Source organism: Sorex araneus, chromosome 10, assembly GCF_027595985.1.
Source record: "Sorex araneus isolate mSorAra2 chromosome 10, mSorAra2.pri, whole genome shotgun sequence".
NCBI lineage: Eukaryota > Metazoa > Chordata > Mammalia > Eulipotyphla > Soricidae > Sorex > Sorex araneus.
Window position 1 is genome coordinate 53,745,978 of NC_073311.1, and position 69,685 is coordinate 53,815,662.

Sequence of the window (69,685 nt, forward strand, 5' to 3'; positions counted from 1 at the left end):
AATTTTTCTATGTATAAATTGGAGACAGCAGCAGTTGATCTAGATTCAGTAACTGGAATGGTAAGATGATTCTTTAGTGCAGTGGTAAGACCTGTAAAGAATAGGGAGGAATCCCAGGCATTTGGGTGAGGACACGTTTTGTTTGAGGTGCCCATGAAGATATCCAAGGGGAGTGATGAGCAGACGGTTTGGGACCCCAGAGTCTTCAGGAGTTCATGGGCAAGGGCCAGGCTGGGTGTATAATTTGGAAGTTCAAAGTCGGGGCGTACAGTGGAGTTAACTCCACACTCTGGTCGGCCAGTTCTCCCCTCTTGGCTTACATTTGAGATTTGGGGGCCTGATTTGACCCTCTCAGATCTCCAACTCCCTGATTTCCACGAAAAGGAAAGTGATCTTGGTAGCCGACCAGAGCAGGGAGGAGGCACGAGGAAATTTAATTTTGTTTTTCTAAACTTCTTCATGCCAGTTTTGTGCCCCAGGCCATGGCCAACCCAGTCACCCGCCCCCTCCCTCCAGGTTATCTCTCTCCTCCCCAGAGTTGCTCCCCAGAACTCTTGGTTCCCTTTAAAGGTTTTCCTTGTTTGATTTGGGAGGAAGGGTGCCAGATTTTTTATGGGTGCAGGAACCAGAACTTCTCTTTCAGGATTTTATTTGTTTTGTTCTCTTTGTTTTGTTTTGGGGACACACCTGGTGACACTCAGGGGTTACTCCTGGCTCTGCACTCAGGAATTACTCCTGGTGGTGCTTGCGGGACCCTATGGGATGCTGGGGATTGAACCTGGGTCAGCTGCGTGCAAGGCAAGCGTCCGACCTGCTGTACTATCTCCCCTGAGCCTCTATTTGGGCTTTAAACCTGGGAAATTAACCAAGGGAAGGAGTATTTATTTAAGAATAAGAAAAGATTGGATAGGGGAACTGGTTTATCGTGTCTTTCAAATACCCTACGGGGATATCCCAAAGAGAACGAACCAGTTTAGGGGCAAGGGAAGAGGGATTTGACACAGCTGGGAACAGACGCCTGCACGAGAAATCAAGAATTGCCCACTTTTAGAAAACATACGACTTAAAAAAAATTTATTATTATTATTATTATTTTTTATTATTGAATCACCATGTGGAAAATTACAATGCTTTCAGGTTAAAGTCTCAGTTATACAATGCTGAAACACATATTCCACCACCAAAAAAACCCCAGTATACCTCCCATCCCTCCCCCCACCCGCCTGTGTAACTGATAAATTTCAGTTTACTTTCTCTTTACTTTGATTACATTCAATATTTCAACAAAAAACTCACTATTATTATTAGGAGTTCCCCACTAGAGACAGACCTGCTGTGGAGAGATATGAGGCCGCAATTGTGGCCACGCGGTTTTGGATTTCTGTGTTTTAGCAAATAAGTCCAGGGGAATTTCTTCCAGAAATTGGATCATTGTGAGCTTGTATCTCTCATTAGTGGTCCTCATAATATGGCGGTCGCCACGCCCTTCCCCCCCAGCAAGGAAAAGGCGAGAGAAAAACCTTTCCCCTCCAGGGCAGGCATGGGGCCGTGGCTTAGTTCTTAGTCTGGAGACATTCTGCAAGGAGCTGCCGGTACCAAAAGGATTATAATTGCCAGCAGCCGCTGTGTTCTGAGATTGGTTTCTGTGCCTCTGGGATAATGGACGCCCAGGGGTGGCGGAGCCATTCCTGAGCATATATTTTGTATACCAGGAAAGGTCGTGCGGCCGCATAAGCAGCCACGCAGTTTGGAGGTGTCCCAGTCCCGCATACCGGAGCCGTGTTAGTAGCTGCTCAGTGTCGCAGGGGCTCCATCAGGAGAAGGCATGCCAGCTGTACCTTCTCCGTCTGGACCCCCGGTGTTGTTGGCCCGGTCTGGGTCCGGAGCAATCTCCAGCTGGCAGTGCCCGCCGGAGCGGCCCAAATTCTTCACTGCTGGTTATGGCAAGGAAAGCATATGGCATTTTGTGTTAAGAAGCAGTCTCATTCCCAAGCTCTATTCCAGCAATGCTGGCCTGGGTGTCCTGGAGAAGCCACCCCCGTCCCTGGAGCCGGCAGGGAAAGGCGGCCAGCTCCTCCCAGACTCCTGCAGAGGAAAGACTTCTGCGTTTTCCACTGAGAGAGCTCCTTGGCTTCGTTCAACGACTCCTGATTCCCACCCCGGTGTCCTCTCGCCTGCTCTGAGCCACTGTGTGGAAGGGAAGGCTGTAGGCAGAAGGGAGCGAGCGGAACAGAAGTTTCACGGGCAAGGGGAGTGAGTGGTGGTCGGCTGCTTTCTCCTCAGGGACGCTCTCAGCTCATCATCGTTCTCAGCACTTGCCTGGAGCGTTCTGAGGTTTCCTTCCTGGGATCCACCACTTAAGCTCCACCGCCCTCCCACCACCAAGGGTCCCCCACTCTCCCGTCCGCCCTCCCACCCCACTTTCCCTGCAGTTACCACCATAGTGTTCATCAAGTATGAAGATCAACCATGTGTGTCATTTGGTGTTTTTTATTTTTGGTGGGGGGGGGCCACACCCAGGGATGCACAGGGGTAACTCCTGGCTCTGCACTCAGGAATTACTCCTGGCATGCTCAGGGGACCATGTGGGAGGCTGGGAATCGAACCCAGGCCGGCCTCGTGCAAAGCAAACGCCCTATCCGCTGTGCTATATCTCCAGCCCCAATTATGTGAGATTTTGCAAGTTTTTTTGCTTTACTTATTCATAGTCTCCATAAGTGAAACCACCCAATAACTGTCTTTTGCTTCTGGACTTAATTCACTGTGTACTATTTCTTCAAGTGCCTCCCACTTTGTCCCCAAGGGCATGGTTTTATTTGGACTGGCAGAGGAGGTGGAACACAACCTCTTCATCCATCATCTCTTGACATCATTTAGTTGCATCGTTCAGGATGGGGGAGAGCCCTGAACCTCAGTCCTGGGCCACCCCTCCTGGGTACAGGGGATGGGCCCCTGGAGGGCTGGGTATGAGCCATGTTCCCCAAGGAAGAAAGATCCCTAAAGTTGGGGCCTGGGAGATAGGACAGGAAGTAAGGCATCTGCTCTGCATGCAGCTGACTCGGGTTCAATCCCTGGTATCCCATATTGCCCCCTGCGCACCTGTCCCCACTGATTATGGCCCCAGACACAAGACAACAACAAAAACAAGTTCTATCAGCTTTGCGGGCTTACTAGTATGCATGATAAAAGAAAACTAGTATGTATGATAAAAGAAAAAGAAATAGCACCTATATTTTCTTTCTTGCTAGGACAGGGGACAGAATGACTGTTGGGTCCAGTGCCCACAGGCCCAGGGCTTCATCAGTTATGCTACAAAATCATGCCTCTGTCAAGCCCCCAAAGCATAGGGCTTGAACAGGAAGAGCTTGGGAAGAATGGTGACCCCATGTGGGCCTGGGAACTTGAGGGAAGGGCAGTTGGGGAAACTGAGCCCTGGGGTCTGATGACCGCAGGTCAGGCCTGGGTGACGGGAAAGTCACCAGCAAGTGGCTGACAATGGCCTGGTGCGTTGGGAAAACCCATGCCCCCAGACCAGCAGCAAATCAAGACCCAGCTTAAAGGGGCGTTTCGTCCGTTTGCCGAGCGGGTGGGGCAGGGATTCCAAACAGCATCCCAGCTGGCGGCTGTGCGGACTGGAGAGCACGTGGCCTCCCGCACAGCGGCCCTCCCAGGCGTGGGCGGGCTCACTGCGGCAGGTGGGGGACCGACATGGACAAGTTGGGGAGAAACTCTAGCCTGGGCTGGGCATTTGCCACCTTTGTTTGTGGTTAGACAACGACAAAGCGTCATGGAACCCCTCCTGGAAGTACTTAGGAAGATTTGGGCGGGCCTGGTCCTGCCTTAGCCTCATCTTCGTAGGAGCAGGTCAGGGACTTGCGGGCCTCCTTTGGAGGCTGTCCAGGCACAGAGAGAGCTGATGTGAGGAGCCGGTGAGGGGGCTGGGGTGGAGCCCCCAGGAGGCGGAGCAGGAGGGTGGGGGAGCGCTCAGCCATGCAGGACAGGCTGAAGAGCACTCTGGAGGGGGGAGACACGGGCCCTTCCCTCACATGTATGGGGCTCTGGGTTCGACCCCCTGCACCGCAGATCCAATAATGAATCACTGTGGGGTACAGTTACAGACTTACAAATTTTCGTGCTTATGTTTCAGTCATATAATGGATCGAGTGCCCGTCCCTCCACCAGTGCCCATTCTCCACCACCAATGTTCCCAGTGTCCCTCCCACCCCCCTCGCTCTCCCCCCACCCCCCGGCCCCGCCCCACCTCTGCCTCTGTGACAGGCACATTTCCTTTTACTCGCTCTCTCCTTTAGGGTTTTGATGCAGCCTCCTTTTTTGAGGAGGAAGGGGACAGTGGCAGAGAGCTGGGAGCAGGGATGTGTCTGGTGGATGCTTTTGCAAAATTCTCTTGTGTCCTGTGGCCCCACGCCCTTGACATCTGGAATCTTTAGGAAGACACACCAAGTCTGGTAAGGTTGGGCTCTAAGGTTTAACCATTTTTTAAAACGTTGTACACAGTAATTTACTACATTCAATATTCCCGCACCACTCAACACAATAACCACTATCCCACCACCATTATTTCGAATCTTCCCACCACCCCCCAAATCTGTCCCCAGAGCAGGTCCTAAATAATTTATTCTATATTGCTTGCTATGAATAATCTGCTAAAAATGATCCAAAAAAGTTTCCTTAGAGGAAAGTGTGTGAGGATTGCTATATCTCAACTTGGAGCCATTAAGAGATTACTAACATGTTGTTACAGGTTGACCCTTGTGTGCTTATATGTATATGTATATATACATACATATAGGTGTGTGTGTGCGACAACAAGTCTCCTAATGGAGACATTACTGGTGCCCGCTCGAGCAAATCGATGAGCAAGGGGATGACAGTGACAGTGGTGTGTGTGTGTGTGTGTGTGTGTGTGTGTGTGTGTGTGTGTAGCACTGTAGCACTGTCATCCCGCTGTTTATCAATTTGTTCAAGTGGGCACCAGTAATGTCTCAAATAGGCTGCCTTCACTTTATACCCCATCAAATGTGGTATGCTACTCTTGGTACATCAGTGGGATAGAGTATGAGATTCACAGTCATGTGCTCCAGGAATTTAAAATTTTTACATAGGGTGATACATCTGGAGTTAAACTTTTAACTGGATGGTGACTAGGGTCTGGGGGCATCTCTGTGGCGTGTTGCTCTCTTCTGAGAGTTATTTGTGAGTCGCTGGATTCTGGCCATTAATGAGCTTATATGGCACCAGAAGCAGTTCATGGGTGTGGCTGCCAGGTTCCTGGAAGCACAGGGAGATGGGAGGAGGGTGCCTATTCCTGACTCTGTGAGAGGCTGGAGATGTCATGGTTTGACCATTTTTTTTTTTATTATTGAATTACCATGAAAAAAGTTACAAAGCTTTCAGGTTCAAGTCTCAGTCACTCAATGATCAGATCCCCATCCCTTCACCAGTGCACGTGTTCCACCACCAAGAACCCCAGTATACCCCCCTCCCACCCACCCCCCACCTGTGTGGCTAATGATCTTCACTTTATTCTCTCTATACTTTGAATACATTCAATATTTCAACAGAAAACTATTATTATTTAGAATTTTCCCCCAACAATCAAACCTGCTGAAAAGGCATCCTTTGATAATTTTCCATTGCTGAGAATGAAGAATATATGAGTTCTTTTGGATTTCTGATATTTTAGCTCAGTTCACAGTTTCATGTGTGGCTGCTCTGGATCTCGTCTGGGTGGAGAGTGTGCCGGTAACACCCCCATCCCAAGATCTCCTGCACGCCACGTCACTGCAAACTTGTACCTCTGGGTAGTGGGTTCTAGAAGATGGTGGTTGCCATGTGGGTGCCGCCGCCACTGCTGCCACCACCCCCGCTGAAAGAAACGGTCGAGAGAGAAAAACCTTTCCCCTCCCGGGGAGGCCTGGAGTTGTAGCTCAGTTCACAGTCTAGATGCATTTCTGTAGTTGTAGTTCACAGTCTAGATGCATTTCTGTAAGAAGCCACTGGGTGCCAAAAGTAGTTAGTAGACCTCCCGGATCATAGTCTTTAAGGAGCAGAGGAGCCGTTTCGTGTGTGGCTGCTCTGGATCATGGTTTGACCATTTCTAAGATAGCTTTTAAAAAATGAATTTTACAGGGCCAGAGAGATAGTATAGCAGGGCAGGCATTTGCGTTGCAAACAGCCGACCTAGGTTCAATCCCTGACATCCCATATGGTCCCCCAAGCACCGCCAGGAGTAATTCCTGAGTGCTGAGCCAGGAGTAACCCCTGAGCATCACTGAGTGTGGCCCAAAAAGCAAAAAAAAAAAAAAAAGTTATATTTTCTCTTTCCCTTTGACACTGCTGTGTGGTGGTGTCCTGGGGTTATACACTTGGTCCGGGTCCACTGGAGAGCAATCACTCTGGGAGGGTGCCTGGGACCACCATAGGGGGCCACCCTGGGCCGTGTTGGGGATGAAACTCTCCCACAGCGTCAATGCTGGGCTTCTGTGGCTGGTCTGTAGCCGGGGAAGGACTGAGTGTGGGGTCAGGCTGGCAGGGGTCCCAGCAGTGTCTCCTGGAGGTGATAAGGCCCGTGGCTGGTCGCTATCGGCATCTGCTCCCTCCACAGAACTCGGTGCACACATGGGCCAGCCACGATAGGGACTTTGCAGAAGGGCAGTGAGGCTGTCATGGGTGGGTCTGTCCTTTCATTCTACGGCTGTTCTGAAACTTATTTTCCAGCCACAACCTTATTCAACTATCAAGGCCAAGAAAGCACTTGAGAGCTGAGCTTCTAGAAAGTTCAGCAGACTAGAAGTCTGCATGACTCTGAGCTGGGCGAGGGCCAGGGCAACTTCTCCAGGACGGAGGGGGCAGGCCCTGGGGACCAGCCTGACCCCCGAGTGTAGCCCCCAGCCTTGCAGCTCAGACATGTGCATTTGACCCGGTATTGGCTCCGTGCCGGTTACTTCATCTGCTTTCCACAATCCCACTGCGCTCAGTACTGACTGCTTCAGTATTTTCTTTTTGGTCCCCCCACCCCTTATCCTGGCTTCCTGATTGGATACCGGGGTACATGGGGCAGAGAGTGCGCCAGAGACAGGTTTGCAGCGAGTTCAGACTGGCCTGGGCCCTGCAGATGATGAAGGAGCAGCCGCCAGAGACTCTCAGTGGAAGGGCAGCCCATGGGGAACTGGGCTTAAGGTAGCTTTTAAAAAACAGATTTTATATTTTCTCTTTCCCTTTGACATTGCTGTGGTGGTGGTGACCGGGGTCATCCTGGTTCTGGCAGTCACCTGGCCCGGACGGACACGTTAGTGAACATAGACAGTTCTGTTTGCTGGCAACACTGCATTGGGTCCCGAAGAATAGACGGAATCACACTGGCGTTTTTCTAATAACCGGACAGATCAAAGGACACCGTGACGGCCTTCCCAGCTGCCACTGCACCCCCAATGGTTCTGAAATACTAAGTTTTCTGTTTTTTTTTTCTTTTGGTTTTGGCTTTGTGCTTTATATAGAGCAAGAGGCCCAGAATCAGACCATGCATAGGACAGGAACCAAGCTTAGAGAAGGGTGGTCCTGAGTCAAGCTATTCCTGAACCTCTCCCCATCACAGAGAATGTCCATTTCCATCCTACCGAGACATGGGGTGACTCACGTAGCAGAACCTGGTGCTTCCTGATCTGCCTCTTCTTTTTTCCCCCCTTGGGCTTATACATTCTCGGCACTCGTAAGCTGAGCCGAGGCTCTGACCCAAGAAATACTACCTCCATGCACTCTACAAAGATCAACTCTCCCATAAACGTCCAGACTGCCTCGTGTCAGAGATCCCAGGGACCTGACAGAGGATGCGGGGGAACCCCAAGAACAGAGAAGTGCCAGCTAGAAGGAGGCTGGTCCCCAAATGCCAGGGAGGACCCTGGCTCCCTGCTTCTGCTCTCTCCTGGATGGGGCTGTGGGCGATAGTAAATGCACTCACGTTCCAGAGACACTGAAAGTTCAAGGTTGCTGGTTCTGGCAGCAACCTGGCCCCGCACGACAGGTTAGTGAACATAGAGAGTTGTGTTTGCTGGCGACACTGCGTTTGTCCTTGAAGAACACAGAGTCTCACTGGCGTTTTTCTAACAACCTGACAGATCAAAGGGCACCGTGATGGTCTTCCCAGCTGCCACTGCACCCCCAACGGCTCTGACATACTAAGTTTTCTGGGTTTTTTTGGGTCACACCCGGCGATGCACAGGGGTTACTCCTGGCTCTGCACTCAGGAATTACCCCTGGCGATGCTCAGGGGACCATATAGGATGCTGGGAATCGAACTCGGGTCAGCCGCGTGCAAGGCAAATGTCCTACCCGCTGTGCTATTGCTCCAGCCCGTTTTGTTTTTCTCTTCTTTCGGTTTTGGGCTTTGCATTCTGGGGTGGTGCTTGGGGACCACGTGCAGTGCCAGGGACTGAAGCAGGGTCAGCGGCATGCGAGGCCCTATGTCAGCTCTCCAGTCCCTGTTCTTTGTTTTCTTTTTGATTGGATGGGGGCCACACCCAGCAGAACTGGGGTCAGGAGATTGGGGTGCCAAGAATCCACCCTAGGGCCTCGCATATGCGTGAGGTATGCACTCTGCCACATATACCACATCCACAACCTTGCCTTACACTACTCAGCATTAAAACATGAAGTAGGATTGGTTGGCAGGAGACAAAGGAGTGACTTTTTAAAAAGTAAAGTAGCAAAGCTTACAAGATGGTGTGTTGTTTGTTTGTTTGCTTTTTGGGTCACACCCAGCAATGCTCAGGGGTTACTCCTGGCTCTGCACTCAGGAATGACTCCTGGCGGTGCTCGGGGGACCATATGGGATGCTGGGAATCGAACCTGGGTCGGCCATGTGCAAGGCAAACACCCTACCCGCTGTGCTATCGCTCCAGCCCCTAGATGGCATACTGAGTGACAGTTTCACATCTCGCCAGGTGTATGTTAACTCCCCAGCGTCCGCTGGGTTTCTCCCCACTATGATGCCAATCTCCCACCCCCCAGGCTCTTGGTGCTGCAGAGTCTAGGGATTTTTTAAAAAATCCATAATATATTTTATTTAACCAAGGAAAAAAGAACAAATAAGAGAACAAATAGTTAAACTAAGAAATAACATGCCCAAAGGTGGAATTGCTGGGTCATATGGCAATTCAATTCTAAGTTTTTTTTTCTTTTTAAAAATTTTTTATTAGGGAATCACTGTGAGGTACAGTTACAAACTTATGAACTTTCATGTCTGCATTTTGTTTACATCCCTCCACCAGTGCCCATTCTCCTCCACCAATGTTCCCAGTATCCCTCCCACCACCCCTGCCTCAACCCCCACCACCCCACCCTGCCTCTGCGGCAGGGCATTCCCTTTTGTTCTCTCTCCTGTTGGGTGTTGTAGTTTGCAATAGAGGTATTGAGTGGCCACTATGTTCGGTCTAGAGTCTACTTTTGGTACGCAGCTTTCAACCCGAGTGGGTCCTCCCAGCAATCTCTACTAGGTGTTCCCTTCTCTGTCTCTGCTGCCTTTTCCCCCAGCATGTGAGGCCAGTTTCCAAGCTGTGGGGCGACCTCCTACTCCTTATCTCTACAACTCTTGGGTGTTAGTCTCCCACTATGTTATTTTATATTCCACAGATGAGTGCAGTCTTTCTATGTCTGTCCCTCTCTTTCTGACTCATTTCACTTAACATGATACTTTCCATGGAGATCCACTTATATACAAATTTCATGACTTCATCTTTTCTAACAGCTGCATAGTATTCCATTGTGTAGTTTCTTTAACCAGTCATCTGTTTTTGGGCACTCTGTTTTTTTCCAGATTTTGGCTATTGTAAACAGTGCTGCAATGAACATACAAGTGCGGATGTCATCTAGGGATTTTTTTTGTTCCTCTGTCCCCTGCTTCCTTTACTGAACTCACGTGAATGAGATCAGTTGGCATTTCCCCTTCTGATTTATGTCACTTACTGTGACTCTCTGCAATTCCGTCTACCATGTGATCGGGGAGAGACCCCAGCAGAGTGGCATTCCATGGGGGCTGTCCACCCTGTAGGGAAGGGCCACCTGTTTTGGGGGGTCTGGGATGCGGCTCAGGGGTAGTTTGTCCTCTCGCCTCTTCAAGACCCGGTGCTGGGGGAGGCAGCAAAGATGGCCACAGGGGCGGGAGGCCCAGAGGCAGCAAGTGTGGTGGGAGGAGGCAGGAGAGCTGAGGGCAGGGAATGGCTGGGGGGAAGAGACCATTCCTGATAGGACCGCAGGCCCAGGGAGGATGCTCAGAGAGTTTGGTCAGTGCCTGGGACATGGTGAAGGCTGTAAGAAGCAGGAAGTGTGTTGGGCTGCTGTTGGGTGCGGGAGGGAGGGAAGAGGCCTCACTGCAGGTCACAGTGTGGGGGACCACGGGGCTCTTCAGAAAGGAAGCGTCTTCCCTCTGAGCAAGCCCGGCACCGGCCCGGTCACCTCTCCCCCACCCCAACTGTGCTTGAGTGGGCGTTGGGCAGCGAGCCAAGTTCAAGCCAGGAAGCCCCAGTGACCCCAGCAGTGTCCGAGCATCGAAGACACTCACCTGCCACTTGAGAGGCCACTTGAGAGACCGGCAGGTCACGTCTGTGTGAACGGGCAGGACCCCAGGGCCTTGGTGGTGACTGCTTGGAATTAACTTTATGATTTATGAAGTGAAACGATGAAATTAAGCACGAGAATAAGTTATTAATAAAAGAGCTAATTAGCACCTATAAAATGTATCCCAGGTGCCAGAGACAGCCCCCAGGTCACATGGGAGGTCTGGGTCAGATCCCGGGCACGGCAGGGCTCCTGGGGCGCTGCTGGGAGCAGCCCCCGACCCAGAACCAGCCTCAGCAGTCCCCGGCACCGCCGTGTGCGAACCTCAAAGCCAACAAGAAAAAACCACAAAATCAAAAATAAAGCCGCTTTTCCCCCTCTGTTTCCCCATCTCAAGCAGGTGTTGCAATCGGCCCATCTGCTATCAGGCGTGTCTTTGCCATGTGCGGCCTTGTTCCTGATGACCTACACAGATACAACATGTTTCCTTCTTATTAAAAAAATGGGGAGGGGTGCTCCCAGCAGTGCTCAGCTGCCCTGAGCGTTTCTACCAGTGATCCTCCACCAGTCCGGAGAGGCGGTTGCGAGAGAGGACCGGAGGACTTGGGGGTTCCTCAGGCCCTACAGTTTTGGGGATCACGGGGCCACGTCCAGCAGTGCTGGGGGGAGCGTGTGGTGCCAAGGTTCGAATTTCGGTCTCAGCTTATGCAACCCTGAGTGCGGAGCAATCCGCCTGGCTACACCGCCTGCTTCCTGATCTTACGGCCTGAGCCTGGCAGAGAGAGCCTTCAAGGACTGCAGGGCAAAGCAAACACATCGGATCGGTGACTCTATTCTTAATTGAGTGGAATTACAAAATTGGATATGTGAATAAATTATTAATGAAAGAGTCAACTAACACTTATAAACCATATACTGCATGCTGGACACAGTTCTAAGTTAATTCTCATATCTGTGGCGTTCTTGGGACAACTCCATTGAACAGCAATGAGTTTACCCCCATTCTACAGATGGGGGAAGGGAGGCAGAGAGAGATCAAATACTGGGCTATTGCTCTGGCAACCAGGGGTTTGACTGAGTGGCCTGGCTCCAAGCCAGCAGCATGGTCTCTTGGGTACGGGGTGTGGGGACCGCGGCTAGAGTTTCTAGAGTGTCACCTATAGGAGAGCATGGCCTGGCAGTGTCTCAAGGGAGTGCCACAGCGGCCCAGGCAGAGGCACCTCAGCACTTTTAATTTATTTAGACTTTTGGGCCACACCCGGCGATGCTCAGGGTTACTCCTGGCTCTGCACTCAGGAATTACTGCTGGTGGTGCTTGGGGGACCATATGGGATGCTGGGGATCGAACCCAGGTCGGCCCAGTGCAAGGCAAATCCCTCCCCACTGTGTTATCTCTCTGGCCCCAAACTCTGCACTTTTGCACAGCACTAAAAAGTCACAACATCTAGGTGGATTCTCTTTTTCTTCTTTTTAATTAAGACCCTGGGATTTACAAAGTTGTTCATAGTAGTTGCTTCTGGCATCCAATGTTCCAACACCAATCCCACCACCAGGGCCACCTACCTTCCACCAGTTCCTCCCAGCCCTTGGCGGGCATATAGCAAATTTATTTCATACTGCTTGGTCCGGACTGGAGCGAAAGCACAGCGGGTAGGGCGTTTGTTTTGCACGCGGCCGACCTGGGTTCGATTCCTCTGTCCCTCTTGGAGAGCCCGGCAAGCTACCGAGAGTATCCTGCCCGCATAGCAGAGCCTGGCAAGGTATCTGTGGCATATTTGATATGCCAAAAACAGTAACAACAAGTCTCACAATGGAGACGTTCCTGGTGCCCGCTCGAGCAAATCAATGAACAATGGGATGACAGTGCGACAGTGACAGTGACAGTAAGTACTACTGCTTGGCAATGAAATTATCAGAACAGAAATCAATAAAAGTGGGGCCAATTGGTGATGACTGATTTTAACCCAAATAAGAGAAGACAGTAATTCATTTTTAAAAATGTATAAAATCCCATAGCAAGTTAGGAGTTCACATACTTTTCCCCCTTCCTCCCTTCTCCCCAAGAGTGAATATACTTAAAAAAAAAAAAAATCCGGTAGAGAGCCACCATATGTTCCAAGGTGGATATTCCGTTCCACAAACAGGAGGCCCCGGGAAGACAGACCCCCCTCTCAATCCTCCCAGATAACGCACCTTTCCTGCAAGCCGCAATGAAGAGGGCTCGGCTTCCCGGGACCCCCGGGCTGGAGCGGCAGGTCCGCCCGGCGGGCCCTGGGCCGGTGACGTCACGGGAATGGCAGCGGGCGCAGGCGGCGGCACCGTCCTTCTCTATAGGACACGGTCGCATCCCGGGCCGGGCTCCCTCCTGCCGCGCGCCGCGCCCGGGAGGGTCGGGCGGGCCTGAGAGCCACGCGCCCCCCGCCCCGGGCACTACCTGCCGCCGCGCGGCCCGTCTACACTGCACGGCGGCGCACGCGCACCGGGGCCCATCCCACCCACCGCGCCGGGTCCCGACCCCGCCGCCCGTCTACACTGCACGGCGGCGCACGCGCACCGGGTGCCGGCCCCCGCGCGCGGCCCGTCTACACTGCACGGGCGGCGCACGCGCACCGGGGCCCATCCCACCCACCGCGCCGGGTCCCGGCCCCGCGCGCAGCCCGTCTACACTGCACGGGCGGCGCAGGCGCGCCGGGGCCTCCGCCATGGCGACCGTGCTGTCCAGGGCGCTCAAGCTGCCGGGTAAGGAGTGGCCGCCCAGGGGCCAGCGGGCGGCGCGGGGAGGCGCGCGGGGCGGGCCGGGGTCTGTCCGCGCCCGGAGCATCCTCGCCCCGTGCAGCCGCCGCCGGCGACTCGGGCTCGGGCTGCGGGTGGGGAGGTGGGGGGAGGGAGGGGTGACAGGGACGGCGACCCCCGGGCAGCGCCTCGGCCGCGGCGATGGCCTAAACCTGGCCCTGGGGTGGGGGTGGGGGCCCGACCCGGCTCCCCCCGGGTGACGGCCCGTTGACGGGTGCAAGGGCGCACACGCGCGGTGGGAACGGCGGGCGCGGTGGTGCTGGCGGTGGCTTTGGGTTCTAGCTCATGGGCTTGGGGTTCTCGAGTGCCCCGTGTCCAGACCACACGCTTGAGAAGGCAGGGACCCGACCCCTGCAGGCGGCACGGAGTTGGGGGCGTTCTGTATGGGGACAGGCCCGCTGGGCACCGCCGCATCCTCCTCCACGGGCGATTCAGTACTTTGGGCAGCAGCTCTTACGGTCTCTGGGTTTTAAAGGAAACCAAAACATTTTTTTTTTTTTAAATCCCCTTAAGCTTCCCGAGTGAATCTGACCTGCTAGACACTTGCTATTTTTAAGAACAGCCTTCACTCTTCTGCCCGAGTAAATTTTAAACGCTCAGGCTCCACTTTCACCTCTGCCGCCCCCTCCCCCCTTTCGGGGTTCTACTTAAATACATTGTAAACAAGCAGGAAAGGTTTGTTTGCCGACAAGTCTAGGTGTTCTGGGCCCAGCAGATGCTTTCACTGGCCTTGGGGAAAGTTGGAGAAAGGGCTGGCGGCTGTCAGCCAGGACCAGGGCGGCCAGGCTGGTGGTGTCTGTCCTCCGGGCCAGTGCTACAGCCCCCTGGACCTCGCCGGACCTTGGGCCGTGGAGGGGAACCGGGAATGAACGCGCCTTCCAACCTGCAGACTATGTGACTTCACATTTTGTTTTTTCCACATGGGCTCATTAGAACATTGGCGGGAACACTGATAGTATCTTATCAGGTCCTGGTTATATAACAATAGAATTAAAGAGGGGACTGTGCCTGCAGGATGAATTAATTAACTTTGAAGAAAGGAGCTTTGTTATTCTTAACGGCTCCTGGTTGCCCCCTCACCTCCAGCCCCCCCCCCCCCCCCCATGCAGAAATGGCCTGGGACTGAGCTGCTTCCAGAGGCCTCCCCAACACAGAGAGTTGGAGAAACTCTTGCTTTTGAAACTCTTGGGTCCCTTTGCAGCCTGCAAGTGTGGCATTAGTTAGTCCCTGCAGTGAGGATGGGTGTCGTCCCCTGGCCAGCTGTCTGTCCCGGGCCCAGCCCTCAGTCAGGGCTGTTTTATCCCCTGTCAGCCCAGAAGCAGCCCTGCGCCCTTTGATGTGGTCTGGTGTGGGGTGGGTCCCTCTCCCGCTCACTTTTCCTGTCTCCCTCGCTCGGCCTCTCTCCCTCCCCGGCAGGCAAAATACAGTTTCCAGTGCTTCTTACTCGCTGGAAGTTGCTTTCCTGTTGCTCGTTTTGGACACCCTGTAATTTGGCTGGGTGGCCGCAGCTCTCTTTGGGCAGCCGTGCCCTGTTCCTGCGCTCACATCCTCCCTCTTCTGTGACAGGACTGCAGTTAGATGTGGGCCAAAGAGGATCCAGCAAGGCCCGAGTGCGAATCTATGGGCTTATGTAACACCATGTGGCATCTCCTGCACTCGTCTGGGCGTTGGGCAGAGAATCATGTTATCTTTTTGCTGTGTGTTGCTTGTTCAATGTGTATTTCTCTTACTGTTGTCAGCGTTAGCATTGGGACCCTCGATCTCCCTGGGAAACCTGGAAGAAGGTACAGTGTAGTAGGGAGCCGGTGACAGATGCGTATACTCATGAAGAAAGGAAAGTGTCTTTCCATGTGCATGACCTTTCACCCCGGGCAGAGCAGGGCTGGCTTGGTCACCCTACAGGGACTGAGGTTAATCAGTAACAGAGAGACAGTGTCATTCACCCGGCAGCCTGCGAGACACTTTATCTCTGTGTGTATATATTTATCTCCACATACACGCACATAAAGTGTCTTAATATACACATACACACAAATCTTAGTATACACATACACACATACATGCAAATGTATATATACATATATATGTGTGTGTGTGTGTGTGTGTACGTACAGGTACATGTGTTTTTCCCTTTAGTTCTTTTTATAGTTTGAAGGTCAAACACAGGGAGTGGCCTGTCCTAAGCTGTGACCCTGGTGTGTTTATTTTGTGTCCCCCAGATGATAGCACGCCCCCGCAGAACCCGGTCCCCGGTGTGTAAGAGTCCCCTGAGTTGCACTTAAGCCTGGTGCATTGTCTCTGTAGAGCGTGGCAGTGAATAATTTGTGTCACAACGCATCTCCCCCACACCTGGGGATGGTGCAGCCGCATCTCCCCTCTCTTTGTCTTTTCCTCCCTGCCGTTTCGCCAGAATCCCCAGTTATTTCTGGAGGGACAGGGATGGCCGTGGCCAGAGCTGGTTTCTCTTGAGGCATTATGCAATCCATGTCGGCTCGCTTGTCTTTGCAGATTCATTTTATTGATTATAAAAGCTGGTGGCGCAATAGCCAGAGTCTGGAAACAACCTGAGAGCCCAGGAACAGACGACTGGTTAACGAAACTATGGGACACCTACACAGTGGAATACTACACAGCTGTTAGGAAAAGCGAAGTCAGGAACTTTGCTGATCAGTGGATGGACAGGGACAGTATCCTGCTAAGTGAAAGGAGTCAGGAGAGAGACAGACATGGAGTGACTGCACTCATTTGTGGGATACAAAAAAATAGTATGAGATTTGGGCCAGAGAGATAGGACAGGAGGTAGTTGCCTTGCACGTGGACACTTGGATTGCAGTGCTGGTTCCTTCCCTGGCACTGTACATGGACATATGGACCCCGAAGGAAGTGTGGCCAGGAGAGACCCCTGAGTCCTTCCCTCTCCCCCCCCCCCCAGGCATCACAGGTGTGGTGCACAAACAGAACAAATAAAACAAACAAAAGGCAGGTTTGTCTCCTAAACTCTCTGAAACATGATCTGTTACACAAAAAAAGTAGCTCTGTGTTCTTCTTCTCAGGAATTTGGTCATGAACCGCTTTTCATCCTTCTGGTCTCCTCAGGGGACACTGGGTGTCTGGTTGCCTTCAGCCTGAGGGCCGGCGGGAGGGCTCACAGTTCTTGGCCTTACCCCCTACTTTCTCAGGGAATGTTTTCCTTGTTGTTCTGCTAACCCTCATGTTTTCAAAAAATACCTGTTCTCAGGGGCTGGAGCAATAGCACAGCCGTAGGGAGTTCGCCTTTCATCGAGGCCGACCCGTGTTCGATTCCTCTGCCCCTCTCGGAGAGCCCGGCAAGCTACTGAGAGTATCGCGCCCGCACGGCAGAGCCTGGCAAGCTACCCGTGGCGTATTCGATATGCCAAAAACAGTAACAAATAAGTCTCACAATGAGAGACGTTACTGGTGCCCACTGGAACAAATCGATGAGCAACGGGATGACTCTGTGTGTGTGTGTGTGTGTGTGTGTGAGACCTGTTCTCAGGAAGCAGGTCCCTGATTTCTGTCCCTTTCACTGGCGCCTTGATTCTTTTACCCGTGACGGTCACTTGCTGCTCAGGTCTGCTGGGATAGGTTTCAGTATTGATTATTCTGTCCTTGATTTTCCTGGGGCTCCCTGTGGCCTGTATCCCCGACTTCTAGGTCTGTATTTTTTTTGTCCAACATTTTCCTGAGCCACCAGCTTATTTATTTATTTATTTATTTATTTATTTATCTATTTATTTATTTATGTCATCTCTATGAATGACTGCTTTTTACGTAGGAACATTAATTGTTTTCCTGTGACCTTTTTGATTTCAGAAAATTATTTAAAAAATATCTTTTGTATTAAACTTGTCCTTTTTAATCCTGGCTCTCCTCTCCTCGCCCCTTCTTTTGCGAGGTGTAGTTTGACTGCACTCAGGGCTCACTCCTGGCAGTGCTCTGGGGACTATATGGGGTGGCAGGGATTGAACCCAGATCAGCTGTGTGCAGGGCAAGTGCCTTACCTGCTGACCTACTGTACTCTCTCTCTGGCCCCCAAATCCCGGCTCCCCACCCCTCACCTCCAGTTTTGAGAGTGAACTGGAGCGTGTGTGTGTGTGTGTGTGTGTGTGTGTGTGTGTGTGTGTGAGCACATGTGTGTACAAAGTTTTGGACCCTGGGTTTTATTTCTGCAAGGCAAACGTTCAACCTGGGCCACGTCCCTGCCTATAAACCTCGCCTCTTTGAATTACTGTCAACCTTCTGTGTCCTGATTGGACCCCAGGTGTCAGAAGTAGCAGCTTTCCAGGACGGGCTGTGCCCACGGCTCCTTTATCACCTGCCGTGGGGACAGTCGTGAGCGTGGGCCTTTGCTTGCTCAGTGTCCCCTCACCTTAGACTCTGGTGTCACGTGGGGCTTTCCTGGATACACCCTGCCCCTCTGTGCTGCAGCTGTGTTTCGTGGTATCTCTGTATTCTCTGCCAAATCGGGATGGTGAGTGAACCACCTGCCTCCCGGGGTTACTCAGAGGGCACGTGAATTCCCACGTGCAGGTGCTGGGCCTGGAGCCTGGTGTCAGAGGCATCTCACCCTGCTCATCCCCATCCATTGTGTGGACCCGGCTCCAGGCTGGTGCCCGGCTCTCTGGGCGAGTCCTTGCTGCCATGCGGCTTTTTCTGCAGTAGAAGCCATGGTTGGAAGCCATAGTTCAAGGAGTATGGCAGGTCCCTGATTCCCTGTCTGTATTTCCTTTCTTCTAGGGAAGAGATGGGCAGAAATGCTGTCCTTTGTCACTATAATCTGGAACAGGCTGCGGAAATGTTTCCCACTCGTGACCCCTTTCCACCCCGGGGACTTTTACACAATCCCTGTGTGTGTGTGTATGTGTGTGTGTGTGTGTGTGTGTGTGTGTAAATAGGTATAGAAATCAAACGTTTCCTGATGATCCTAAATAAATTGATTTTCGAGCGAGCTTTGAGGAAGTTGTGCGGCCTCTTATGAGGGGGTCACAGTGCACAGTTTAAGAATCTAGGAGCCATGGGGCTGGACTGATAGCACAGCGGGTAGGGCATTTGTCTTGCACGCGGCTGACCCGGGTTCAAATCCCAGCATCCCATATGGTCCCCAGGAGTAATTACTCGCCAGGAGTAATTCCTGAGTGCAGAGCCAGGAGTAACCCCTGTGCATCGCCAGGTGTGACCCAAAAACCAAAAAAAAAAAAAAAAAAAAAAAAAAAAAAGGAGCCAGCCGTGACTTCCTTTTTTTTTTTGGCTTTTTGGGTCACACCCGGCGGTGCACAGGGGTTACTCCTGGCTCTGCACTCAGGAATTAGCCCTGGCCATGCTCAGGGGACCATATGGGATGCTGGGACTCGAACCCGGGTCGGCCGCGTGCAAGGCAAACGCCCTACCCGCTGTGCTATCGCTCCAGCCCCCCGTGACTTCCTTTTGAAAAATCTGAAAAATCTTTGGAAAGGGATGTGTCCCACAGCCGCTTGACTTCGCAAAGGATGTCTGCACGGTGTTTTTCTGGGTGAGGGGCCTCCCCAATGTCTGTAAGCACAGTGTCTGTCCCATCCTGCCTGGGACGCTGGGAAAACGGGCCTCCTGGGTTCTGGCCAGCCAGGGTTTCTGTTGTGGATTCAGGGTGACGAAAGTGGCACTTTTGGCTGCTCTGTGCCCGCCAGACCGAGTGCTGTGCGTGTGGTGTCAGCTGGTTCTGTGCGTGGCGCTCACCGTCCATCCGAACAATCAGGGGACGACCCTGGTGCGTGTTGACAGTGCTGGGGGCGAGTCAGCCCCGTGAGGTGACCGCCAAGGCCTCGGGCAGGGGCAAAGGTTGTTGTGGATCCCCTGGGTCAGGAGGGCCAGGCTCTGTCTGCCCTCCTGCGCACCTCGAGATCACACCCAGTTTCCTCTGCACCTCGGGGTCCGATCCTGTTTCTGGGAACCATCCCTAACAAACAAAAAACCTCTGACATGCCACGTTGTATTCTGTCGCCAGTGGGCAGGATGTGGGAGGCAGCGGGCCAGCTCCTCTTCGAGTCCTGGGAGAGAAGAGAAGCGAAGGCAGTGGGGAAGGTGGTTGGGAGCGAAACGTGCCAGCGATGATCATGGAAGCCAAAACTGATGGAGCGTGATGGAGCGAGGCCACGAGAACTCCACCTCCGTGGACGCAGCTGATTCCAGCAGCCACGGGAGGCAGGGGCGCTAACAATGATTCCTGCTGGAAATGGAGGCTTTTCGTTGCTTGGTTTGTTTCAGGCACACACCCAGGGGCACTCAAGGCTTACTCCTGGCTCTGTGCTCAGGGTCCCTCCTGGTGGGGCTTGGGGGACCATCTGGAGTGATGGGGGTTAAACTCCGGTCAGCCACCTGCGAGGCCAACACCCGGCCTGTTGTTCCCTCTCACTGCCCCAGGCAACGTTTGCTTGTGGTCACACAGCAGGAGATTAATAAGACAGCGTGAGACAGAGCCTAGGTTGGCGTGTACCCCGCACCATATGTCTCTTCGGCGTGGTATCGTCAAGTATCTGTAGGGCTTGCGTGTGGAAGAGGGACTCCCGGGGACTCAAACCCGGGCAGATCATTGGCACACGGAGAGATGCACGGACCAGTGTAAGCGTCTGGCACCGGCCAGGGGAAGCGTCTGGTGCCAGAGGGAGGCCGCCCTTCCCACGCTGCGCTGCCCAGGTGCACGCCAGCTGCTTGCTCGTGGGCGTGGTAAGGGCTGCAGGCCTGACTTGAACGAGGGGGCGGAGTCCTTCCCCCTCAGCCCTGAAGAGTCGGGGCGGCTCTCTATGGCTTTCCCTGTTTCAGGGTCCTTTCCTTTTCATTTTGAATGCTAGTGAAGTACAATAGGATGTACTTTTTCCTTTTTCTGTTTTGTGAATTGCCGGGCCCAGCCAGACCTGAGCCCAGGGCCTCACCTTGTGAGGCGTGCATCGTGCCTTCCGTGCCCCGGGTCCACTGTCTTACCTGCATCTCCGCGTGCAGGCCAGCAGCGGGAAGACACACACGCCAATCTCTGGTCTGGTGGGGCTGGTACTCTGCCCCCATTGGGAGTGTGCTCCCCCTTATCCTCCCCCCGACACACACACACACACACACACACACACACACACACACACACACACACACACACCCCAAACCCTGGAAAGTAGCGTTTGCTCTCTGTGCCCAGGACACACACACACACACACACACACACACACACACACACACACCCCAGCTTCCCTCCACACAGCGCCTGCCCTTTGTGACAACTGGGTTCTCTCAGCCTGTCTGTGCTGTAGGACACGGGGAAGTTTCCTTCCGCGCTACAACTGAATAATACTCCATTGTCTGTGTGCTTGCTGGTCAGGTATGTCCTTTATTTATTTATTTATTTATTTATTTATTTATTTATTTATTTATTTATTTATTTTTTAATGTAGAAGTACTGCTATTGATTAAGGTGATTGAATTGGGCATGAACCTCACATTACTTTTTTTTTTTTTTTTGGTGTCATACCTGGTGATGCACAGGAGTTACTCCTGGCTGTGCACTCAGGAATTACTCCTGGTGGTGCTCGGGGGACCATATGGGATGCTGGGAATCGAACCCGAGTTAGCCGAGTACAAGGCAAACGCCCCACCTGCTGTACTATTGCTCCAGCCCTTCATATTACTTTTTTTTTTAAATTCAGTATGTTTTATTATTAAAAAAATTTTTTTTCTAAATCACCATGGGATACAGTTACAAGGCTTTCCTGTTTGAGTTTCAGTCATACAATGATCGGTCACCCAACCCTCCACCAGTGCGCATCTTCCACCACCAAGATCCCCGGCATTGCCCCCCTCTCAACCCTCCCCCTGCCTCTGTGGCAGACAATCTCCCCCATACTCTCTTTTGTATTGCTTGTTATGACTAGCAGAAGATATCGCGTGGCCGTGAGAGTGACCATGTGCTCCTGGAATTCTAAAATTTTTGATAATTAGGGTCTGGAGAAATCTCTGTAGTGAGCTGCTCGGTTCAGAGATTCTTTCGTGTGTCTCTGGATCATGGCTGTTAAGGGGCTTAGGTAGCAGCCTGAGTGTATCTCATGGTGTTTCATTAAAAAATTATAAAAATAAAAATAAAAAATTAAAAAATGACGACAACAATAGAACTTTGAAGAGGATTAGCATCAAGGGGCCAGAGTGATAGTGCAAAGGGCTGGAGCTTGCGCCTTGCCTGTAGGCGCCCCGGTTTGGCCCCCAGCACTGCGTGGCTGCCCAAGCACTGATGGGGTAGCCCCCAGCCGCTGCAGAGTATCCCCCCAGTGTAATGATATTTGCACAACGTTGACTCTGTTGGTGAATTATTATAAAGGAATCGTCTGGGGTAGCTAGGGAATGATGTACACTAATGAATAAAATCATTTCATCCCTTGTGGATCTAATTGGAGGGAATGGACTGGAACCTGTAGTAACCCAATGGACTCTCCTGTTGAGTGCTCATTTGAAAAAGACTATTAAAATCCTAATAGGTTTTTTTTTTATCGTCTTATAATTTTTGCCTTTAAAATTCAAATTTGTTGGCCCCAAATTAAATCCAGTTTTTTGGTTTGGGGTTTTTATTTTTTATTCGTTTGTTTTGGGGCCACCCCCGTGTGTTTAATAACGGGCAAGGCGATTGGGTCACACATGGGCCTACTCCTGGCTCTATGCTCCCGGGTCACCCCTGGCTGGACTTGGAGGATCTTATGGGGTTCCAGGATTGGCCGTGTGCCAGGCAAGCACTTTACCCAATGTTCTATGTCTCTGGCCCTATTCATTTTCTTTTCCTTCTAACTTGAAAGAATTAAAAAAAAAAATCCAATTTTCACTGGACCAATGCAGAACTTTGAAATAGATAGTGTTGCTATTCGTGACAACATGCCAGGTCATTTCCAAAACCAAAATTGTTTTCTTCGTATCGGGCATTTACCCAGAGTCGTGTCAGCTGTTTCGTGACTGTTGGCAGAGAGCCCCAGGGGGCGCGGGAGAGGGGTGTGCTTGGCGCTCCATTTCCTCCCGTCTCTGCACCCACCCCGCGTGGCTCGGTCCCTGCTTCGTGCTGCCCGCCCAGGAGGCCCGAGTGCGTGACCTGGCCCTGAGCCCTGGGCCTGTTGCCGTAGCAGCCCCGGGAAGCTGGGAGCAGCCAGGGAGGTCGGGGGAGGTCCCGGGAGTGGGGGGTGCCCCTGCACCTGGTGGGTGTGCAGACCCCGAGCTGGGGCCCCTTTCAGGGAGAGTCTGACCCGGCCGGAAGTGTTCTTGGCTCCGAAAGGCACCTGAAGTTTCTGTTCCTTCTCGGGTTTCCTGGCCTGGGGTGAGCATGCGTGCAGCACCCCTCTGGTCTTTTTTTTTTTCTTTTTGAGTGACACCCAGCGATGCTCAGGGGTTACTCCTGGCTCTGCACTCAGGAGTCACTCCTGGCGGTGCTCGGGGGACCCCATGGGATGCTGGGAATCGAACCTGGGTCGGCCGTGTGCAAGACAAACGCCCTACCCGCTGTGCTATGGCTCCAGCCCTACCCCTGTGGTCTTGACCGACACGCCCCGGGCCCGCCTGGACTGGGGACACTGTCGTGTGGCGTCTCCCCCCCACCCCCCCGAAGCCCCAACCCTGTCATCCGCTACCCAGGGAAGAAGAGCCCGGACCTCGGGGAGTACGACCCCCTGACGCAGGCAGACAGTGACGAGAGCGAGGATGACCTGGTGCTGAACGTGCCGCAGAAGAACGGGGGGCTCAAGAACGGGAAGAGCCCACTGGGAGACGCCCCCGAGCCCGACTCGGACGCCGAGGCTGCGGGCCCCGCCAAGCCCCACCCGGCCGAGCCACCCCCGGAAGGCTTCCCCGCTGAGAACCTGGGCGAGCTCGAGCAGAAGGCCGCCTCGTCCTTCGTGGCCTACGTGCGCACGTCCGTCTTCCTGCTGACCGTGCTGGTGTCCATGGTCCTGGTGCTGGTCTGCGCCTTCCTCATCCCCTGCCCGCCCCGGGACCTGCACAGCACCTGGAGCCGCCGGCTGGGCGCCCAGCGGGGTGAGTCGGGGTCGGGGGTAGCCCCAGTTCTGGGTTCTGGGATGCTCGGTGCAGGTGCTCATTGGGCTGAAACTTCCTCCCATGAGGGTGTGTGTGTGTGTGTTTGTGTGTGTGTGTTTGGGTCACACCTGCCTGTGCTCAGGGCTTACTCCTGTCTCTGTGCTCAGGCATTACTCCTGGCGGGACTCTGGGACCCCATACGATGCCAGGGATTAAACCCGGCTATGGAGCTGGAGAGATAGTATGGTGGGTAGGGCCTTTGCTTTGCTTGCGCCAGCCAGGGTTTGATCCCCAGCACCCCGTATGGTCTCCTGAGTCCCAGCAGGAGTGATCCCTGCGTGCAGAGCCAGGAGTAAGCCCTGAGCACTGCGGGGTGTGACCCCCAAACTAAAATCCAAACAACCCCCAGTGGGCATCTTGCAGGGTGAGTGACTTCCCTGAGGTTCCACCTCTTTGGCGCCCCCAGAAGAATGTCATCTGTGGGCCCCTGGGCCTGAGGCTTGTGGCCGTGTGCACGGCCCGTCTCTGCAGGTGTGGACTTTACTGCCCACTGGGAGTGGGGGTTCCCTTCTATCTGACAGCCCCCCACCCTCCCCTTGGCTGGGTGGACTGGCCCATCTCCCCTCGTCCGGTCCGGCTCCCCATCAGAACGCTGTGGGTAGGGCCTGGGGCTGCCCCCGTGCTGGGCCGGCTGTCCTGGGGGGGTGGTCCTGAGAGGTGGGGTGCATCCTGGCTCCCCGGCGGAAGTGGCCTTTGCGCCAGGGGCAGTGTCAGGGCAGAGCAGCTGTGCTCTGGGATGTCCCTGCCCTGTCGGACAGTGGCCGCAGAGCAGCTTTCTGGGGCTTCTGGGTCTGCCCCAGACCCTCGGACTCTCCAGTGACTGACCGGTCTCCCGTGTCCTGGCTGGGCCTGAGCCCCTGGCCGGGCCACTCTCCTCCCTGCACCTTCAGACCCTTTCAGCGCTGCTCTGGGCGTGTGGGCCCAGGGCACGAGGGCTGGGCAGGCGCCTCCCTCAGCCTCTTGAGCCGGCGCTGCTCAGGGCTCACCGGCCCTGTCTGTCCCTCAGGAGGGGACCTGTCTCCGCTGGAGCTGGCCGACGTGAACGGGGATGGCCTGAGAGACGTGCTTCTCTCCTTCGTCACGGCCAGGAACGGGAGCGCTGGCGGTGAGTGTCCTGCACACAGGAGGGGCCAGGGGCCTGTGGGTGCCAAGAAGGCAGATGCAGGGGCAGGTGTGGGACAGGTGCGGGGACAGGTGAGGGGGCAGGTGAGGGGTCAGGTGCGGGCACAGGTTCAGGGGCAGATAGTGGGACAGTTGTGGGGACAAATGTGGGGAGGGTTGTGGGAGCAGGTGCAGGGACAGGTGAGGGGACACGTGCAGGGGCAGGTGTGGATACAGGTGCAGAGACAGCTATGGGGACAGATGCGGGGACAGGTATGGGGATAGGTCTGGGGACAGGTTCAGTGGCAGGTGTGGCACAGGTGCGGGGACAGGTGTGGGGACAAGTGCAGGGACAGGTAAGGGGACAGGTACAGGGGCAGGTGTGGGGGTAGGTACGGGGACAGGTGTGGGGGTAGGTATGGGGACAGGTGTGGGGACAGGTGCGGGGATAGGTGTGGGGACAGGTGTGGGGACAGGTGTGGGGACAGGTGCGGGGACAGGTGCAGGGACATGTGCGGGGACAGGTGCGGGGACAGGTGTGGGGACAGGTACGGGGAGAGTGGGTGCAGCTGTGTCGGGCGCCGGTCGTCTTCAGGGCCTCTGGGGCAGACCCGGCCGGCCTGCATGGCTGCCTGTGACCTCTGTCTCTGACCGCCGTCCCCACAGTCCCCCTAGGCATCCCGAGGCCCCCTGCGGTGCTTGTGTGCCTGTCGGGGGTGAACGGCAGCACCCTGTGGTCCAGTCTCCTGCCGGAGGAGGCCCGCGACATCACGTGCTCGGACCCGGGGCCGGGAAGCACAACCGCAGCCACCTGCCTCGTGACCGGGACACACAAGCTGCTCAGTGTGTTCAACGCGACGTCAGGTGACGCCCCCCTCTCTGCCCCCCTCATCAAGACCCCCAGCACCCTCTGAGGCAGCCCTCCCGGGGGGAGGAGGTGGGCGGGGATGGAGTGACCTGCAGGAGCTCTGAGTGTCCCAGCAGGGCCCAGCCCAGCATCTCGGCTCCGTCTCTGTTCTTGGTGCTCCTGAGGCCCGTCTCCTCCTGCCCGGTGGCTCTGGGGTCCCCGTGGGAAGGTGGCCGCTGTCCGTGTACAGCTTGCGGTTTGCCGACCTGACGAGGCTCCGTTGGGAATCGTGGGTCGGGCCCCTCGGGCGGGGGCTCCGGCGATGCCGAGTAGATCCCCAGGTCTGGGTGTGGGTCAGGTGTGGCCCCGGGCTCGTCCCCAGCACTGCTGGCGCAGCCCCTGTAAAGAACGGGGTCTTCCTGGGCCTAAGCCGGAGCGCAGGGAGAGGGCGCTGGCCTGTCACCGGCTGGATTCCGCCTCCAGCACCCAGATGGTCCCCCGAGCACCACCAGGACTGATCCCTGAGCACCTCTGGGGGTCGCCCAGACAACAAGACCAAAACAGACGGAAAAAGAAAGAATAGTGTGTTCCCGGCCTGAGACTCAGGGCTGCCCAGCGAGGGTGGCACCACCCTGGGGTGCTGAGACCATCCCGGGGGACAGACAGCAGGTGCCCCTGTGCAATTTGGGGGCGCCTTCTGTTTTCCTCTTAAAGGAGGCTGGTTTCCGGGGGCTCTGAGTGGTTGGGGCTGGGGGGCTGTTCCCGGCCTCGCTAGGGAAGCACCAGGCTAGCACCTCCCCTGGAATCTGTCTCTGTCCCCTGAGGAGTGGGCGGTGGGCCTCTGTTGTGGAAGCTGGGGTTAGGGCGCCTCTGAGCGGAGGAGAGGGGGACTGTGGGTGGGGGCTCCTGTGGTGGGACAAGGATCAGCCCAGCACCCTGTGCTGCAGGCCCCGCCTCTGCCCCCAGCAGAGCGCTGGGTCCCAAGGGCACCTCTGCCTCCCTCCTGGGCACTCTCCCTCTTCTCCCCCTCCCTTTCCCCCTCCCCCCCTTTCCCTTCCTCTCCCTCCTCCTTCCCCCTCCCTTTCCCTTTCCCTCCCCACTCTTTCCCTCTCCCTTCCCACTCTTTCCCTCTCCCTCTCCTCCTCCCTCTCGCCCTCCATCCCCCTCTTTTCTCCCTCCCTCCCTCCTCCCTCCTCCCTCCTCCCTCCTCCCGCTCCGTCCTCCCTCCTCCCTTCATCCTTCCTCCCTTCCTCCCTCCCTCCTCCCTCCTCCCTCCCTCCCTCACTTACTCCCTCTCTCCCTTCCTCCCTCCCTCCCTCCCTTCCTCCCTCCTCCCTCCTCCCTCCCTCCCTCACTTATTCCCTCTCTCCCTCCCTCCCTCACTTACTCCTCCCTCCCTCCCTCCCTCCCTCCCTCCCTTCCTCCCTCCCTCCCTTCCTCCCTCCCTCCCTTCCTTCCTTCCTTCCTTCCTTCCTTCCTTCCTTCCTTCCTTCCTTCCTTCCTTCCTTCCTTCCTTCCTTCCTTCCTTCCTTCCTCCCTCCCTCCCTCCCTTTCCCCCCTCCCTCCCTCCCTTCCTCCCTCCCTCCCTCCCTCCCTTCCTTCCCTCCCTCCTTCCTTCCTTCCTTCCTTCCTTCCTTCCTTCCTTCCTTCCTTCCTTCCTCCCTCCCTCCCTCCCTTTCCCCCCTCCCTCCCTCCCTTCCTCCCTCCCTCCCTCCCTCCCTTCCTTCCCTCCCTCCTTCCTTCCTTCCTTCCTCCCTCCCTCCCTTCCTTCCTTCCTTCCTTCCTTCCTTCCTTCCTTCCTTCCTTCCTTCCTTCCTTCCTTCCTTCCTTCCTTCCTCCCTCCCTCCCCCCCTTCCTTCCTTCCTTCCTTCCTTCTTTCCTTCCTTCCTTCCTTCCTTCTTTCCTTCCTTCCTTCCTTCCTTCCTTCCTTCCTTCCTTCCTTCCTTCCTTCCTTCCTTCCTTCCTTCCTTCCTTCCTTCCTTCCTCCCTCCCTCCCCCCCTCCCTTTCTCCTCTCTCCCTCCTCCCTCCCTCCCTCCTTTCCACCCACCCCTTTTCCAGACCCAGAGCCATGGCTGAGACCAGCCCCGCGTGTCTGTCCCCAGGGAAACCCATCTGGACCTTAAACCCCAAACACCTGGCCAACGGCACACTGGCGGCGCCCGCTGCGGTGCTGCCGGACGTGGATGAAGACGGCGTCCGAGACCTGCTGCTCGTGGCCACCGGGGACTCGCAGGTACGGAGCCCCTGGCCCTGCCAGGGCTGCTGCTCCAGACCCCCTGGGCCGGGCCGGCTCGGAGACGGGGGCGAGGGGGGTGGGGGGGCAGGTGCTCACCAGGTGGCTCGGGTGGTAGGGAGGCGGGAACCGGCCCGCGGGCTCTGCGCTCGGATTCGTGGGCTCACGCGGGCACCGGGTCCTGTCTGCGCCCGGCTTCCTCTGAGACACGGGCAGGGCCTGAGACAGGGGTGACAGGGGGAGGGCCGCCAGTTGGAACAGCCCGCCAGACTGGGGCGTTGGCGTTGGGGTCCGGCCCCGGGGGTGTGGCTGGTCACCGCCCAGTGCCGGGGTGCTTCCTTGGCACATACCGAGCCAGAGTCCTTTCCCCGAAATCTCGGGAGCAGCATACCTGCCCGCACAGCAGGACCTTGGGTTTAAGTCGCTATTCCGGAAGCTTCTCTCCCAGCCCCTCAAGGTTTCTCTGAGACCTTATCCTCCCCCAGCCTGGGCCGAGTCTGCCTGGAAACTCCGGATCGAAGACTCCAACCCTCGACCATGAATATTTGCTGGGGGATGTGGATTCCAATCATGTTCCCCATCTGTTAGCTTAGTTCACTTTTAATTGTTCTCCTGTTTGTGCTTGGGATTTTTTTTCCACCCCTGGGGGTGGCAGGGGGCGGGGACCCCACACCTGGCAGTGTGTACTCAGGGCTTAACTCCTGGCTCTGAGCTCCGGTGTCACTCCAGGCTCAGGGGACCCTATGGGATGCCGGGGATCGAACCCAGGGCAGCCACATGTAAGGCAAGTGCCCTACCCACTGCGCTATCACACTGGCCCCAGGTGGGTGGGAGTTTTGTGAAGTGTGTGCGGAGGAGAATTGGGGACTCCTCTTGTGCAGTGCTTTACACCTGTCAGCATGCTGCAGTTTCCTGCCAGGAGACCAGCTCTGCGGATCTCCGAGTACTCTGTTAACCCCAAGATCTGAGTAGTTCTGCTTGACGCTACTAGGTAGTACCTTGTATTGGTGAGAAAAGAAGAAGGAAGAGAGAATTTTGAGGTTCCTCTCTGAGCTCAGTTCAGGTTTTATTTATTTCGAGGCAGGGAGAGGGCCACACCTGGTGGGGCTCAGCGCTTACTCCAGGCTCTATGCTCAGATCTCACTCAGGGTGGTGTTTGGGAGACCCTATGGGGTACCGGGGATCAAAGCTAGGTCAGCTGCGTGCCCTCCCCTCTGTCCTCTCACTCTGCCCCCCCTTTCCACATCCCCTGAGGCGCCCGTCTCTGCAGCGTCTGTCTGTCCCGAGGGCTGTCGTGGGAGGGCCAGGCTGCTGATTCTGAGGTGGACTCCCATCGCTGTGATTGCAGCCCAGGATGTTGGTAGCCTTGTCTGAATTTCCGTTCTTGTTTATAATCAGGGCACCCATGTCTTTTAGTGAAATTGGTTCCGTGTATTCTCCAAGATTTCGGGCCTTCTTTCAGCGTAAGGCATTTTTGAATTCTGAGTTTGTCGGCCGCAGACACGTTTATCCCTGTCAGCTTTGCAGTATGTTTGAAGTCAGTTTACTTAAGGCTTGTCAGGGCAGCTGCCAGGAATGGATGCTCGTAAGTGCATGGCGTGCCACCAGAAATCTTTCTCTGGACCGGCATTGATTTTTTATTTGGGTACAATGAAAATCTTTATCTTTTGACCTTGCCCATGAGACGTCATGATGATAAACTTTGTTAAGAGTCTTTATGACAGCGTATCACTGCAATTTTTCACACTACCTTTGTTCCCCATGGACATCGCTCTCTGCCAAAGAAAACTCTATGGAACAGCAGTAGACAAACAGGCCCGTAGGTCAAATATGACCGCATGCTTGTTTCTGTAAATAAAGTTTTATTAGGACCCAGACATGCCTGTTCGTGCCCAGGTTTTCTGTGGCTGCATTCACGCTATTGTGGTGGTTGAGGTGTTGCTGCTGAGACCACTTGGCTCATAAAAGCCTAAATATTCTGCCATGTGTTTATTCTTGGAAAACGTTTGCCCATCTCTGGCCAAGAGTTAAGTTCCTGGCAGCCAAGCCGGGCTTGCAGGGCCTGTGGGAGACAGTGGATCAGCTGGGACCAGGGGTTTCTTGTGGGTGGGGGAATCTGTGCCTAGGAGAACGCTCATCAGCTTGAAGAAACTGCTGAGTGACGCTGACGGGCCTTTGCACCTGTCTAGGGCAAGCGGGACGGCCCCTCACATGCTTTCTTCCAGGGAGGTCAGGTGAGGTAGGAAGGGCCGGGCTGCGGCCTCACGCTGCCCCTCCTCTCCCCGCCCCAGCCGGATCTCTGCTTTCTGCTGGTGTCCGGCCGCACCGGGAGTCCTGTGGGCCGCCCCGTGAACTACAACATCATGGGCGTGGGCAACCTGATCGGCCCCCAGGTCCACGTCACCAGCAACGGGGCCGTCTACGTCCTGTTCGGCTTCGGTAAGAACCGAGGGCCGCCTCGGTGGCCCCAGGAGGCTCTGTCCGCAGGCGCCGCCCCACATGCTTGGCATACGCAGGAACCCGTCCGGTCCTCAGTGCTCGGTGGCCCTGAACACCCCCAGGTGTGGCCTTGGGGGTCCCGAAACCACAGGACTGAGTGTCACCAGGAACGGACCCTGGGCCCTCTGAGTACTGCTTGGGAGGGAGCCCCTGAAAAGTACCATACATCACATACAGGTCTCACACACACACACACACACACACACACACACACACACACACACCTCCATACACCTCGCATACATCACACACACCTCCATACACCTCGCATGCATCACACACACCTCCACACACCTCGCATACATCACACACCCCAGCACACACCTCGCGTACATCACACACACCTCCACACACCTCGAGTACATCACACACACCTCCACACACCTCGCGTACATCACACACACCTCCACACACCTCGAGTACATCACACACCTCCACACACCTCCACACACCTCGCATACATCACACACCTCCACACACCTCGAGTACATCACACACACCTCCACACACCTCGAGTACATCACACACACCACCACACACCTCGCATACATCACACACCTCGCATACATCACACACACCACCACACACCTCGCGTACATCACACACCTCCACACACCTCGCATACATCACACATGCCACCATACACCTCACATACATCACACACACCTCGCATACATCACACACACCATCATACACCTTGCATACATCACACACACCTCCACACACCTTGCATACATCACACACACCTCCATACACCTCACATACATCACACACACCTCCACACGCCTCGCATACATCACACACACCTCCACACACCTCGCATACATCACACACGCCACCACACACCTCGCGTACATCACACACGCCACCACACACCTCGAGTACATCACACACGCCACCACGCACCTCGCATACATCACACATGCCACCACGCACCTCACATACATCACACATACACCCCCGTATACCCCCCACATACAACCTCTACACTCATAACCCCCATGTACATATCCCACATGCAACTCCCATACATCATATTTCCCACATACCACACATACAGTCCCCATGTGCCATATATCCCCACACACTACATGTATATCACAAACCACACATACACCATATACCACACACCTACCCACACACTATATAGCCACATACGCCTTTTTTACACCACACAAATACATCCTCCACCCCCACACCAGGCGCCCCCTACATGCACCTTCTCACATACCACACATCCACATGCTCCACATACAACCCCCACATGACACACAAACATACCCCCAGACACCCACACCCCACATACACTACACACACCATACACCCCTATGCACATACCATACACTTCACACACATATCAACACATATACCATACATACCTCACACATAACTCACACACATACTACACATAGCCCTCACAGAAGAAGCCCTCACACCTCCCCCCGCAGCCCTCACACACCCCTCACACACACCCCTCACACATACCTTTCACACATACCTCTCACACACACTCACACACTCCCCCTTCACATCCCTCACACACACACATCCCTCATACATACCTCTCACACACCAACCACACATAGCCCTCACACACACACAACCTCGTCACATGCCACACACAACCTCACATGCACACCCCCCACACCCTTCACACACAGTTCTCATGCACACTCCCCTCATGTATAACATACACACACACACACACACACACACACACACACACACACACGCATCCCCAAAGAAGGGCCCTTGTCCAGCGTCCACGTCCACTTAGCTCCTCTCCTCCTGACTGTGTGGCCCGGCGGGTGGCCTCGCCTGGAGCCCAGGGCAGCCTCCGAGCGTCTGGCCCTGGTCCCCTGTCACGTCCAGCTTCTCAGTGTTGGTTCTTCCCTGTGGCGCTAGGAAGTATCCAAGCGGTCGCCCTGCGGGACATTTTTGTTCAGGCCCAGAATCGAGACAGCGCGCCCGCCTCGCTGCAGGTGGAGGAGCCCGAGTGGGAGAAGAAGCGGAGATCCGTCAACCTGTCCGACCTCATTGACGTCTGCAGGTGGGCACGGCTGTCAGGACGGCTGCAGGCTCCGTGGGCCCCGTCCCGGGCGTGGGTGGGTCTCAGCGTCCAGGGACCCAGCTGGTCCCGTCTGGTTGACACGAGCGAGCAGAGTGAGCTGAGCCCTGCATGTTGGCCGCGTGCTGGGTGCCGGGAAGGTGTGTTTCGGTTCCGTGGGAGGGGTGGGTGGGCGGCGTCTCTCGGGAATGCAGGCCCAGGTGACCTACCCTCCTCTTCTGAACTTTTCTCTTTTTTTTTTTTTTTTTTTTGCTTTTTGGGTCACACCTGGCGATGCTCAGGGGTTACTCCTGGCTCTGCACTCAGGAATTACTCCTGGCGGTGCTCAGGGGACCATTTGGGATGCTGGGAATTGAACCCGGGTCGGCCGCGTGCAAGGCAAACGCCCTCCCCGCTGTGTTATCGCTCCAGCCCCCCTGCCATGAAATCTTTATGTTGTTCCTTCCCATGCCTTGAAGTGTGTTGTCCTGGTGTGGTGCCGGCCTTTGGGCCCCCTCAGAGAGTCTCAGTAAACTCGCCGATGTTCAGTGGCAGGGCCCGGTTTAGAGAGACGCAGTTCAGTGACGCCCCTCCAGCCTCCCAGTCCCCCCGTTAAACCCTCACCTGCCCCCTGTTCCCGTGTTCCCTCGGGGCTCTGTGCTCGGGAGGCGTGTAAACCGCTTCCGAGTGCCCCTGAGTTCCTTCTCTAGGGAGTTGGGGTTCAGAGGCCTGGGGGAGAAGGTTCTGGGGGCCGGGCGACAGTGCTTCCTGCGGCGAGGGAGGGGGGCGAGGCGTGCAGGCGCATCAGGTGCTGGGCTGACCCGGGTCTCGTCCTGCCCAGTGACGGCGTGGAGCTGCTGCAGATGGTGAAGGCCCCGGACTCCAATGGCAGCGACCTGCTCATCACCACCAGGCAGGGCCTCACCCTGCTGCACGGGCAGAACCTCACGCCCCACTGGACGCTGCAACTCCAGGGCCTGTTCAGGTGGGCAGGGCCCCCTCCCTCGGGCTTCGAGGACCCTCGTTTCTGGAAGGGACCATGCCCCAGAGAGGATGGGGCCCAGTGGAGCCAGGCCCGGGGTTCAAACCCCAGTGGGGATTAAAGATTGGCTGCCCGCCGTGATCCGCAGCTCGGGTACCCGGGCGGATGCAGGAGTCAGGCGGGGAGGGATTCTGGGGACCCCCGGGCCGCTGACGACCTCTCCGGGGCTTCCCTTGCTTCCTGCAGCCAGCCCACACCTGGGTATTTCACCGATGACCAGACGCTGGACTTCCTTCTGCAGGTCCAGGATGGCCCCGGGATGAAAAAGGTAAAGGGTGGTTTAGAGCAGCCAGAACGCCTGTCGGTCGGGGAGGTGCTTCGTGTCCGGCCCCGAGCAGCGTAGGGAGAAGTCAGAACCCGAGGTCCCGGGAGCGGGGGACACACGAGCCTGGCCCGAGCCCAGTGCCCGCAGCTCTGACACCCTGCTGGCTCCTAAGCACCGCTGGGTGTGGCCGTGGTAACCCCTGAGCACCAAAGCTTCAGGCCTACGCAGCCAGGCCGAGCACTTGCTTGTGGCCCCCGGAGCACTGAGAAGGAAGAACTAAACTCGGACCCTTTCCTTCGAAGAACCCAGAGACAGGAAGAACTCACTGCAGCTCAGGGTGCAGAGGGCCTGCCGCGGGCCACTCTCCTCCCCGTGCCCTGCAGAGATGGGCCTCGGTGTCCTGGGTGTCACTGGTGAGGGGGAGGCGGGGGAGGCGGGGGAGAATAAATGTGTCTCCTCGCAGCCTGTCCATCGCTCGGGGCCCTGAGGAGTGGCCCCGGGGATTCTGGAGGTTTCTCTGAAGCAGGAGAGAGGAGCGGTTGGCTTTGAGTCATACGATGGCAGAGCGGGTGGGAAGTCCTGGCGGGTGTGACAGAAACGCTGTCCCCGAGGGCTGGCCGAGGGCTGCTCTGGTTTCCGTGAGGGGGCGTGTCGTGGCTTCCGGCACAGAGACAGGGTCCAGATTCCACTCCTGTGACCAGCAGTTTGCAGGAGTAGAATTTTCAGATCAGTCGTTTAGCTTTTTGGGTCCTGTGTGAGCTGTAACTGGGCAGGGCTGACGTGGGGTTCCAGGCGGTTCAGCTGGGGAAGGGACATCTGATTGGGCATGGGAGGAGTTTTTTCGGGGGGGGGGGTGTTGGAGTTGGGGGTGCTCCTTAGCTGGTCGGGGGGCTCCCTTGGTTAGGAGCAGGGGTCTCGGTTTCAGCCCTGGCTCCTTGCACACACACACACACACACACACACACACACACACGGATACACATCTGCTCACACTCACACATTCTCTCTCACACACACACAGACACACTCCCACCCACTTGCATATGCTCACACGTGAGCACTTGTACACACACTCATCCTCTGAGCGATGCCATGGGGAGTATTTCCTCTAAACTAACCGCCTTGGGGGCCTGTTGGTCAGTGCTCTTGTGGATCTGAGATGCCCTGTGTCCTGCAGCTGAGCTGCTGCTGCCCAAGTGCACAAGTATGTGTGCAGAGAGAGCACTGTGCAGAGAGGGTCCCTGCAGAGAGCACCGTGTACAGAGCTTTTTATGCAGAGAGCTCTGTGCAGAGAGTACCATGCCGGAGCGTTTCGTGCAGAGAGCCCCGAGCAGAATTGTCGAGATCGCCTCGGGCAGAGAGCACAGTGTAGAGATCCTGGGTAGGAGCGTAGCGTACAGAGAGAGCTCCCGGAAGGAGCACTGCATGCAGAGAGCACATTACAGAAAGAACTTCAGATAGGAGCGTAGCATGCAGAAAGAGCCCTGGGCAGAAGCATTGCATGCAGAGAGCTGGGCCAGAGAGCACAGTGAAGAGATCCTGGGCAGGAGTGTCACATGCAGAAAGAGCCCCGGGCAGGAGCGCTGCATGCAGAGGGAGCCCTGGGCAGGAGAGCTGCATGCAGGAGAGCCCCGGGCAGGAGAGTTGCATGCAGGAGAGCCCCGGGCAGGAGAGTTGCATGCAGGAGAGCCCCAGGCAGGAGAGTTGCATGCAGGAGAGCCCTGGGCAGGAGAGCTGCATGCAGAGAGAGCCCCGGGCAGGAGAGTTGCATGCAGAGAGAGCCCCGGGCAGGAGAGTTGCATGCAGAGAGAGCCCCCGGGCAGGAGAGTTGCATGCAGGAGAGCCCTGGGCAGGAGCGCTGCATGCAGAGAGAGCCCCGGGCAGGAGAGTTGCATGCAGAGAGAGCCCTGGGCAGGAGCGCTGCATGCAGAGAGAGCCCCGGGCAGGAGCGCTGCATGCAGGGGGAGCCCTGGGCAGGAGAGCTGCATGCAGGAGAGCCCGGGGCAGGAGAGTTGCATGCAGGAGAGCCCCAGGCAGGAGAGTTGCATGCAGGAGAGCCCCGGGCAGGAGAGTTGCATGCAGGAGAGCCCCGGGCAGGAGAGTTGCATGCAGGAGAGCCCCGGGCAGGAGAGTTGCATGCAGGAGAGCCCCGGGCAGGAGAGTTGCATGCAGGAGAGCCCTGGGCAGGAGAGTTGCATGCAGGAGAGCCCCGGGCAGGAGAGTTGCATGCAGGAGAGCCCTGGGCAGGAGAGTTGCATGCAGGAGAGCCCCGGGCAGGAGAGTTGCATGCAGAGAGAGCCCCCGGGCAGGAGAGTTGCATGCAGGAGAGCCCCAGGCAGGAGAGTTGCATGCAGGAGAGCCCGGGGCAGGAGAGTTGCATGCAGAGAGAGCCCCCGGGCAGGAGAGTTGCATGCAGAGAGAGCCCCCGGGCAGGAGAGTTGCATGCAGGAGAGCCCCAGGCAGGAGAGTTGCATGCAGGAGAGCCGAGGGCAGGAGAGTTGCATGCAGAGGGAGCCCGGGGCAGGAGAGTTGCATGCAGAGAGAGCCCCCGGGCAGGAGAGTTGCATGCAGGAGAGCCCCGGGCAGGAGAGTTGCATGCAGGAGAGCCCGGGGCAGGAGAGTTGCATGCAGAGAGAGCCCCCGGGCAGGGGAGTTGCATGCAGGAGAGCCCCGGGCAGGAGAGTTGCATGCAGAGAGAGCCCCGGGCAGAGAGCACAGTGCAGCAGCCCCAGGCAGGAGCCTTCCGTGCACACTGGGGGTCACACACAGTGAGTCCTGTTCCCCCTGACTGCTGCCTTCCGGGGAGGGGGTAGAATGAAGCAAGGTCAGGTGTCTGACTCTGCCCAGACCACTGCTCTGGAATGTTCTGTTTGGGAAACTATCATCAACAGCACTTCCTGTCTCCTCTGTCACATGAAAGGGGGACTAGATTATTGTTTCCCAACCAGGGGCTGAATGGCCCCCATTGCCCCCCCCCCATGGTATTCCTAGGGGGCCACGGGTCAAAGTCAGGGCAGTGGGCCATGGCGGGAGCCTGGAGGCTGAGCTGTGGGACGGGGCAGGTGCACCGGGAGGACACAGGAGGGTCCCACAGTGGAAAGGCTGAGCTGGCGGAGGAATGACCGAGACTGTCCCGGCCCAGGGAGCCTCTGCTCGAGGAGCACCTGGGACTGTGTTCCCTCAGGTGCTGCCACCTGGCGACCCTGCGGGGGCCGTGGCAGGGCCCGGCCCCGCTCACTGTCTCCTCCCCCGCAGATGCTGGTGGTGGACGGGGACTCGGGCTCCGAGGTGTGGAACGCCAGCGTCCCGTGCCACCTGAGGGAGTGCCCGACCACGTCGGCCGTCACGTCAGACCGGAAGTCCGTCTTCCTCTTCTGGGCGCAGGCGCTGCCGGCTGCGGTGAGTGAGGCGGGACGGCCCGTCTGCTCTCCCACCCCTGCTTTCCCGTCTCCAGCCAGGGGACGGGAGTCCTTTGTGGACACCGGGCTTCATCTGCAGGCCTTCCTCTGCCACCCTGCTGGCCAGTGAGCCACGCCGGTCTGGCATGGGTGGGGGGCGTCCAGAGGGAAGCGCCGGGCTAGGGCATCGGTCACTCCAGGGTAGGTGATGTCCAGCAGGGAGAGGCTGACCAGCTCCCCTGGGAACATGCCGGGGGCAGGTGGGTCCTGGGTCCCAGGCCGAGGGGGCCGGCAGCCCCGACACCCAGCTCCAGGGGCTTTCAGGGACACCTCCTCAGATTCAAGTTGGCTGGACACCTGTTCGGGGCCCAGGGGTGCGTCCCGGCCTATGGCGGAGGGGACAGAGGGCCCCGGGTGGTGGGTGCCTGCATCTGCTCTGGGGTCTCTGCTCTCCCCGCCCGTCTCTCCGCACAGTGTGACTCCGGCGTAGAGTGACCGCAGCGTAGGGGCACACCCTGACCCACGCTGCTGTGTCTACTCCGGGCGCGGGTGCCCAATAGAGGCAGGTGGGGCGGGCCCCCTGCTGGGAGGGAGCGAGACAGCCAAGCTGGAGACCTGGCGCCTGCCAGTCTCTCCTGCAGGGGGGCATGGTGCCCGGCGGCTCGCCCCCCTCGGTGACTTCTGAGTGGCACAGGTGATGGCCCGCCCTCGGGAGCTCATTCCTCTGCGGGCAAGGCCAGGGTGGCTCTAAGACAGTGGCCACCAACTCTGTGCAGTATTTCTGGGCCCCCTCCCCTCCCCTCCCCACCCTCTCCCCATCCCCTTCCCCCTCACCCCTTCCTTCTCCTCACGCCTCCCCCTCCCCCTCCCCTTCTTCTCTCCCCCTTCACTTCCTCCCTTCTTCCCTCACCCCTTCCTTTCCCTCCCCCATCCCCTTCTCCCCTCACCCTTCACCCTTCCCCATCCTCTTCTTCCCTCACCTTTCACCCTCCCCATCCCTTTTTCCTCTTACCTCTGCCCTCCCTTCCCCATCCCCTTCTTCCCTCACCCCTTCCCTCCCCTCCCCTGTGAGTTCACAGAACGTGGGGGGTGCTGTGTGTGTGTTCGGTGGCCTCCCATCCTCCTCAGGCCTCCCCAGCAGAGAGGCAGAGACGGGGACCATTCTGGCAGTGAAAATGCCCGTTTAATGCAGAGCTGCTAGCATACTTACAGAACATCTGAAGGGGTTGTGGTATAGGACACAGATGATGTCATTTTGGTGACGGGGCACCTTACATACATGCTTGGCTCTGCGGCTCGCACATGTGGTTGTGATTGTTGGTGGGGGTCACATGTTGCACATCGGGTTGCACGTGGCTCTTGCTGGTGGCTGCTCTTCTGCCGTGGTGCTGGTGCCCATCCCGGCTCTGGCACATGCCAGGGTTGGGGGTGCCCAGGTGGGTGCTTGCCGGGGTCGTGCCCAGGACTGCAGTGCTCGAGCTTCTTCTTTTTATTCATTTATTTTTTATTCATTTATTTTTTTGCTTTTTGGGTCACAGCCGGTGATGCTCAGGAATTACTTTGCACTCAGGAATTACTCCTGGCAGTGCTTGGGGGATCATGTGGCATGTTGGGGATCAAACCCGGGTCAGCAGCATGCAAGGCAAACGCCCTACCCGCTGTACTATTGCTCCAGCCCCTCGAGCTTCTTTTTAGTTGAGGCTCTCGGGTGGGGGGAGGGGGCACCCCCAGTTGTGCAGCTGCCGTGACGTGGCTGTAAGTTGCTTGTGGTATTGGGCAGAGCTGCCAGGATGCCAGGGCAGAGTCACGGCCTCACACTAACAGGGCAGGTGCTCAGGCTGTGGGTGGCCTCCCTGCAGGGCTGCGGCGGGAGGAAGTGTCCTGCGCATTTCCCCCACGGGACCTGCCTACCCGGCTCCAGGCGCTTGTGCCCGGCTGGTGTTCTGTTCCAGGCTCCTCCCAACCTGAAACTTGCAGAGTTTTGTCTCCACTGAGCCCCTCTCCTCCAGGGATCCCTGCATGCACTGATATGCATACACATGTGCACACACATACACATGCAGGCACACACATGCACACATATACACACATGCACACACATATAACTCATGTACATGCACACACACAAACACGTGCACACTCCTGTGCACATGCACAACATACACTCACATACATGCATACACATGCACACTCATACACACACACGCACACACACACATTCACACACACATGCACACAGCGAGCAGATTGGGACAGGGCGCCGGCTCCAGTGCCTCCCCCTGGGCCTTCCTGCTTTTCCTTTGCGTCGTCCTCCTCTTTATTGTCCCCTGGGTTTGGGACCATCCGGTGGTACTCGGGGACCACAGCTGGCAGTGCTTGGGGACCAGGTGGGGTGCTGGGGATCCACCTGGGATGTGCCGCGTGCAGGGCCAGCACCTTATCCCTGTGCCATCTCCTGGCCTTGGTATGTTCTTTTTTTTAAAAAAAAATTATTTATTTATTTTTATTTTATTATATTGAATCACCGTGAGAAAAAAAATACAAAGCTTTCAGGTTTAAGTCTCAGTCATACAATGATTGAACACCCATCCCTTCACCAGTGCACATGTTCCACCACCAAGAACCCCAATATACCCCCCTCCCACCCAGCCCCCATCTAAGTAGCTAATGATCTTCATTTTATTCTCTATACTTTGAATACATTCAATACTTCAATAGAGAACTCACTATTATTGTTTGGGATTTTCCCCCAACAATCAGGCCTGCTGAAAGGCATCATTTAATAATTTCTTTTCATTGCTGAGAATGAAGACTCTATGAGCTTGTGTGGCCGCTGTTGTGGCCGCGCAGTTTTGGATTTCTGATATTTTAGCTCAGTTCACAATCTAGATGCATTTCTGTAAGAAGCCGCTCTGGGTGCCAAAATGGGTTAGAAGACCTCTGGGATCATAGTCCGTATGAGCTGAGGGTCTGTTTCTCGAGCAGCAGCTCCGGATCTTATGTCTCCTGGCCTTGGTATGTTCTGACGAGGGCAGAGTGTTTCCTGGCCGCCAGGGAGCGGCACGCTTGGCTCTGCTGGGCACAGTGTGTGTGGAAGGAAGAGTTCTGCCGGGGAATCTGAATCTCCTCCTCTCTGCTCAGGGCACCCCACCGACGGCCGAGCCCCCCGCCCTTTATCACCTTTACCTCCTGCATCCCACATTCCCTTCGATCCTCCTGGATCTGGCCAACGCCACAGGCACCGTGACGGCGTCGAAGGGTGAGTGCCAGGCGTGGGCGTGCTGCAGGGCAGAGGCTGTGTGGGCTGAGGGCGGGGCCCCGCGGGCCTCTCCCTGCGGCCAGGGCTCCCATCATGGAGTGTGCGGCCATGTCCAAGCCACGTGCCACCCGTCTTGCGGGGGAAGCTGGGGGTCCCCTCCAGGGTGGAGGCGGAGCATGTTCTCGGGCCCCTTCCTTCTACCACCCGAGGAAACAGGGCCTTGGTCTGAAGGGAGAGAGCGAGTGTGTTCCAGCGTCTCAGGGCTGATGGTCCACACAGCGCCATGCAGTAGAGTCAGGGTCACATCCCGAGTCCATGGTTCCGGCGGTCTGACAATCCCCCCTGCCCCCCCAGAGTCCCAGGGGCCGCCTGGCTTCCTGCAGGTGTTGCCAGGGCAAACCTGCCCTTCTTTCACCACTCACCCCGGCTCTCCTGCCAAGGCATTTGTCTAGAGGCTGAAGGGAAAGGCTTGCCAAGGATTGGGTACACTGAGAAGAGGATGAGAGGTGGAGGGGAGGGAGGGGGAAGAGGGAGGGAGAGGGAGAAGGAAAGGAAGAGGGAGAGGGAGAGGGAGACAGACAGAGACAGAGAGAGGGGGAGAGAAACAGAAAGGACGGAGGGAGGGAGGGAGAGAGACAGAGAGAGACAGAGAAACAGACACAGAGAGGGAGAGAGAGAGAGACACAGTCAGAGAGAGATGAGAGAGCGGGAGAGACAGAGCGACACAGAGTCAGAGAGAGAGGGAGAGACAGAGAAAGACAGAGGAGACAGAGAAAGAGAGGAGAGAGAGAGAGAACCAGAGCAGAAGGTTATCAGTGCTCAGAATCCTGTGTGTGGATCTGAATTTTTGCATAAAATTAGCTTGCATTGAGGAACAGTAATTAAGACTATTGCAACCCTGATTTCAAGGACAGGCAGAGCAAACACCTAGGTAAAAGCTCTGTGTGTGTGGGTGCCCGGAGTGATAGTACAGCCAACCCAGGTTCGATCCCCAGCATCCCCTATGGTTCCCTGAACCCCGCTGGGAGGAATCCGAGTTCAGGGTCAGGAGCACTGTCAGGTGAGGCCCCCAGACAAACAGGACAGAACAAGCTGCCGCGTGCATGGATTGCCGTCTCGAATTTCTCTTCTCAGACTTCCGAGTCTGTTGACTTTTCGGGCGAATTCTCCCCAGGTCGGGCTTCCCCACTCCCTTCTGGACCTGGGCTTCCCTCAAGAGGCCCCTGCCGGCGGGTCCCTGCCCTCCTCGCGCGGGAGCTGGACCTCAGGCGGAGAGGGAGGGAAGGCGTTGCTGAGCCGCGTCCCGCCCCCTCTGATGTCTCCTTTCTGTCCTTCCCCAGTTGGCATCAACGACCTCTGGAAAGATGCCTTCTACGTCACCAGGAGCACAGGGCCCCACGCCGAGGCCCGCCCGGCGGCCCTGCTGGTCAGCAAGCTCAGCCTGCGGTGGGCGCTGATGGAGGCCCAGGCGGTGGCCCTGCGGGAGGCGGGCCCCAGGGTGGGCCGGGGCGAGCTGCGGCGGTTCCTGTCCAGGATCAAGTTCGTGGACTCTCCCTACCAGGTGGGCGGGCTCGCCCTGGCCCGGCAGCGGGTGTTTCCGGGAGCCGGTACAGCCCTGGCCGGAGCTTCTGCCAATGTGGGGTCCTGGGGGGGTGGGGGGGCTCCCACAAGGTGCTGGGGAGGGGGGGATGTCAGCACCGCCCGAAGCTGATGTCCACGGTGTGGTCTCGCTCTGGTCAGCGTGCGGGCAGGGACGGTCCCTGTGCTCCTGGTCCCTCCCTCTCAGTCCCCCCCTTCCCTGAACTGTCTGACCGCTGCCCTGTCCCCCCAGGTCTAGTCCGGTGGGTGACGTGTCCCACGAGACAGAGCGGTGGCATCTCCTGTCGGCGTGCAGTCTGTCCCGAGGCATGAAGGAAGGTGCTGGGGCCTCGCTTCCTCCTCTGTGTGACCCCCGAGCGTTCCCGGGTGGACGGCGCCCCCCACTCCCCGAGCCCGCCCCTCAGGCCTTCCGGCGGAGTTTGCAAAGGTGGATTCTCCCTTCCCCTCTGCTCTCTCTGGGAAGCCGCCGGGAAGCGATGAGTGTCTTGCCACGGGGGGGTGAGCCGCCTTGGAGATGATGGCCCAGGCGTGGGGTCCCCGTGTGCTGCCCTCCTAGTCTGGGGACTCCAGCCTGGGGCAGGGTCCCCCCGCCCGCCCTTGCCGCAGGGAGCAGACGGGGAGCTGGAGTGTCGCCAGCCCCACGTACCCTCGAGTCCTGGGGGACCCTGCAGACAGGGACGAAGGACAGGAGTCAGCGGCCTGCCCATGGCCAGCCCCTGCTCCGAGGGGTCCTGCTGTCTGGGTCACTCAGTGCAGAAGGGCCTGAGTCCGGCGCCGTCCCCCCGAGGGCCCCTGCCACCTTCTCTCTGCTTCGTGTGTGTGTCTGCGGGGCCTGTGCTTTTCTGCCTGAGTGCTGGCGTGGGGTCCGGGCTCCCCCTGGCACCCCACATCCCCTCCCTGCCCTCCCTCCCCACTCTCCCTCCGAAGCATTGGTTTTTGAAAAACTTCCTCTGTAAATACCGTCCCTTTTGTAACGGGTTAAGTTCTTGGGCACCCCCAGGGGGTCCTTCTCCCCTTCCTGCACCCGCGGTCGCCTGAGCTCTCGGCTGCACTTCAGGTCAGCGCTGATGCGGCCGGGAGCCAAGGCTGGCAGGCGGAGGGCAGCTTTGCTTCTCGTTTGTAGGTCATCCCCGCTGCCACTCAGGGTCTCTCCCTCCCCTCTCCTCTGTCTCTGTCTCTGTCTCTCTTCTCTGTCTCTGTCTCTCTCTCTCCTCTCTGTCTCTGTCTCTCTCCTCTCTCCTCTGTCTCTCTCTCCTCTCTCTCTCCTCTGTCTCTGTCTCTTTCCTCTCTCTCTCCTCTGTCTCTGTCTCTCTCCTCTCTCTCTCCTCTGTCTCTGTCTCTCTCCCTCTCTCTGCATTAATAAAGGGATTCTGGAGAAATCTAGAGATTCCAGAAAGCTGAGGGTCCCAGGCAGAAAGGGGGTGTTTGCCCTCAGTCACCGGTAACAGGAAATGGCCTCAGGAGGCCCCGTGAGAGGCTGAGGCTTGACCCGTAGGACTGACCTTCTAGGGGCTGCCCCCTCGCCCCCGGCCTTCATTTCCGGCCTTTTGGAAGCTTTGGTGGGTTCAACTTTTGTGGTAGCTTTAGGGGGGCCAAGGGTGGGCTGAGGTCAGGCTCCCTTTACAGGGGGGCGGGGGCAGGGCAGCCTCAGGTCCAACCCGGCCTGGTAGAGTTTTCCAGGGGCTGATTTGTGTGTAACCCCGCAATGTGGGTGCACGCCGGGCTCTGCCATGTCTGCGGCCAAGCCACAGGACAGGAGGCCGCAGGGGCCTGCAGGGGGCTGAGACCTGGTCTCTAGCTGCACCCTGGGAGGTGTCCGCTGTCGGCCTCTCTCGGCTTCTCTTGGCTGGAGCCACCTGCAAGGTGGTTTCTGAGGGCCGGGTTTGGGCGACCTGTTTCAGGGCAGAAAACTATTTTTGCTGGATGAGTCCCAGAAATTCTGAAAGGGACATTAAGGGGAAGTGCCGTGACCCCTCGTAGCTCACGGTACACGCAAACCCGCCTCCGTGGGGTTCTGTCCTCACGACACCCACAGCCAGCTCGAGCTCTGCAGTCCCCTGGCGCGGCCAGGACAGCGGTCACTGGGGCTCCCTGTGTGATGTGCCCCTGAGCCGGTGGGTCACCCTGCGTCTCAGCCAGGAGCGCCAGCCCCGGCCCCCCAGAACAGCAGCGACGGTCCTTGCCCTGCGCCCCCACCCCTGGTGTGAATGTGAATGCTGGCCCTTGGGGACACCAGCCCGCTGCTGGGGCGTGGGCAGGGAGCACCACTCGAAATGTGAATTGTTCCAGAACAAATAAAAGACTCCACAAAGGAGCCCTACAGTGCTCGCTCCTGCTCTTCTCCACCTGATGCGGCGTGGGGTGGGGCTGCCCAGAGGAGAGACGCCCCGGCCAATGCCATCTGAAGGGACCCGGGGCACCGTTCCGGGAAGTGGACCAGAACTGGGTGCTCCAGGCGCTGCCTCGCCCAGGGTCCCAGGGTCCCCGCTGGGTGGGCCCGTCCTGCATGCACACCTCATCTCCTCTGTGCCCTCCACTCCCGGCTCCCGGGGCAGTCCCAGCGCCCCTCAGCAGGCAGGGACCTGTCCCCCTGCCCCCAGATTCCAGAGACAAGGCCGGCTGCATATGGTCCCCCGCCCAAAGCAGGAACTGGGGGGCTGGAGCGATAGCACAGCGAGTAGGGAGTTTGCCTTGCACGCGGCTGACCTGGGTTTGATTCCCAGCAACCCATATGGTCCCCTGAGCACTGCCAGGGGTGATTTCTGAATGCAGAGCCAGGAGTAACCCCTGTGCAGCACCAGGTGTGACCCAAAAAGCAAAACAAAACAAAACAAAACAAAAACCCCAAAGCAGGAACTGGGCATGACTGCCTCCGCCTTGAGGTCCAGAACTGGCTTACGCCCAGAATGGGTGGAGGACAGGGCCTGCGGGAGGGCGTGAGTCGGGGGCCGCGGGATGGGCGCAGCTGAAACAGGGCTCCCCCGCCCCAGCCCGCCCCCAGCCTCAGAAAATCACTCGGAGACAGCATTGATTGGCTTGAGCGTGTTGCTAACGGCATGTTGGTTTCGGGCTCAGCCACATCTCCAGACCCTCTTCCCCCTAACACCCCCTTGTGCCCGGGCAGCCCGGCCACCGCCCTGCTCAGCGGCCGGCCGGTCCCGTCAGCTCCGGTGGCCGCATCTGCTCACGGTGGGCCCGGTGTCGGCTACGCGTGCCGGCGCTGAGAGGACACACAGCTGCTGGTGTGGTGGGCAGCCGGGGGCTTCTCGAAAACGCTCCCTGAGCTGGCACTTGATCTTGGCGGACGGACGGAAGGCGGCGAGAGCCGGCACCACGCGGGGAGTGAAGGCAGCCAGGGCTGAGCTGCGGACAGACCAGAGAAGGCAGTCAGCGTGTGCAGGGAGGAGCAGGCGTTGGCCGCTGGCCCACAGAGACTTGGGGGGGGGAGGGCGCCTGCATGGCAGGTGGGCTGTCTGCTGGGGACTCCGGGCTCCAGAGTCGGGGGGTGGGGGAAAGACCAGGAGTGTAGTGACGTGTGCTGTGTTCCTGGCCACGGAGGGTCAGCCCTGCCCTGTTCCCTAGACCCGCTCCAGCTCTGCGGGATTCAGTGGCCTGAGACCCTCACCCCCACTGCACCTCCTCTCTTAAAACCGCCCGCCCCCTTCAGGATGCAAGTGCTCCTTGGCCAAGACACGGCCAGCCCTATTATCCCTCCGTCCTCTTCATCTTCCTGTGGGTGCTCGGTCCTCTCCAGGGTCCCCCTGTGCCTCTGGGGTGCAGCGATCTGGAGACACTGACCACACACAAGTCCAGAGGCATCTCAGGTCCCACCAGGCATCGCAGTGCCATCAGGTGACAAGGGCCATGGGGAACCCCATCAAAAAGCCATTCCCCCAATTGGCGAGCCCTGCATGCGTGTTCTGGGGGGCCCCGGAAACAGGAAGTTGGGAGAGGCTGGTGGGATGCTCCGGAGGCCCTGTGCTGGCCCCGCGTGCTCCTGCACATGGCCTCTCTCAGGCTGGGGGTGGGCGCTCGGCACGGGTGAGGCCAGTGCCAGCTTGGGGAGACTCGAAAGGTGGAATCGAGCCAAGTGAGCACATCGGCAACGCAAGCCAGTAGGTGACGTGGGTAGGGAAAAGGGTGTAGAACGGCACGTTTTATGAGTAGGGGTGCCAGCTCCATGCTGCCTCCCGATTTGGACCAGGAGCAGAGCCTGGTGCCAGGTCTTCTCTTCCGGGAAAGACGGACCCATTAGGTCGCCAACCCCTTAGATCTTCATGGCTTTGGGGAGGCTGGGGTGGGGTGGGGGGTGATGGCCACTCTGGCTGGGTGTCTTGAAAGAGCCCAGGGAATGGGTCTCAATCTGAGTTGCAAGGGCGCTTCTCCATGTCTCTGCCCTTCCGTATTTGAGTCCTGAACTACGGATGGGACGGAAGCGCCATAAGCTCTCCGGCATCTGTCCCGTTTCCCAGCACTATGCAAGCAGCCTGGTCAGTGGCAGGAGCAACTGGACCGGACCACACGGGGACCAAAGTTTGGCTCTGTGGCAGGTGGACCGCAGGGATGCACGGCGGGGAGAAGGGGCGGGACTCAGAGCTGGGAGCGGGAGAGTGTGAGGTCCAGCGGAGGTGGCCGGGCGGGTGCTGTGCCCTCTGGGTCTCCTGTCTGCAGGCCCTGGAAGCTCGTGCCTGCTTCACTGGGCATGGTGGCCCCTGAGGGAGTTGGGAGCAGTGACCCCATGACCTCGCTGGGACCAGGATTGGGGTCAGTCTCGGTGGAGCCTGCGGTGATGGTGCTCCCTGTGAGTGGCCTTGTTCCCAGGGCAGCTGCTCTGCATAGGCCCTTGCAGGCCCATCTGCTCTCCGGGTTTAGGGAGGGGAGCATGGGGAGGGAGGGAAGGTGGCATGGGTGTCACGCTGTGCTCCGGGCCACCCCTCTTTATCCTCTCTGCATTTGTGACCTCATCCAACACACTTTTGGACTATGCACGTATCACCAGGGCAAAGGAAACCCAGGGACTTTGTATCTAGAGTAATCAGGCACAGAACTGAAACACAAATTGCAGAAGCTCCCATCAAATGTTCCAGTGCGGAGGCCTGGCCCATTTCTCCAACACCTGGCACCTCGGGGCCCTGTCTGCCCACCTGCCCAGCCTTCCCCAGCCCCCCAGGCAGGCTCACCTGACTGGGTGGAGGAGACGGTTACCAGCGTGCTCAGCTGGAGCCCGCAGCCTGGGCGCCCCGTGAGCTGGATGTCCATTAGCAATATGAGGAAACTGATGAATTCCAGCCCGATGGCTCCCAGGGATACGCAGAGGATGTCTGAGGAGAGATCGGAGGAGCAGGAACCCTCAACCCAATAGGTAAGTGACCCTGAAGACCCCACACAGAGCCCCCTCAGAGGTGAAAGCCTGAGGAGGCAGAGCAGGAGAGGGGGCGTTGCTGGAACCGGCAGGGAACTTGGGGCCCAAGTGTGGGGCGCCCTGCTCTTCCTGTGCCGTCGCCTTGCTCATTACTTCATCTCTGCCCCTGTCACCTGGCTCTTTAGAAGACGTGAGGGAGGTGGGAGAAGAAACCAGGCAATGTTCACAAGCTCCCGCAGGGGGACAAGCCTTTCATGGACCTTTGCAGCAACCACTGCTGCCGCCCTTCCTTCCACCCTCCTTCCCCTTCATTTGACACAGAAAAGTGGAGAAAAAAACGGAAGCTTTTCCCACAGAGCCCTGAAAAACTGGATAGCAAGAGGGCTTCTCATCTGAGCTGGTGTGTGTGTGTGTGTGTGTGTGTGTGTGTGTGTGTGTGTGTGTGTGTGTGTGTGTGTGTGTCCCTATTGGTGAACTCTACCAGTTCCTGCTCTGTCTTTACTTCCTGCATGGGGACAAGGATACCCTGGAAAGAATTGGCTGTTCTTAGTGGGGGCGGGGCGTGCGTTGGAAGGAGGAGAAAGATAGATGATCACAGCAACATAGAACCAAGAGACCCAACTCAATGGCATAGACTTAGTTATCAAAGCCACATACTTGCCACGAGCCCTGAGGGAGGGTGGGGGAGGAAAGCCTTCTCCATCAACCGCTGCCCTCCAAATCGGAGAGGGGGGTGACGTGGGCCTTGCAACGCGGCATATTCCAGTAGTCCTTTCTCACCTCTCTTGGTTGGTGGTGTGAGTTCATTGGAATGTCGGTACCTCTGCCCTGAAACGGCACACAAGGGGCCAGGTCGCTCTGTTCTTGTCGACCGTTGGGTTTAAGAACTTTTCACTGTCAAGTTTCTTGCTCAAGGCCCGTCCACAGGCAGTTAGCAAATCCCATTATGAATCTTATATTATTGTTATTTGCATTAGTATTATTGCCACTCTGGGCAGCGCTTCAGGGGACCAGGTGGTTACCAGGGAGCAAATCAGAGGCTCCTTCATGCAAGGCCTGTGCTCCAGCCCCTGGGGCCACCTTCCCAGCCAAAGCATCTCTGAACGCGTGGATGGCCGCTTGGCAGAGGCCTTCACCGCCCCATCCCTTGGTCTGGTAAATGGTTTCCTGCCTGAGCCTAGAGCTTTGCTAAGTGGCACCATAACCACTTATTGTAAAATGTAAACACACGTTTGTCTTTCCCTTCCATCTCCTTTCTCCCTCCGCCCAAAGCAGGAGGCACATGGTACATTCTCCTGGGCTTCAGCACCTGTCTGCACAGGCCACCAGCACTCCAAGCAGGGAGGGGGTCTTTCTCCTGCATCCTGGGGTGCAGGGTGGGAGTACCACAAAACATGACTGGTAAGGGCTGCTCTGCCCAGGGAATTTCCACATTCTCAGCTGTGTGCAGGGGGCCTGGAACCCGTTCTGGGCATTGCTTTCACTGGGGTGCAGGCCTGATACTCAAGTGTTGGGCGGGGCGATGTGTTACCGGGGGCTTCTGGTGTCCCTTGTGCTTGGGAACCCCACAAGAGCATTCTTGGAAGTACCTGGGGACCTCCAGGCCACACCAGGGTCACCCCACTGCTGTGTGGGAACCACCACACCCACGCCAGACCCAGACTCAGGGACCGGAGCATGTCACACGTGGGCTCCAGCACTTGGTGCCATGTCCCCGGCCCTCCCCCATCTTTTACACCTCCCTCCCCCCTTCTTTTACACCATTAACCCTGATGCTTAAATTCAAATATCCTTTTTTTTTTTTTTTTTTTGCACAAAAGGCTCTAGACAAGGGCTTCATGAGAGATGGTCTGACCCTTTGATCTCACAAAAGGCCAAACCAGGGCCGCTGGAGAAGGCAAGTGGTGGAAGGCGACAGCGGCACAGATAGTGCTTTGGAAATAGACAGCGGCTTCTGTGCTTGTGCTCAGCAGCAGGTCCAAGGGGCCCCAACGGGCTCCTACAGCACAGGGCTGTGGACCTAACTCAGCCCTGTAAGAACATTTACAGCCAATCAGCCAATCCGCTGCGGAGCCCAGGGAAAAGCCAAAGGGCTTTGAGCTAGTTCCAGGGAGCCCCCTGGGAGAGGGGGCTTATGGGGTGGTTGGGTCTTTGGGGGGGAGAGGGGCAAAGGGAGTGTACAGTTCCAGCTAGCTGTTAGCTCTTTACCCGCATATGATCCCTTTGGGGAGGGAGGGGGGAACCAGGCAGCGGGGGTGAGGCGGCAACCTGGTTCTTCCAGGATTTCCTCACTGGATAGCCACAGGAAATTCCGGTGGGCGTGCTGGGCGAGCTGGGCATCCCCAGCCTCCCTGCGTTGCACCAGCGTCTGGGATGATGTGCCGAAGCGGCGGCCATCCAGGGGCATCTGCAGGCCATGGACCCGGGCTGCCACATCTTCCCCGCACAGGGGCTGGGGCACCTGCGGTGCGCCCACAAGCCCGAGCTGGCGGAGCAGGGGTGCTGCGGGGAGGCGTGATAGCAGGTGGACGATGGCAGATAGGAATGTTCGCCGGCCAGAGAGGGCCTTCGGGAGCTCCATCTGTAACAGACACAAGCGGGGGGCGGGGGGGGTTCGCCGTTACACGGGACCAAGCTGGGTGTGGCTCTGAGCACATCCTCCGCATCCCTGCCCCAGAGGCTTCAAGAAGGGCTAGAGCGGCCCTGCCCACCGGAAGTGGGCTGGGAAGGCCCGCCCACCGGAAGTGGGGCAGAAGGTCGCCCACCGGAAGTAGGCCTGGGTAGCTTCCGGTAGAACTTCCTGTTCTCTGCACTTCCCCAAGAGTGGGTCTCTCCTGTGTGTGTGTCCTTTCTTTCAGGACAACCGTTTGCGGGGAGGGGAGCCAGCCCCCCTCCATGATTCTCTCTCTGGAGGTGCCCAGCCCATTGGGGGGGGGGCCGCAACCCTAAAAGCTTCTGCAAGCAGCGGGTGGATGGTTGAGGGCGAGCACAGTGGTGCAGAGCCAACCGTGGAGGCCAGCACGAAGTGCTGCACCTGGGCATCGTTTCTGGCTCTGTCTCCTAGAGGCCAGGAGCAGGGGCAGGGGCAGTTTCGAGTGGGGTAGGCCCTGTCCCTCCCTGTATTGTGGATCCCTCTTGAGCTAGAGGGTATCTAAGGTAGAGCACGGTGGGGTGATGGGTCCCCGCTCGCCTCTACCGCCCCTGATCTCTGCGAGGTGGCCCAGGCACACTCGTGGGAGGACAATCAGAGCCTGTGACCACGCCTGGCTCACAGAGGGCTGGGGCGCTGGAGGGGTGTGGCCCCTCCACCCTGGCAGGAGCCCCTGATCTGTGTTGTTTCTAGTCCAAGAGGAAAAGTGGAAGTTTAGATGTTTTCCATTTAGCGGTGGTGCCCAGGAGCCCCCTTCAGTGTGTTTTAGGAAGAACAGCCCGTGGGGTCTGGCCCTCAGTGTGGTGGAGCTGTTGGCCCTGTGATGTTTAATACCTACGGAATGGGCAAGCAGCGCCAAGCTGCGTGTCTTAGCGTGAAGCCATCCGCAGCCTCCAGGGCGAGTGTACACAGCAGAGTGTACTGGGTCTGAATCTGCTTAGCCCAGAGAGGTGTAAGAAAATTAGCCCAGGCGATCTGGCCCTCTTGTTTTCTATACTTCACAGAGAACTTGAGCTTAGCGATATAACTTTTAAATAACAACTTGTTTAGAATTTCTAAGGACCACATCAGGGCTAACCATATAGAATGTACTCCTCCCCTCCCCAGGTGAATCCTAGGTAGATAAAAACCAACATTTAAGACATGTGAGTCTCTATAAGAATGGTCTGACTTGGTAAGGATTGAAAGTCATAGCATCTGGAAGAAGGAAAAATCTTAGCTGGCCAGCTAAGGGGCTTCTATATTGTCCCTGTCTCCCACAAAGAATGTTTTCATCTTGTTTTCAGTTATGAAAACCCTATTGATTTTTGTCACTGTTCTGTTACTGTGAATTATCTTTTCTATTTTTTATACATTACTTGAATAGATATTAGAATCCCAACTAAATCATCTCCATTAATCACGCTATATCCAATCACTCTTAATAAGCAAAAACAACTAAAATTTAGGCAATTCTAAACTCCCAACTTTATTTTCATGCTCTATTGGGCTTGGAAATCTGTCAATATCACTTAAGATTTGAACTCTATCCTCCGTCTATAATTTTCAAGTTATGTATGTGTACACGGGTTATTGAGGTAAGGCAACAAACACTACATCATTGGTTTTTGTGGCACCAAGTTGTCAATTAATTTAAGGAAGAGGAGATGTAAGAAAGAGTGAAAAAGCATTTGGCAAGAAGCTCACAGACTGAATCCGTGAACCTCCCTCAGGAACTGGCCCCAAGGGCCACATTCAAGTAATTTGAAAATATCAAGATAATTACCATCCACACTTATTGTGGCCCCCCTTTTCTTTTTGGCTTTTTGGGTCATACCCGGCATCACAAAGGGGTTAATCCTGACTCTGCACTCAGAAATTACTCCTAGCAGTGCTCGGGGGACCAGATGGGATCCTGGAGCTCAAACCCAAGTTGACCACAAGCAAGGCCAATTCCCTAACCACACTTTTGTTCCAGCCTCTTAACCATGCCTTTCACCACATTTCATTTCTCCCCATATAGATATCCCTTGAATTGTAAGAACAAACACAGTTTTTCCATGGTTGCCTTAGTGATCACTGAAGAAGTGGCCGCCACAAAAACAGTGGTGTGTTTGCCTTTGGTGACAAGCCCATGCCAAGCCAAGCTTACTCATCGAAAAGGAACCAAAGAGGCTTCCTCAAACTCAGGAGCCAGGTGGTTAGGATGGTCAGAGTTGCCATGATGTCACAAATTCTTCTCTCAAGTTATGTACAGAAAACTCAGAGTGAACCTACTCAGTAAGGACATTGAGAAGACAGGTAGCTCTCTTAAAAAAAAAACCAACTGTATGCAAAAAAGCTATGGAATGGGTTATCTGCATAAAAAAAATGGGTAGCTCTTTAGCTCAGCCATGTTGGCATATTGCAGCTCATCTCAAGAAACACAGATGGCCCCTGGGATCCAAATTCCTTTGGTTGAATATTGCAGGCAATATTAACTCCCCCCTCTCCCCCTTTGCTTTCTCCCCACGAAATGCTGCCTTGAACATTCTCACTGCAGCTGGGTGGAGGCAGGCTGGTTCCAGGTGGTGACACAGGAGTTTGCCAGGACCTGAATTCTTAGGAAAGCATTTCCTAGTGAGTGGTTGGGCATTCCTACTCCCTCTGGTGCCTTTCTCTGGGTAGTTGGTGCAGAATGGACCAGATTTGATTCTCCAGAAGGGGAAAAAAATTGTCAGAGTCACCACTACTACAAAAACCACTACTCCCTTGAGGTTTTCTACCCCTTCCATAAACTGGTCTATAAGATCATGGAGTCAGGGAATAGTACTCCCTTTTAAAAAGTGTTTTCTTTTCCATTTCAATTTTGAGAAAAGGGTTTCAAGAACTGTAGAAAGTAACCTGACCAATCAATTCCCGGGGGGTCGATTGCCCATCTTGCTGCCAGCCGCTGCCAAGTACAAGCGGTTCCTTGCACATCCTCTTGTTTGTGCCCTGGCAGTTTTCTATTCTACCCCGGTCTCCTCCTTATCCTTGAAACTTTGGAAAATGTGCGGATTCCTGGGCACCACCCTGAGACTCAGTAAGAGTTCTGGGCGAGGCCCAGGTCTAATTTTAGAAAGCTCTATATTCAGGGGAGCGCTTGGGTTTCTAGGACTGAGGAGCTGGGAAGCGAAGGGAAAGGCTGAACGGATGGAAAGGTACCAACGCAGGGAACTGAGGGACCCTTTTGCGGTCCAGCTGGCACGTTGCAGCAGGAACCCCTCGATGCCCGGCCCTATGCCCCCCCCCGCCCGCCCATACCTCCCTTGTGTTCCCCCCATTTTCGACGGGGTGTAGCCAATTGCGTCTAGTCCCAAGGCAAGCTCCGGAGCTGTGGCTTGCGCTACGCAGCTCTCCACCCATCCCCGTTCGAGGTGAGCAGCAAGCTTGCTGCCCACGTGCCGTCTGTCCGTGCAGGGCCACCCCGTTTCTTCGATGCATCTCCCTTCAAAAGGACGAGTAGAGGGGCTGGAGCAATAGCACAGCGGGTAGGGCGTTTGCCTTGCACATGGCCACCCGGGTTCGATTCCCAGTGTCCCATATAGTCCCCCGAGCACCGCCAGGAGTAATTCCTGAGTACAAAAGCCAGGAGTAACCTCTGAGCATCGCTGGGTGTGACCTAAAAAAGCAAAAACAACCCAAAAAACCAAAACAACACAAGGACGACTAGAGTCGAAGGGGGGCGCCCTTTCTCGCTCTTCGCCACCTCGCCGCTGGGGGGCGCGCGCCGCCCACGGTTTCCTCGGGGTCACGTGCTTCCCAGGCGCGGCGGCCGAGGGCGGAGGTGGAGGTGGCGGCTCCTCCCTTTCCCGACGGTTTTTTTTTTTTTTTCTTTCTTTCTTTTTCCCGTCCTGGGCCCTCGCCCCGTAGGCTGCTCGCTCCCGACCCCGCGTGTCACCGTCCTGGAATTCGGGGCTCGGGGTGCACTCTGGGGCCGCGCACCGCGCCCCGGGGCATTGGGCAGCGCCGTTCCCTCGAGCATCGCTGTGCGCCGGGTGCCTGCGCACTGACTCAGGCCCGGCCCCGGCCTCGGAAGCGCCGCTCCCCGGCCTCGGGAAAGCCAGCGAGCCGGCGTTTCCGGATGGCTTTGCTGCATTTTTCCCCACGCCACGGTGCCCTCGTGGCCTCCTTTCCACCCCGAGCTGTGAACAATTCCCTTCTCCTCTCTGCTGCCACCCTCTCCGCGTGCTTCTCACATCCCTGGGGCTTGAGTCACCCTTGGGCGTGGCCGCGCGCTCTCGGGTTTTTATTGCTTCGACTCATAAAACCGCACACCCCTCGCCTGCCTTACTAGCCTTCTCCTCGGAGAGCAGGGGCTGGACGGGAGGCCGCGGGACCCACTGAGAGCCAGGCGGAGCAAGCTTCGGCTTTTCCAGGCCCCTTATTTTCCCCGGCCCTTTCCAAGAGCGCATGCTTTTAATTTACATGTGTCATTTTATATGATTTTTTGTTACAGTGGAAAAGACCCTTTTAGAACCTCCCCGAAGCCTAAACAGATGCCTTTTGACTCTGGATTTTGTGAGCTGCTTGTTAACTGGCCAGTGTTCAGACCCAGCCCCCTCCTGGGGTCCTAACATCGAAATTTCTTTTTCTCCTTCCTTCCTTCCTTCCTTCCTTCCTTCCTTCCTTCCTTCCTTCCTTCCTTCCTTCCTTCCTTCCTTCCTTCCTTCCTTCCTTCCTTCCTTCCTTCCTTCCTTCCTTCTTTCCTTCCTTTCTTCCTTCCTTCCTTCCTTCCTTCCTTCCTTCCTTCCTTCCTTCCTTCCTTCCTTCCTTCCTTCCTTCCTTCCTTCCTTCCCTTTTTTTCCCTTTCCTTTCCTTTTTCTTTTCTTTCTTCTTTTTTTTAAGTTTTTGGCCTTAAAAATCATTGCACAGCATTGCACTCACTTCCTTTGATTGTGCTTTGGACTTGTTCTTATTTTCCCCCCTCTTTCCTCTCCTAGGCTAGAATAAAGCAATTGCTAGTCACGGCAACCCCAGTCTCATTCGCGGAGGCACAGAGGCTCAAAGAGGAGGCCACACTTCAAAACAGGACTTAACTTTGGCCTATTGGAGTTTCACCATGCGAGATGACACGCCCCACTTCACCATGCAACTCAGCATTTATGACATCACAATACCAAGTGTTGGGAGCTGCTCCTGTGTAGTAGGTCCTGGTCACTTTTCCCGACACTGCCACTGGGTGTTACAAAGGGAAGCAGTGATCTTGGACACCCACGCATACTTTGTGAACAGGATTTCAATTTATTGTTTTATGAGTCCACTGAGATTGCAGGCAATTAAAACAATGGCCCAGAAGTTTGAGTCAGACAAAACATGGCCTTAGGGCCAAAGTGCAGGGCTAAGTGATCTCCGGCCCCCCAATATGGCTGGGCCGTCTTTTCCCAAGAAAGGGTTCATTTGCTCTCCCTGCCGGGAATATTCCAGAAGCCACATTTTTGAGCTACAGCCTATGGACTGACCCTCCTTTCGGTGACTCAGGCAGGAGTGTAAAGGTTTCAGCGGCCTCTGGCTCTGGCCCAGAAGGCCCTGTTCTCTGTTCTGGCATTTTCTCTGTGCCTCTCCTGAAACTCTTCACATGCCTTGTGGTCATGCTCACTGGAAGCCGCTGGATATAGCAGCTGTTACAGGAAGCAGCCGTGTTTGAGTCATCCTGGATGCTCGGAGCCCAGCACTGTGTGACATCCTGGCGGGGGTGATCCAGGGCTATGGGGTAAAGGTGGCTCTGAACGCTTTGGGGCAAGCCTGTGGCAGAGATGAGCCAGGAGCAGCGTCCCCGGAGCCTCAGCAGAGATTCTAACAAAGAGGAGCCCAAGCCTGCCGGCGGCTTGTCCATGGGGCCATCACACCATCCCCGGCCCGTGGAAACAGTCTTGCTTTTTGATGAGCAAATTCAAAACTCATGAACGAGCTCTTAGCTCGTCTCCCAGAGGGGTGGGCTGCACACAGATGGGTCGCATCAGCACTGTGGTCGCCTTGATTAGAGCGGGGAGGCTGAGCCACCCTCAGGACCTGGGCTTCCAAACCTGCAGGGGCGTAGGGGGGCACCTCCAAGGTGCATCCAGGGCGCTCAGGTCGCCCCTGCACTTGGTTCTGGGTCACCCCCAACAGGAACAAGATTAACGTCTGCCCCGCTCCCAATATCAGAATGACTCTCCCTAATATGCGTTGGGGGTAGTTTTAGCAATACTTCTGTTCAGCAGAATGAGAAAAGCATGTTGTGTGAGTGTGTGTGGGGGGTGTGGGGGTGCTCCCTGGGGGGCGCCTTTCCCTTTCCGGTTCGGGACGGACCCCAGGGCTTTGGCAGTCCTTGGCAGCAGAGGAAGCGGCCTTTCTCCAGGCCCCGAGCAGCTGGAGTGCATCAGGGGGCAGCCACATCAGCACATCCTGTGGGGCAATCGCTCACGCGCGGGTGACAGAGCCCTCGGGGCTGGGGGGGCCTGGGGGGCCGTGGGGCGTGGCGGCGTGACCCCCTCCCCCGCCCGCCTCCCTACCCCCGCCCCCCCCCGCGCCCCTCTCGCGGTGAGTCACGCGGCCGCCCTGGGCTTTATGGCGCGCGGCGCGGTTGCCTAGCAACGGGCGCGCGTTGCCAGGGCGACGCGCAGGGCGTGGGCCGCATTGTTCCCCGGGCCCGGCCCGCGGCGCCGCCTTCCCCATCGGGCGGGGCGCCCCAGCCTTCCTGCCGGCGCCGAGAAGCCACAGTCCGAGACCCTCCCTTGTGACGAGGGGCCGGAGGGGCGGCAAGAGGACCGGGAGGACCGAGGTGGCGGTGGGACCGACACCCCCCCACCCCAGCCCGGCATTTCCGCGCCCCCTGCCCCCGCCCTGGGCTTCGGTTCCGGAGTAAGGGAGCCGGCTCTAGCTGCACCTCCTTTGCGGGGAGGGGTCTTAGTGGGCATTTGGGGGCTGCTGAGCCCTCGAAATACTGAGTTCTGGTCACTCCCCGCAGCCGGGGGGAGTCACCCAATCTCCCTGGACACTGGGGCCTCGGGACAAAAACAAGTACTGAAAACCCGGCAGGGCAGGGGGAGGGGGGAGGAGAGCAGCTGGCCGTGCGCCCCCCCCCACAAGCCTTGCTGGACTTTGTCCCTTTGAAACCGTAGAACCAGCCTGGAGGAGAGAGGGGTGGCGGGTGTCTGACCCTAGAGGTGACTTGCGCTGGGCCAGGGGTTAATAGTGTCCGTGCGCAAAACTCTGGGCACTGGGGCCCGAGTGACACGGCGGGTAGGGCACTCTCTGGCACCCCATACGGCCCCATTGGCCCACCGGGAGGGATCCTTGAGCCTTGCTGGGTGTTTGACGCCCCCGCAGCTCCCCCAACCAATAAATCTCCGGGGACTGCCCCTCCCTCCAATCTCATAAAAGTACGTGGCTGACCCGGGGGGCTCAGATGGAGACCACTGAGTCAGTATTTTAAACGTCACAGCTCTATATTGAGGAAGAGATCTCCGTGGGGTTTCTTTACAAACCAGTAGCTAAGATAAAATTTAAGCGCTGGCTGACTTTGGGGATCCGGATCTAATTGACCTCTGTGGAGCCTAAGGGTTCCCTTCCGGCTTCTGGGTTGGGGGTTGGGGAGCTGGTGGAGACGCTCAGGCACTCGCCCTGCTCTGGCCACAGACCCAGCCTTCCCTTCTGAGACCTCTCCCTTCCCAGTGAACCTGTGTGTGTGTGTGTGTGTGTGTGTGAGAGAGAGAGAGAGAGACAGAGACAGAGAGACAGAGAGACAGAGTGAAAGAGAGACAGAGGAGAGAGAGAAATATTTCTCTGGCTAATTGTAACTTTCAATTTTTTTTTTTTAAATACAGAGGAATAAAACATGTTTGCTTTTTCAGTGACTCACGTAGCTGGAAATTGGCAGTCCCAACTTTCTCGAATGGGACACAGATCACCCTGGTTATGCGTGTTATCCTAAACAAGTGGAATCTGTCTTACAGCCTGTTCGGGTCTTTGGGGCCTTTGGGGGCCCTGGAAAGATCTGTTCATGTTCTCCCAGATCCTCTGAGACAAGAAGAGTCTCCAGTCTTGCTCTTTCTCGTTCTAATAGGTTCAAGATTAGAGCCGGCGGTGGAGTGGGGGTGGGGTCACCATTCTGACTATCTGCTCTTCCCATCTCTAGACCCATACACGTTTCTATCACTTGCCACCATCACTGGAACTTTTACCAGGTGCTAGATTTTGGCGACTGGAATCCTAAAGGCGAAGAAAAATATTAGAGCTACAGTGTCCTAAAACTACTCTAGGTACAGAGTGGGAGTGGAAAAACAAGATGAAGACCCAAAAGATGATGAAATGGCTAGTGGGAGAAAGGGAAGAGGAGACCCAGGTAATGGATTTCCCAGGTTTATCAAAAACCGGAATGAGTCGTCTTTCCATTCCCTATAATCACGTCTCATGGGTGTCAGTAAATCCATTTCTTCCTGTAGACACTCTGGGGGATTAGCTCAGAGCTTTCTCAGGCTTCCTACCTCGGGTATGTAAGAGAGCTTAAATCGGTGTGTTTCCCTGACACAGGTGTTACAACCCCCACGGAAGGGTCTAAGGGGACTCTCTCCGTGAGATACTCAGGGCATTTCAGAAACCCGGGTACCTTACCTTCGGGGTGAGATAAACATCTTGAGGCAGTTGAGAGGTTTTGCTCATTCACTTCCCAGGCAAAGAGGTTGCTCTTTTCTGTCTTAATTGGTTGCGTGGAACGAAGATCTGGTGAGTAGATGAAATCAGTGACCCTCTTGCCAGCAGAGGGCTAAGGTGGTATGGCAGAGGGCTGGAGAGTCTGTGCAATATGTCCTGTTACCAAGGCCACTGCCCGGGCGGGGCTGGCTGACATGGGGGCTTTGCTCTGTGACATCACAGCGGAGGCAGGGACCTGTCCGGGGCCCCTCTCACTGCACCCCTACGTGGACAGGGATCATCCTAGAACACACAGCAGCCAGATGTCTGCTGAATTACCCTGAGCCTCCTGTGCTCAGGAATTAGCTGGGCATCTTAGGGACCCTGAAGACTGTGGAGGGCGTGTCTGTGTGTGTGTGTGTGTGTCTCGGGGGATGGGGCTCCCCAGGAGGTTGAATGGACTCCAGAGTTGAGACTGGATTTAGCCCAGGACTGACAAAGAGAAATCTAATATGAGACACTGACATAATTTGAAATGTTCTAGTAACCACTGGAAAAGACAAGAGACACTTGCCCCGTGGGGCCACAATTTTTTTTTTAATTTATTTTTGTTAAAACCGTGGTTGACAAAGTTGTTCACAAGAGTTGTTTCAGGCCTATAGCGTTCCAACACCATGAGCTTCTCCCCCCCAAAGGGAATGTTAATGCAGTACTGGCTGTGGTTAAAAGTGTGTCCTAGGCTGGAGTGATAGCACAGGTTTGGGCATTTGCCTTGCATGCGGCTGACCCAGGTTCAATTCCCAGCATCCCCTATGGTCGTCCGAGCCCCACCAGGAGTAATTCCTGAGTGCAGAGCCAGGAGTAACCCCTGTGCATTGCCGGGTGTGACCCAAAAAGCAAAAAAAAAAAAAAAAAAAAAAGTGTCCCTCCAAAGGACCCAAGATTTCCTACAGTGGAGAAGCCTCTTGCCCTGCACTCAGCTGACCCGGTTTCTATCCACAGCACAGCACGTGGTCCCCTGAGCAGGGCCAGCGGTGATCCCTGAGCACAAACAGTGTGCCCCCTCATCCCACAGCCCAAAGCCATAAAAGAGTGCTCCTCCTCAAGCCACCAAGTTGGGTTCATTGGGAAGAGTTTGGAAGACTTTCAAATTTGAAAATCAAGTTTGAAATGAAAGAAAACCAGAAGTTTGGTTTTCTAGATGTACTCACTGCACTTAAAGGGTCCAATAACCCCAGGAGGCTAGAAGAGATGGGCGGTACCCAGAGAACACAGCTCTAGAACATTCCTTGAGGGGGCAATGGTGAAATGATCATGTGGAAAGCACTAGTGTCTGGAGACCTAGGAGAGGCTGATGGGAGTCATTTGAGTGAGGACTCAGGATTGGGGAACTATGACGAGGCCCAGGGCCCTGCGGCTCCTCTGAAGAAAGGGGTGATAGTTCCCCCAACATTCTCTCGGAGTCTGGCTGCAGACTCTGTGCTGTGAGCAGGTGGCAGCTCTCCCCTGAGGTTTCACCTGGGTGCCCTCAGTAGAGTTCCTTCCTTTCCCTGGCCACCCACCTGCAGCCCATTGTACCTTCTGGGCACGGACTCCTGGTCTCAGTTCGGCAGAACCTCGTCATTCTAGTCCCCAGCGCGCTCCCTTCCCTCGGGGTTTGCTGAGAATGTCAGGTCTGGGCGTGCCAAAGGTGCTGCTTGCATGGCTTGTGGATGCCACAGGGACTGGAGTGTATCCATCAGTCCAGGGCCATGCTGAGCTTGAGAGCAGAATCCACTTCTTTCCTGCTATCCTGCCTAATAGAGCACTGTGGGCATCGCTGGTTCTGAATAAATCCTTGTTCGTTTACTTCAGGAGCTAAATGTACAAGCGAACATCAAATCTGAAAGGATAAACAACTCGAATGAAAGGAATAGCTCAGCTTGTGTCTTGCACACGTCACCTGGATGGACTGCTCTTCTCTCTCTTTCTCGAAATGATGAATGTAACATAACCTTGATGCAAGTACTGAGGGGCACTTGTCTGTTTGGGGGACAGAAGTAAGTCCTGGTGGTGGTCAGGACTTACTTCTAGCTCTGAGCTCCAGGAATCTCTCCTAGCAGGCTCAGGGGTACATATGGTGCCAGGGATCCAACCCAGGTTGGCCATAGGCAAGGCAGATGCCCTAACTCATTGTCCTATTGCTCTGGCCCATTAAAATTTATTAAAAAATTTAATTTTATAAAGTATCTCACAATATTTGATTACATTTGATATTCAAACACCAATCCCACCACCCAGGACTGGAGCGATAGCACAGCCGTAGGGCATTTGCCTTGCATGCAGCCAACCCATGTTCGATTCCTCCGCCCCTCTCGGAGAGCCCGGCAAGCTACCGAGAGTATTGTGCCCGCATGGCAGAGCCTGGCAAGCTACCCGTGGTGTATTGTATATGCCCAAAACAGTAACAATAAGTCTCACAGTGAGAGACGTTACTGGTGCCCGCTCGAGCAAATCGATGAGCAACGGGATGACAGTGACAGTGACAGTGAATCCCACCACCATTATACCTTCCCACCACCATATTTCAGATGTTTCCATCCTAACTCCAATCCCTGTCCTAAAGCAGAACCAAACTAATATATTTTGCATTATTTGTTATGAAAAACTAAGGGACATTTTTAAAGGGCAAAACGCTGATAAAGTTCATGTGGGCAAATAAAGGCATAAGACTGGCTAGGAAAGCACTGGGAAGAAAGAGCTTGGAGGGGACGAGCCCTAAGGGATATTACCGGGAATTACAAATTTCCTGTAATTAAAACAGTGGTTTTGGGGCCAGATAAGCTGACCAGTGAAACAGAGGAGAGTGTCTAGAAATAGGCACAGCAGCACGCAGACATTTTATAAATGCTACAGGCCAGGCCTTGTCCTGGAGGCAGAGGTGACCTTTGGAAACTGATGGTTTCGGGACAAACTGGATGGCTGTTTTAAGCTGAAAAGTGGAAAATCTGTCCACTTTCCAAAACGAATATAAGATAAACCCCAATGGACTCTATCTAAATATAAAAATTAAAATTATGAAATAGAAGAAATCAAGGGTAAATTTCTCTACCACTTGGAGGTAAAACAAAAGTTTTTAACTATAAAAAATCTGAACATTGGGTAAGGAAAGATCAATAGTTTGAACATTAAAATAGTTCTGCATGGCAAAAATGATCACACACAAAATCACAAATAGGGAGAAGATGTTTGTAATGCACGTGACAGATGAGAGACTAAGACTTTTTTTTTTTAATGTGTAAAAGCCACATGCAGAGATGCTCAAGGTTTACTTCTGGCTCTGTGCTCAGGATCACCAGTTGTGGGGCCAGGGAGTCAATACAAGTCTGCCTGCAAGACATGCATTAAACTCCGGTACTATCTCTTTGTCCAAAGATTAATTTAATTAAAAATTAAAGGTAAAACAATAAAAATTCTTATAGAAAAGTAGGTGACATTGAGGAACGGACAATTTACCAAAGAGATTTAAATGGCATAAAAACTGAAAAAATGTTAGATTAAGAACATTTGAAACTATGATGAGGTATCATTTCTCATCTGTTCATTGGCAACATTTTAAAAATTGAGAATATATTCTGTGGATTAGGCTTTAGGCAAAGGACTGGAGGCAATCCAGAATGGTACCACCCATATAAAGAAGAAGCTGGCAAGCTTGAACAAAACTACACGCACCTTTATCTCTTGACTGCAGAAATCCTATTTCTAGGAATTTGTCCTGCAAATGTGTCTCCAACAATATAAAAGTATATGTGCATAAAGCTACCTACAGCAGCATTATTCATAATGGTAAAATATTGGAAACACCCTAAAGCTTCAAGCATAAGAAATCGATTCAATAAAATATGGTGCATGCTGCACACAAGAGTACTATGTAGCTGAATTAGAAAAGCAAAAACAAAATACAAGCCCCCTCCTCCCCCCAATTTCTATGAACTGATATGAAGTGATTTCTAGGAAATGCAACTGAAAAAATAGAAAGTTCAAAAGAGGATAGCAGTAATTCTGTCTTTTGTGTAAGAATGGGAAATGAAACATACACATTTGTGCCCTTTGATACCAAAAGAAACACAGGAAAGATAAACGAGAAAACAATGAAGCTGATTACTCACTGGAGGGAATCCATCAGGAGGGAGGGACACTTTTCTGAGAATAATATTTTTATTTCACTGGGTCTTTGGAAGTATGCTAATGTTCTGCACATTCAAAATGAAATTAAATCAAGATGGGAAGGCAAAGGAAGCCAAAGACTGAAAATAAACAGAAAAGAAGGAATCCAACTGTATTTTGCATCTGTATAATGAGCACACTGAAGGGCAGGAAAGGAAGAGCAACTGCACCTAGCCCGAGAACACGGGCTTCCTCACTTCCCTCTGGAGTAAAGTCGGCGGAGGGAAGGTTGCACACAGCTCCAGATCTCTTGTTCGTGTTTATGCTCCTTCATCTTGTGCTAGTCCTGTCAAACTCCTTTGAAACGATTTTAGCTGTATGTGGCTTTGGGACAATGAGAAAACGTTAATGCTGTCGGCAGTTGGAATCCAAAAGGGCTTTACAATATGGGATGGAGGGACAGAGAGACACTACAGGGGTTAGCACACTTCCCTTGCATGTGACAAACTGGTTTGATCCCGGGACCTCATGTCCTCCCGGCACTGTAGGGAGCAGCTCCAGAGCAAGGAGCTGGGGGTAGCCCACAGGTGTGGCTCAACCTCCCTCCCCCGGCAAATCTATCTGTCTGAAGTGGGGGAAGGTAAAAAGGACCCTATAGGGGTGGCTTGGAATTAGAGGCATTAAGATGAACTTATGATTACATATACACACATATAAAACATGTACATAGAAGCATATATTTCCGTGCATGTATATAATTTTTAGTGTGTCATATGTGTATATGTATCTGTATCTCTGAGTAATGTCTAAATGCATATTACATTTATATGTACATGTGTTCATACATGTCTATTTTCCTAGCTTTGTCTGCAAAAAGGGCCTAGGATCAGACTCCCAAGTAGCAAACAAACACCTTGCACTCGACTCGGCTTCTCACACCAAGAATTTTTCACTGAAATGTCTAGTTCCAGAGCTGGGGCAAGAAAGGTACAGAAAAGACTAGGAATATTTTTCCAGAAAGTAAAGAAAAGGAGGAAAATTTGGGTCCAGTTCCAAGAACACCGGAGCCTTCATCAGGAAATCTGCTACAATTTGCTATTTTTAATTTTTTTTGTTTTATTGAATCACTGTGAGACACAGTTACAAGCTTTCATGTTTGAGTTATAATCAGACAGTGATCAAACACCCATCCTTCCATCAGTGCTATAATTTGAATATCAAAAGAAGATCAGCACTGAATGAAAACATGTGTGTATGTGTGTGTGTGTGTGTGTGTGTGTGTGTGTGTGTGTGTGTATAAACAGGAATTAATGGGCCCAGGCTTATATTTATAGGCAGATAAAGAAGCAAGCACATTAACAAATAAACCACGAAGATAAGACTCTGGCTTAAATACAGTATAAAGCAATGTTCTCTCTACAATATAAATTGTATGTACAGAGTGCCTGTTAGAGTAGGAAAAAGCATCGTTTTGCAGATATGTGGAGAAGGATTTAGGTTTAATGGTCAGTGGATGTAAGCACAGGAAATTTTTGATAGAGTACAGTCTATATGCACGATTTTATTTTTGTTTTATTTATTTATTTATTGTTTTTTGAGTTTCTCCATATCTTTTTTTTTTTATGCTTTTTAATTGAGACACCGTGAGAACAGTTTCAGGGCTTCCAGGATCAAGTCTCAGTCACACAATGATCAAACACCCATCCCTTCACCAGTGCACATGATCTACCACCAAGAACCCCAGATACCCTCCCTTCCTCTCCCCCTCTGCCTGTGTGACAGATGATTTTCAATTAACTCTCATTGCTATGATAACATTCAATTTTTGACCAAAAACTCGCTAGCATTATTTGGAGTTTTCCCCCCAATAGTCAGAACTGTCAGAATGGCATCATTAGATTGTATGTTTTCTATTGTTGATAACAAAGAGCATATGATGTTGCACAGTCGTGAAATTGGCTGCCCAGTTTTGGGATTCTGGTATAAAGTCCAGAGGTATTTCTGCCAGCAGCTGCTGCATTCCAAGATTGGTTTGTGTGCCTCTGGGATCATGGCTGTTCAGGAGTGGGGGAGCTATTCGTGGGAGGCTGCTGGGGTCTCATTTGGGCAGGAAGCAGGGCCGGTTCTGCCCCCCCTCCCGCATTGCGAGATTCCCCAAGCATCTCATCATTGCAAGCTCCTACCTCTCTGTCCAATTGGCACTAAACAGCATGGTCGCCATGCTGCCGAGAGGGGAAAAGGATGGGGACAAAAACCCTTTCCCTCCCAGGGCTGCACGGGACCATAGTTTAGTTCAAAGTCCACGAGTGTAGCTGCCAGCAGCCTCTGGGGTTCTGTGCCTCTGGTATAATGGCCGCTCAGGGGTGGCGGAGCTGTTCCTGAGCGTTTTCTTTGGAGAGATATCCCAGTCCCACAAACCGGAGCCATGTTAGTAGAAGCTCAGTGTCGCCAAGACTCCATCTGGAGAAGGTGGGGACTCTGCACCTTCTCCGTCTGGCGCCCCGGTGTTGTTGGCCTGGTCTTGGGTCCGAAGCATTTTCCGGCTTGCAGTGTTGCCAGCCTGGGTTCTTGCTGCTGACTATTGCGGCAAAATGGTGCCAAGGGCGGGTTGAGGGGGTGACTTCTGGCAGCAGGGCGGGCTGGAGACTGGGCTGGCACCGCCCCGTTCCAGTAGGCACAATTTTAGAGTGTCTCCTCACAGATTGCTTATTAATTGCAAGGGAAAAGTATACAGTAGAGAAATTCAGTAACATTATGGCCAGGGGTCTAAAATTGACATTACCCAGCAGACTTGTGGATGTCCCATTTGTTCAGTGTGGAACCCTGGGAAGAAGGTGTCACGGCTGATAGAGTATTAGGGCAGATTGCAGATTGCGCAACATGAATCTAAACACGGAAAGTGATAAGACAAGTCCAAACTAATAGTCTGTTAAAAAAAAAAAAGTTGGAGTATGTTTTTTTTTTTAACCCGTGTTTTATTTTATTTTATTTTTTGGTTATACTGTTCTCTTCTTCTTCTTCTTCTTTTTTTTTTTTTTTGAATCACCATGTGGAAAGTTACAAAGCTTTCAGGCTTAAGTCTCAGTTATACAATGCTCGAACACCCATCCCTTCACCAGTGCACATATTCCACCACCAAGAATCACACTATACCTCCCTTCCAGGCCCCCACCCCCTCAGCGCCTCAAGCCCCCAACCCCTCCATGTAGCTGATAAATTTCACTTTACTTTCTCTTTACTTTGATTGCATTCAATATTTCAACAAATACTCATTATTATTGTTTGGAGTTCCCCCCACCCCCGCCCAAGAGTCAGACCTGCTGAAAAGGGAGCATTTGATAATTTGTTTTCCATTGCTGAGAATGAAGAGATACGAGGTTGTACACCCGCAATAGCGGCTGTGCAGTTTTGGATTTCTGTATTTTAGTATTTTAGTAACTAAGTCCAGAGAAATTTCTGCCAGAAGTTGCATCATTGCAAGCTCGTACCTCTCTGCTACTTTATATTCCACATATGAGTGCAATCTTTCTATGTCTGTCTCTTTGAAGGGATAGTGAAGGTCACTTTTTATGGACTATGTTTTTTTTCAACAATGTCAGTATCCGAAAGGCAAAGAAAGATAGGAAAAAATCCAAATGAAGGATATTAAAGAAACATGACAACGTACTGCAATTCTTGATGCTAAAAAAATAAATCCCCCCAAATAGAGGATTTTATTGATTCAATGAGCAGAAGGGAGATGTTTTGGTTTGTTAGAGAAAAGTATGTCAGCGTGAGCTTCGTGAGAGTCAGTGAGGTGCCCTGTGGCTCTGTAAGCATGTGTCCTTGTTCATACAAAGACTTGATTGTGCAGAAGTAAAATGTAGAAGATGTGAATACACTTCAGAATTGTGTAGATCCCTGGCACCACTCTACTATTTGCCCTTGCTTGTGAATAATCAGCCCCTTTTGTATTGGCCTGAACGTGGTGAATGTGCATGTGAGAGAAATGGATGAAAGATTTGCATTAGATACGTTTTCACGTCCGAGTGCAGTGTGCCACTTGACTTTACCCTCTTCCTTCACATGCCAGGGTGCTTGATAGCTGTGCTTTCTATCTAGCATATGCAGTGAATCAAGTCTATCAAGTTGATATACATGGTTGTCACCTGCCTCCTTAAGATGGCTACACCACTGTCAGGCCATCAGAGGGATACAATTTATAGTGCGTAGAAAGGGGAGGACTGTTGCATTAAAACCAACAGGAAATCCAATCATCACCATCGTTTCTATCTTTTACAGCAGAATTGCCTTATGGCAGTTGGTTTTACAGCAGAGTGTTTGCTGCCCCAAAATGCTGGTGGCCAAAAGCTTGGGGGAAATGACCCAGAATCACCCAGAAACAAGTGGGAGAAGTGGTGTCAAGAAGGAGCCAATGTCACAAATAAGGGCCGGCTGGACGTACTTTCCTCCCGGCCTATGGAAAGGTAGGCGCCTCGCACCCTGCCTGCACCCTGAGCCTCTCAAAGACATTGTAGGCACAGCGCGGTCCCAATGGTCTCTGTGAACATTCTACCCCGAGTCTTTTTCTTTCTGAGTTGTTTAGGCTAAGGAAGGATTAATCTTTTAATTACAGAATTAACAGCCACTATCCCAACTGCATGTGCCAGGGGGGGCTATTTACATCCAGCATATGCAGTGAATCAATAGCAGTCACTACTAACAACATGTAAACTGTGCAGACCCGTAGGTTTGGTTTTTTTTTTTTTAAGAGTATTTGTTTACTTTTGTTTGTTTGTTTGTTTTTTGCTTTTGGGGTTACACCCAGCGATGCTCAGGGGTTACTCCTGGCTCTGGACTCAGGAATTACTCCTGGTGGTGTTGGGGGACCATATGGGATGCCGGGAATCAAACCCGGGTCTGCCGCATGCAAGGCAAATGCCCTACCCGCTGTGTTATCGCTCCGGCCCCTATTTGTTTATTTTTAAATTGAATTTGCTTTTTGGCATCATGGTCTACAACACTGTGAACAGTAGGTTTCTTGCACAAACCGTTCCAGCAGTACCCCCTCCATCAGAGTAGACGGTCTGCGACCCCTCACCATTGTCCCAGTGGCCCCACCAGCTAGCCTCTCCCCTTCTCCTCCCACCTAAGCTTCCTACTGAAGACCAGTTTTCAGTTTCTGTTGCCTTTGGGCATTTGTTATTCCCCTACTATGCTTCTTTTTTATCCTACATGAGAGATCATTCTGTGTCTGTCCCTCTCCTTCTGACTCACTGCACTCAGCATGACATTCTCCAAATCCGTTCCATGTAGCAGCAAACTGAATGAGTTCATCTATTCTCACAGCCAAGTAGAAGTCCATTGTATTCTTCATACTGCTGTGGATGTACCACGGTTCCTTTACCCAGTCATCTGTTCTTGGACTTTAGGGTTGTTTCCAGATTTGGGAGATTCTGAACAGTGCTGTAATGTGTGTAGGAGTACAAATGTCTTTTCTGAATAGAATTTTGGGAACATGGGGTAGATGCCAAAAAGTTGAATTGCTGGGCCATCCATATAGGAGATCAAATCTTAGTTTTTTTGAGAAGTGTTCATATTGTTTTCCAAAAAGGCTGAACCACTTGACATTCCCACTAGCAGTGAACGAGGGTCCCTTTTCCCCACATCCATGGGCATATTTGGTTGTTTTTGTTCTTTGTGATGTATCCCAGCCTCATCGGTTTGTGATGATATCTCATTGTTGTTTTGATCTGCATTTACCTGATAAGTGATGTAGAGCACTTTTCATATTTTTTGGCCATCTGTATGTCTTCTTTGAGGAAGTTTCTGTTCATCTCTCCACCCCCAAAACAAATAGGTGTATTGATATTATTTGACTGTGAGGGACCCAAGTTATTCAAATATGACTAACAGATGACTTTACAGTGGCCACCTGTGACAGCTGGGTAAGTGTCAGCTGGGAGGTGTTTGCAGGGCACTTCGGGGTATGGAGACAGCTGTTCTATGGCCTGGATGCACATTTTGTCTAGCTGACTTAGATCTAATACATGTGGCAGAATTTAAGAGAAGGTGATTCTCTGTGGGGGCGAACAAAAGTTGACAGACATGAGTTCAGTGGAGTTTGGATTTGGCAGAGTGAGTGATTGCAACATAACTATTGGTAAGAGGTTCCTATTCCAGCAGATTCTGGCATCATCTGGCTTTGAGAAGTCAAGGGTGGGAGTCTTCTCCAGCACTGGTAATTTCCACCTTTTAAAAAGAGCATTTATAAGTGATATTGCCTATAACACAGAGAACAACTTTAAAAGGCATGTGCTGTTTTCTTGTTCATACTTTACACTGAAAGATTAATTGTACTCATCCGGTTTTCCTGCCCATGTGTGAGTGGTTGCGGGTACTATGGGAAGATAATGGGGTGATTGTAAGGGGGTTGGAGTTGAAGGGTTTGTGCCAAAACTCTTAGGTAAGTCCCTGAGACTCTGGATGACTCTCCCACTGCCTGCAAATGGAGTTAATAAAACCTCTCTTGCTTACTCCATGAATATGTCATAAAACTCAATTGAGGAAATATAAATCTCTTCAGAGCTTTGTGTTCAGGCAGAGCTTGCTTCAACACCCCTTTTTCCCCACTGACCAACTCTCTTGGACAAACTCTGGGTCTCTGAGCAGGTTTGTTCAATCTCTCTAAGTGTGTTTCCAAATCTGAATCTGAAAAGTGGAGACAGTAACACCGTCTTCGTCAGTCAGGTATGAGAGGGAATGAAACAAGAGAGCCGAGGGAACTCATGCAATAAGTCCAAGCTCGGGGCACTCATGCTTGTTACTATTAATAGCTTCGAAGGCCTGGTGCGGCCTGTTCCTTGTGTAGGAGTGCGGGCAAGGCTGGCCAACTCCAAAACCCGTTTGCCTTTGAAAACACGCAGATGCATTTTAATTGGCTAATGGACATGAACGAGGCCAATATACTTGTTCAAGCAATTTAGCTGTCCACGTGGGGAGTATGGCCAGACAGACCCTCACGATTCTTCTCTGCCGGGAGACCCAGTCCCCTATACTCTATAGGGGTCGCTGTTCTCTTCTCCGTGCGGGGATTTAGCAAACATTTTGTGCCGAGTGCTTCTTCCAAGGCTCCTTTGGCTTCCTCTCAGGCCTGGAAATTCCTGGAGAATAAAGGG

General features: G+C 54.6%; 2 protein-coding genes across 2 annotated transcripts; one reads left to right on the forward strand and one right to left on the reverse strand.

Moving 5' to 3' along the window:
- The first annotated feature begins 13,127 nt into the window (after positions 1 to 13,127).
- FAM234B (family with sequence similarity 234 member B) lies at positions 13,128 to 44,079 on the forward strand. Its single transcript, XM_055118096.1, has 13 exons — positions 13,128 to 13,311; positions 23,008 to 23,406; positions 24,473 to 24,571; positions 25,234 to 25,431; positions 27,518 to 27,648; positions 29,940 to 30,087; positions 32,053 to 32,197; positions 33,036 to 33,179; positions 33,423 to 33,504; positions 36,757 to 36,900; positions 40,041 to 40,158; positions 41,499 to 41,719; positions 41,990 to 44,079. Exons 1-13 carry the CDS (start codon positions 13,275 to 13,277, stop codon positions 41,993 to 41,995), a joined length of 1,872 nt encoding a protein of 623 aa, XP_054974071.1. The 5' UTR covers positions 13,128 to 13,274; the 3' UTR covers positions 41,996 to 44,079.
- An 839-nt stretch (positions 44,080 to 44,918) lies between these two features.
- Positions 44,919 to 58,412, reverse strand: GSG1 (germ cell associated 1). The gene is made up of 6 exons (XM_055117982.1): positions 58,365 to 58,412; positions 49,388 to 49,700; positions 47,900 to 47,947; positions 46,938 to 47,078; positions 45,912 to 45,987; positions 44,919 to 45,120 (listed from the first exon to the last, which is right to left on the reverse strand). The coding sequence occupies exons 1-6, from the start codon at positions 58,410 to 58,412 to the stop codon at positions 44,919 to 44,921; spliced, it is 828 nt and encodes a 275-aa protein (XP_054973957.1).
- Positions 58,413 to 69,685: the final 11,273 nt, after the last annotated feature.

Excerpts from the sequence above, each read along its gene's own strand:
- FAM234B (XM_055118096.1), top strand. The coding sequence starts at position 13,275 with ATGGCGACCGTGCTGTCCAGGGCGCTCAAGCTGCCGG. Across the intron at positions 23,407-24,472 it reads CCGGCTGGGCGCCCAGCGGG|GAGGGGACCTGTCTCCGCTG; the intron begins GTGAGTCGGGGT and ends TCTGTCCCTCAG. Across the intron at positions 36,901-40,040 it reads CGCAGGCGCTGCCGGCTGCG|GGCACCCCACCGACGGCCGA; the intron begins GTGAGTGAGGCG and ends CTCTCTGCTCAG.
- GSG1 (XM_055117982.1), bottom strand. The coding sequence starts at position 58,412 with ATGAGCAAAACCTCTCAACTGCCTCAAGATGTTTATCTCACCCCGAAG. Across the intron at positions 47,079-47,899 it reads CACACCACCAACCAAGAGAG|ACATCCTCTGCGTATCCCTG; the intron begins GTGAGAAAGGAC and ends ATCTCTCCTCAG. Across the intron at positions 45,988-46,937 it reads CGTCTCCTCCACCCAGTCAG|AGAAGACCTGGCACCAGGCT; the intron begins GTGAGCCTGCCT and ends CTTTCCCGGAAG.